The 72,089-nt window shown below is 36.8% G+C and overlaps 3 protein-coding genes and 3 non-coding genes across 7 annotated transcripts; 3 read left to right on the top strand and 3 right to left on the bottom strand.

Annotated features, from left to right (window-relative positions):
- Positions 1-7,688: 7,688 nt before the first annotated feature.
- On the bottom strand, positions 7,689-9,155 carry LOC149029493 (zinc finger protein ZAT9-like). Its single transcript, XM_089143482.1, has one exon. The coding sequence runs from the start codon at positions 9,153-9,155 to the stop codon at positions 7,689-7,691; it is 1,467 nt and encodes a 488-aa protein (XP_088999608.1).
- A 12,905-nt stretch (positions 9,156-22,060) lies between these two features.
- On the bottom strand, positions 22,061-24,872 carry LOC149029492 (WAT1-related protein At5g47470-like). Its single transcript, XM_089141899.1, has 7 exons — positions 24,493-24,872; positions 24,347-24,412; positions 24,149-24,262; positions 23,138-23,351; positions 22,887-23,048; positions 22,533-22,684; positions 22,061-22,450 (listed from the first exon to the last, which is right to left on the bottom strand). Exons 1-7 carry the CDS (start codon positions 24,690-24,692, stop codon positions 22,315-22,317), a joined length of 1,044 nt encoding a protein of 347 aa, XP_088998025.1. The 5' UTR covers positions 24,693-24,872; the 3' UTR covers positions 22,061-22,314.
- A 6,037-nt stretch (positions 24,873-30,909) lies between these two features.
- LOC149029491 (small ribosomal subunit protein uS8z/uS8w-like) lies at positions 30,910-35,773 on the bottom strand. Of its 2 annotated transcripts, XM_089141898.1 has the most exons (5): positions 35,672-35,757; positions 32,009-32,082; positions 31,732-31,881; positions 31,438-31,598; positions 30,910-31,195 (listed from the first exon to the last, which is right to left on the bottom strand). In XM_089141898.1, exons 3-5 carry the CDS (start codon positions 31,862-31,864, stop codon positions 31,097-31,099), a joined length of 393 nt encoding a protein of 130 aa, XP_088998024.1. In that variant the 5' UTR covers positions 31,865-31,881; positions 32,009-32,082; positions 35,672-35,757; the 3' UTR covers positions 30,910-31,096. The 2 variants fall into 2 exon arrangements, with proteins under 2 accessions (XP_088998024.1, XP_088998023.1); XM_089141897.1 differs by lacking the exon at positions 32,009-32,082 and having other exon boundaries at positions 35,672-35,773.
- A 7,685-nt stretch (positions 35,774-43,458) lies between these two features.
- Positions 43,459-43,654, top strand: LOC149029490 (U2 spliceosomal RNA). Its single transcript, XR_016171384.1, has one exon. It is a non-coding gene; the product is annotated as a U2 spliceosomal RNA (small nuclear RNA).
- A 7,431-nt stretch (positions 43,655-51,085) lies between these two features.
- Positions 51,086-51,281, top strand: LOC149029489 (U2 spliceosomal RNA). The gene has a single exon (XR_016171382.1). It is a non-coding gene; the product is annotated as a U2 spliceosomal RNA (small nuclear RNA).
- A 19,565-nt stretch (positions 51,282-70,846) lies between these two features.
- LOC149029488 (U2 spliceosomal RNA) lies at positions 70,847-71,043 on the top strand. Its single transcript, XR_016171383.1, has one exon. It is a non-coding gene; the product is annotated as a U2 spliceosomal RNA (small nuclear RNA).
- The last annotated feature ends 1,046 nt before the right edge of the window (positions 71,044-72,089 follow it).

Below are 72,089 nucleotides of genomic sequence, written 5' to 3'. Positions count from 1 at the left end.
AAGACATTTGCATCAAGACAATAATGCACATGCCTACCAGAGTTCGACATTGGAATTATTTTCCTCTTGGATGTAGGATTTTGAGAGGCCTTTGAAGGTCTTCATGAAAATTCTTGGCTTGTTCATCTTTGAATTCCCATCCATGTTAGTTTTCCTATTGATTTTCTCTTCTTCTGGTGGTTACGTAGGTGAGGTTTGTAGAGACGAAAGGATAGCCGAAACGCCCACAGATGATCGTAAGGGATCCGATCGAAAATTTGACGAAAATATCGATCCGCCGTTAAGCAATCGATTCGGATTCGGATAATTGCTTATCGGATCGGATAATATCCGGATAAATTTTTATCCGGATAAAGTAAAGTATAACATTTCTTAAAAAAGAGAAACGGAGGCAATCGGATTCGGAAGCGGATGGAATCGGAAATTAGAAATTTAAGAAAAATATAAAAAGGACAATTAATAAACCGGATATTTATCGGATCGGATATTACGGAATCCGATAAAGTTGTGGATTCGGATGCTTCTAAATTTGCGGATCGGATCGAATTTGGACGGATTGCTATCGGATGGTGTGCGGCGGCCTAGTTTGTAGTGGTTGAGAGGGTTTTTAAAGATGATATCAACTGGATGAAAACTAGAAGGTTGCCTCTATTATCAGCTCTATGTTTGGGTAGTGTAGTTCTAGATTAGAATGTACTTAATTAGAAGCTAGTAACCAAACTTTCATATGAATATTGAAATTCAATTAATCTAAAATAAAGTTTCATGTCAAAATTGAATTAAGTATGACAAAATCTAAGGTTGACTAGGGGTCATGGTTTAACAACCCCTGTAATTCTAATCCGAGATCCGTATTGCAGGTCCAAGTACCCGAAGGTCCAGCCGGAATAAATTGTGGAGTATCCAGATTGAAGTCTATAATTCATACCCTGAGTCCATGGATATGGATTCTGCTAATGAATAACCTGCCATTTTGGAAACCCGAAGGAGATCCATTGGAAACCCTGATGGACTAGAAAAGTGAATCATCAGCTAGAGTCAAGATGTAATTGAAGATGTCCAGAATCAAGGTAAGATCACCCTCACATGTTGGTTAGGGTTAGGTTTGAGTTGGGGATCAATCCCTTGAGTAAAACACCCAAGTACTAAAAAGTACTAGGGGGTGGTTGCTTAAGGCGGTTGATTGACCAATCAATTGCCCCAAGCGACCGCCCATGTCTGCTTGCGGAAATTAAACCCTATTTTGCTCCAGTCCACTATAGATAAGTAACCTCGACCTTTTTACTCATTATTTTATTCGTGGAGGTTGCTATGAACGGTTAGGAGTTAGAGAACACATGGTGGAGGGTGAAGGAAGTGTGATTTGCGAGGGGGTCCAATCCCTTGTCGGTTTAGCAAATCTTTTAGAGGTAAATTGATCTCACACCCTCTATATCCTTTCCTCATCTTTTTGGATGATGAGAATCTATCCTCCTTGAGTTGGTAGTGAGTTATTTGTGATGGTTTTATTCTTCCATTAGTGATCTTGAATAGATCATGTCCAAAAACGGATCCTTGCATCGGAATAAAGGATTGATTTGACTAAAGGAGATGACGTGAATATTAAATCATTAGAATTCTAGGGTTTTGGTTTGTGCTTGTGATGTAGACTCTTTAAGGGCGAAATTTGGATCTAGATCGTCCCAAAATTGGATTAAAATTGGGAGATCAAAAGTCAAAATTTTTGACTTAGAAGTAGTCTGGAATGGGGAGGTCACTTGCCCAACCAATCACCCCAAGCGACTGGTGGGTCACCAGTAGCCTAGTCAAATTGGTTGTTGCTCTATTTTGACTCTTGTTTTTAATGTATTTTTATAACCCTATTCTAGGTAGTCTCTGAAGTTCTCTAGACTTTCTAATTGTGAGGTTCGATTGCAATTACAGTAGTTTTTACATTCCTACAAGTAAGGACACAGTCTTCTATATATGATGAGATATGATATATGATAAATTGTTTGATTATTTGCGTGCATCATTATTCTTATAACTTGATGTAATAGTATGATGCAATGATTTGTAGTTGAATATATACTGTGAATCATGTTTTGATGTATTTCAATTACTTATGATGTTGAATGATTGATTATGTAATTGATGAGTTATGATGTATTGTAACTATGGTAAAAGAGGTAATGCTAGGTGGGAGATGGTTAGATTCCAAGGTTGTAAGAAAACAAGGTGGTTTTTGTAGGTTCAGGGTTGGGAAAAAAGCACAATATTCATATCCCTAGCCTTCTCAAACTTGATGATGAATTTATCAACTTCACCCTCAACTAAATGGTATCCTTCAACCTTGATTGACTTTGCTTGCCAACCTCCATGGACTAATTTTTGCAACTCAAAAAGATTGATATGGATTCCATCAGGTACCCCCTATAATGGAGTATTGAAGATCTTTCTTAACTTCATCAAGTTTTCTTGATGGGATGTACATAGTTTCAATAGGTTGAACAGGTAAGTCCATCTTTGCCGCAAACTTAGCTGATATCCTCTAAGTGATAGGTTCGAGAGGAAGAAAATTGAGGAACTCAACATTATTATTAGAAGAAGGTGGGTTAGATTTTGCCATTAACTTCTTTTCCACAAAGGTGAAAACTAGAGTTTTAACTATAGTAATCGTGAAACGAAACTTATGTACTACTTCTAGGGGAGGAGGAAGACAAAACCCAAACCCAAAATATATAGAAGGACTTTTGAAAGGCGAAACGAGGCATCTAGTAGGGTAAATCACTAAGAAGCATATCCTCTGAGTGTTCCAGATCTTCCACTCGATGGAAGAACACCACTTGAAGATTAGGCCTACTAGTAGGAGTTCGCCAAAAGGAAAACTAACATCCAAACATATAATGAATACTTAGGATCTTCCTGCATGTAACTATTTCTTGTTGGTTTGCTGTTCTTTGTGTGCAACATCTTGAGCATTACAAACAATTGACGCCGGAACCCTAATTGTGAAATCCCACCTAACCCTAACCTGGACACCCTGTTTGTTTTGGATGAAGAAGTGAAGTGATTGGTGTTTGACCTTAAAGTTGGACCTTGAGTTCAATGTTGATATCTTTGGAAGGTCCTAAGAAGTTAGGTTAGACCTTTTCCTAAGTTGATTGAAGGCCTAGAGATCCGAAATTCAGCAAGCTGGAAAAGGGGGACCCTTTGGTCGATCCTCGCACCATTGACCAAAGGAACTCCGGAAAACATATTTGTCTATTTTTGTAAATTTTGGATTTTGGATCCCCGATATAATGTAACCTTGGTCTAAACTTAATTGTTTTGCCTCTCAACTGTTGGAGAACGTGGGAAGAACCCTAGAGCCTCCTCCTCAAGCCAAGGAAGATCCCCAAGCATTCAACCAAGGATTCCCTCTTTGATTACTCTTCTTCAAGGTTAAGTGTTCAATCTCCTTCTTCTCTGATCTCCTCTCTCTACTGTTTTCTCTTGTTGTTTTGATTATGAGGAAGGTATTACACTACTGTAATGACCCAACCTCTGATCTCCTTAGTTTTAGAGTGAATCCCCATTCACTCTATGTTCTCCTTGAAGCCATGTGGTGATTCTCCATGTATTTGATTTAGTTTTGTTAACATGATCTACCCTTTATGTAGTTTTCTATTCTAAATTGTTTTAGACCTCTTCCTTACTTGTTTTCTATGCATGATCTACTCTTTTCTATCCTTTTGAATGAGTCCCCTTTCATTCTAACCTTTCTGTGATGATCTGCGGTTTAACCTAAAAGGGTGTTTTATTAGAATTCTATTCCATTGACCTTGTTAGATGTTTAGACCTTCATAGATAGTTTTAATATAGTGTTTTAGAATTTTCCTATTAATTTCAGAGGGTTCTAATGTGTTTTGGTAGGTTTTCGATAAAAAATTAGAGATTCTGTCCTTACACTGTCTGCTTGGTTGATCCTCTTGGTCAATACCATAGACCAAGCAAGTTGCTGACAACAAAATTCCCTGTTTTGTCTCTGTTTCGACTCCGATCTTTTGGATTTGCTTCTAATGGTCTATACATGTTTGTTTAAGCTTGATTAGGTGATTTTGGATTTGTTCTTTGAGCTCTCACTTGAATGTTATAAATTCGGAATTCGAGGTGAGTACGTTCACTCACAATATGCATATTTACATGCTTGATGTGTTATGATTCAAATGCATGAGTTAGTTACTGTTGTTTTACTTTCTTAACACTATATTATTTTTGTAATTACAGTAGCATGTTTATAATGTGATTTACATATTGGAATTGATTATTGAATGATGTGAATGTGATTTGGTTTATGATGTAATATGTATGGAATCATGATATGATGTGAATGCCTAGGTTGTAGTTGTGGAATAGGGAATGCCTTTTTGACGTTTTTGTCTTTGGACACTAGTGGAGGTGGTATGAGACGCTTTCCTTTGGTGCCCCTTGACTCTTTCCCTGACTACTGGTTGCCATACCTAGGGCATGTCTAAAAATGTTTGGTTAGGGAAACCCTTGTCATGTTTGACCCTATCGGAAGGGAAATTGAGATTGAGTGACCCGTGGCAACAATGAGAATTTGTGGGTGCTTAAGACCGGTAACCAATTCGTGAGAGGACATAAATCACATTATGTTGGGGTCATTCATTGGTAGGGTTGCAGTAGTAGACTTGGGTTCATGGGCGCTTAAGATCGGTAACCAACTTGTTAGAGGACATGAGAGCTTCCCATTTACTATGTGTGGATGACCAATAGGGTTAAGAGTCTACGTAGCCGGGAAGGAAACGGTGACTCTAGGGGAAAGGATATCGAAAAGGATCGCGGGAAGCAAGAAATGGACATATCTAACCCTAAGTAGATATGACTCAGTAGATGACTTGCATTAGGCTAAGATTAACCCTGAACACATGTCAATACTCAGACCAATGATGACATGAGAGAGTGATGACCTAAACCCCAACCATAGAATGTCTTGGAAGGATGTAGGGCCCAATTACCAATGGAGAACCCAAGATACCGAGAAGGTTGAGGGAGAGTGATTTGAGACCTACCTAGAGGACGTATGGTGCTATGACTTAAAGCGTGTCTGCCAATAGACACTAACATATATAGAGCTAAAAGCATACTTAGATTCATTGTCTCATATTAATGCATTTATGTTTGCTTTGAATTGTGTGTAGATGACTGTTGTGATTGAACTACTTGCTAAGTTCTTTTAGGAGATTTGTTTTAAGATGTTTTTGCAGGATAGGAAGAGAACTCGTGCTTTGGTATGGAGGACCCTTCCTTACTCCATGGTTCAACTTTGGAATTCATTGGAGAAGGTCATGATCAGTGGTGTGACCAGCACACAGGTTTGGACTGCATTGACGGCTCCTATTGATCGCAGCCGGTATCATCTTATTCGCCGATGGGATCTTGAGCTAGAAGCTAATCTGAAGTTACAAGAGCACAACCCTAAGGTGAAGAAGGTGAGGATCGAAGAAGAAGAAGAGCCGACAAAAGAATTTTGATTAGTTTACTCTTGTTCTTATAGACTTTTATTTTATTTGTAATAGTTTAGATCTTGCTTTAGATTTCTAATCTACCTTCCGCTTTGTTTGTTGGGTATATTTTCGCTATACTCTATGGTTATCTTTTGATTGATATTTTGTTATATGCACTTTGATATTCTTTTGTAATCCTTATGAGATTCTTTCTTGATTATTGTTTTTAAATTAATTGAATACATTGATTTATTCTTGCTTTTGATTATGTTATTGTGCTAAGTGGATATGATCGTTCCTAAACTTGATCTTCGGGGCTGTGGATCACACACTTGGGTATTCCGATAGGGTACCGGTTGGGTGGATGTGAAACTAATAGCTTCATTCTAGAGTAAAAACACCCAATATTTGACAGCCAAGGAAGATCCCACTCGAAAAACCCATCATGTTTCACAATAAATGCATCCCAAAACATGATTATTTGCTAAGCATGCTTAAACAGGCATTAATAGAGACTACAAAAGGAGGAAGAAGAGAGCTTGTGGCTTTCCTCGAAGGTGCATAAATTTCATAGGGACGATAAAAGGGGATCTTTGAAGCTTATCTCGTCAGATATTCTTCTTCTTGTTGGCAAGAGGTGCCAGGAGTACAACAAGAAGATCACCGCTTCTGATAGGATATCTTCCAAAGAGAAATAGAGATTTAAACTAGATGAGCAGATCGATGACCAAAACCAGATAAGCAAATCGTTGGTAGATACTGATAAATCATCAATGGATTTACTGCTTCAGGTTTCGCAGTTTAGGGTTCTCCGTTATGGTGATTAGGGTTTCTCTCTTGCAAGGGAAAACTCCCTTCTTGCTTTTCTACTCTTATGAGTCATAACCCTCCCCTATGCATTAAGAAAGAGAGCCAACCACCAAGCCTGACAAGATAAATTAGAAAATTAAAGTTTAGTTTTCAAGTTTTAAAGTACCACATGGCAGCTTAAGACTGGTCGATGAATACTTTGATAAAGCAGGGAATTTGGTGAAAGGAAGGGGCAGAAGAAGGCAGTCACACCCCATGCATCGCCAAGCCACTCACCATGGACGTTTTGGTCTGCTCAACGGTCCCCCTAATTTTGGCAATTTCCAGAAAATGTGATGAACCATCCATAGTTGCTAACGAAATTCTCTTCTATGCTATGCTTCACACGTGTCATCACCATTTTACTTTCATCTTTTTTAAGTCAACCTTTACATGTTACATGACGTAATCTTTACACGTGGCAAACACTATAGAATTTATGCATTCCTCAAGCGGCTAGTCTTTCTAGGTGTATGTTGACTTATTTCTGAATGGCTGTTCCCTGAGAATGAGATGTACACTACTACTACTTGATCGTTCCTCCTCTTGATAGCTGACCAAATACCCCTCAAGCTTCTTGAAATTTTCATCATCGCTGAAAGTGGGAAATGACGAGGTGGATCTTTGAAGGGGTTGGTTTGTTGGGTGGATTTTTTTTTGGTATTTGAAGTTCATTCGAGTTGGCTTTTGCACACTACGATTACATCCTCAAAGGGAACTTTGTCGTCTGAAGGGTCAAACCCATAAACCTCTCCACTGAGAAGTATGTATTTTACCACTTTACCAACCCTTCATTGACTTGTTGAGTGGATTTTGCTAGGGTGGTGTACTTGATGTGGTGGTGCCTGTGGTGTTCGTTATTGGATGGATGCCATGTCAATTCTATTAACTCTCAGTCGCACCAAAGAGTATATGCAGACTTTACCAACTTTAAGTAGGACCGATTTTTTCTTGATCTAAACCAAACTATTCTTTTATATGATCGAGATTTAATTGAGTCTTGCATGATATCCATCCAAGACTAAGCACCATAGCCCCACCATGTCAAACCCACCATCCTAAGGTGTTGGTTGAGGCTGTTTCTTCTTCTACCCATGTCATCCGACACCAATGGTGGAGAATCTTCTGGTTACAGAAAAAGAAGCAATTTTTATTCAAAAATATATGCCTGATGAAATACCGAACCAGGACTGATAGATGGGCAGGGTCCCACCTGCCACCAGAGAAACAAAAAGGATGTTGATGGTAATATAGTAACAAGATTGATGATTTGAGGTTGTGGTTTTTAATTACAGTTGATACAGGTTAAGTACACGTACAGTGAGGACACCATCTCTGTGATTCAAGCTTTCAAGAGTCACCACTACTCCAATTTGCAGTTGAACCAATCCCAACCTGCAACCATGGAGAAGAGCTTCCAGCCAAGTTTATGTCCTTAAGATCACTTAGCTTTGCTAGCTTCACCTTACTATCTGCTTCATCATCCACATTAATCCCTGAGGTGTTATTTATGTTGTTGTTGTTCTGGTTATTGTTGCTGTTGGTGTTACTTATGTTGTCATTGTTATGGTTTGGGTTGTGGTGGTGATGGTAGATTTGATGATGATGATGATGATGATGAGTGTCGGAGTGCACTCCAATCCATGGTTGTAGATAGATTGCAGTAGGGATCTCAAAGCTTAAACGAGTCTCGGGTTCCGGATGAATTCCGGCGAAATCATCGACTGGAGCAGGGAGATTGAGATCAAGAGTGTCAGACTTGTTGATCAAGTTGGACATCTGATGAAGCTGTTGGGTATTATGGTGATGATGATACTTGGGAATGAAAGAAGTATCTTGAGAATTGGAAGTGACCCAATGACATCTCTTGTGGCCACCTAAAGCCTGACCTGATGAAAACACACGGTGGCATATTGAGCATTCATGTACCTTAGATTTCCTCTTAGAAGGAACTGGAAATGGAGGAGATGAAACTTGTTCATATGGTAGAATTGCAGTGGACTTGCCAAGAACTGAGAATTCATCATGGGTGATCACATCTTCATCAACTAGGCTTTCATCAAGTTCATCAAGTCTGGCTGCAAAGCAACCCTTAACCTTCTTGTGACTAGCCCTGTGGCCACCCAAGGCTTGGTGAGAAGTAAACACTTTCTTACAAGCCTTGCACTCAAACATTCCCCTACTACCAAACCCTGCTTTCATGGCCGGAGGTGGAGCTGGTGGGACGGGGTTGCGCCGCTCCTCGTCCTTACTAGCCGACGCACAAGACTCTTCGGTCTCGGCCACAAGAGGATCAACCCTAGATGCTGATAACATTACAAGGCAATTGGCAAGGTCTTCCTCTTCACTAGATGGGCAATTGGAATTGGAATAACCTAATTTGATCCTTCTAGACCTCTTGCCTTTAGACCATCCACAACTCCGGCCGGTGACATCGTCATCGTCCGATCCTCGCGATGATACAAGAGATTCAGCATCAGCTTCGGCTTCAGCATCATCAGAACTACATTTTCCATGCTCAAGAAATGATTTCCAAGAAGAGAATTCCTTACCACAATTCTCACAGATCCGGCAGTTCCTGAGACGATTTGTATTGGTTCTCAATGCATACATGCGTTTGACACCAGGTGGAGGATTGCCACTTCCAAGTTTATCCTCCCAATCGCTGGCAGGATCTTCGTCGTCTAGATTGCCGGTTTCTTCTCCGATACCATGGGCTCTCATGTGACCACCTAGAGCTCTTCCACACCCAAATCCCTTCCTGCAAATCCTACAATAATACTTGAAGCTTGGTTGTTCATCAACGACCAGAGCCATGACTATACGTGAAAATTAAACTGGAAATTATTAACAAGAGAAGAGAGAGAAAGAGAGGTTTTTTTCCAAGTGAAAAAAGGAGAAGCGACGTGTTCTTGTAGTAACGGGTAGGTGTTGGTTTGTATGGTCTAAAGTGAAGAGAGTCCTAGTTTTTAGTTGAGCTATTGGTTTTGTTGTGGATGATCCGATGACACAAGGAAATAGGAGTGTCAAGAGTTGAGAGTAATGTGACAAGTGGAAGGAGGGTAAAGCGAAGGGAGACTTTTTCTCGGCCTTGTGGTGGTGGCGCCGCCTGTCAGCCAAGCGTTGCGGAGTGAAGTGATGATAAAAAAATAAGAATAAAAAGTGTAATTGTGTTGATGAGTGTTTGATGATGTGTTGTGTTGGTTTGTGTCTATCTGGGGAGGGTTGGGCTGTGGAAGCTGGTGTGCATGAGTGTGTGGGAGAGCGTCTGAGAGTGTTTTCCGGCGGGCCATTCAGTCTATAGTGAACAAAAGAGTGGTTCTAACGGCCGACCTATTCATATCCCTTCAATTCCAAGCCAAGAAAACTACCTAGCTAGCCTCTCCTCCACTGTCGGTTGCTCTATGCTTGTTTTCCACACAATTTTCTCTAAAAATAAGATCTAAAGACCCTTTTCCCCCTTTGGTTTTGGATTTTTTTTCTTCATTGTTCCATTTCCCATGCCATGGCTTCTAGAACATCAGCTGTTGTCATGGACCCTATGTAGTTGCAGTTGCACACCTCTAGTTCTCTTTTCCCTACAAATAGTTTTCTTGCAAAGCTTCCATTGATTTTGTCTGTCATACGACTCATACCTGCCAAGGAGTTCGTTCAGCACAGAAATTATCTGTCACCACTCATTCTGGAACTCTTTTAAAAATGTGGAACTCCTGTCCAATTTCTTGGTTTTTCTCCATAGTAGTTTGGCAAGGTATACATAAATAAGTGTTGGTCATTTCAGAGATAACCGAGCTGGATCTTGACATTTTTTTTGAGATGAGTCTATATATTTATGGTTAAATTGATAAATTTCCCCCGATATTGTGATTACCATTGAGTGGTTGTCTGAAATATCTGTATAGTCTACCATACTTTTAGTTTTCGTTTTTAGTAGTTGATCATGTTTTCAATTTTGGTTAATTATAGCTCGACATTAGTTGTTACTCAAGTTCTTAAACTTTTCAAATGGACTTGTATTGATATATTTTGATGGATGATTCGAATAACCTGATTCATGAGATCTGTGATGAAAGTAATAGGCGACCCGAGTGACCTATTGGATCAACCTGATTAAAATATATATGTGCCCTATGATTTGCTATGGTTATTAGGAGATTTGAGATTTTTGCCTTAAGGTTTTGGATAGGAATTTTTGTAATGCCAGTCTAAAGATTGGTTGAAATTAAGATCTCTATTATTTTCTTCTTCTTTGTTTGTGGATGTGGCACACCCATTAGAGTGTAAACCACATTAAATCTTCATGTTTTTTGTTTTGTTTATGTTTATGTTATTGTTTTCTTGAGTTCATTCTAACACTTCCATTTCTAAAGGCTAGGAAATCAAACAACGGTAATTTGGGTGACCGTTCTTGTGTATTTTGCTAAAAATATCCCATTGAGATTGAAAAGGTTTAGGGTAGTATGATAATGTTCATAGTTCTTGTTTCTTGTGTTTTGTAGGGTAGGGGTGTGTGCAATGTGCATGTGTCCCCCCCCCCTCAATTTTTTGAAAAGAACCGACATTTTGGCATAGTTTTGAATCCACATTGAGACTGAAAAAAAAAAACACTTCATTGAGATGCACGAAAAAAACGATTCTCTAAATGAAAAAGATGGAAGGACATTCTTGTCTTATTTACATCAAAATAAAATCTCCTATTTTGGAACCCTAAAAGCTTCAAAGTTTCTTTCCCGTTTCATTTGTATTTTTGTTATATATACCTTTTTACTTTTTTTTTTGGGGGGGGGGGGTGTACATGATTTCAACACACCTAAAAACGGTGAGAAACAATAAAAATGCATAGAAACATGAAAAACCATTTCTTACCTAAAAATAGAGAAATAAAACAGAATATTATTATACAACCCCAAGGCGGGCAAGGGGGGGGAAAAACACAGGCCAGGGGGGGGAGGGAGAAGGAAAGCCAGAAGGATAAAAGTAATTAGGGCCCACTTACTTTCCAATAGCCCACATTTTTGAAATTTTGAAAGCTTGAGGTGAAGTGGCCTCACGCGACTTCCAACACAAACAAACATTTTAGATTTTGGAAAGTTTGTTTTTAAATTTTCCCCCCCACCTTCCACAACCGGCTAAGTGACAAATGAGAGGAAATTCATCTCCTTTGGCATCTATGCAAATCTCATATACTTTGGCATCTATGCAAATCTATTTTATATGGTACATACGTGTAATGCTCCCAAACCCTACTCAACGTGGGAACCTTGTAAGGAACTTTACTTATACACCACCAGATTATTGGAAGATTAAAAAACAACCCATTTCAGACATTATACCCGCCCAAGAAGTGTCCGACGCGGAAGCGGCAACAACAGACAGTGCGCTGGAGGTGGGGAGGAAGACATGGAAGTTAAATAAGAAAATGTATTAGATTTGTTTCAAAAGAAACATAAGTAGGTGGTAGGTTTATAGGAGGGTGAGTGATGACTTAAACATTCCCAATTAATAAAATCTGGAGATTTTTCTTCCAAGCGTTGATGTTGTTGTTGTCCCCATTACCCCACAGCTAAGTCTTAAGCATATATTAGGGAGAGCGTAATTAGTTGGACCTAACACAGCCTGACATCTTCTCCCTGAATCAAAGGAAGGATTCGAGTGTGGAGAAATTCCTACTTAATTTACTTTCTCTTCCACTTTCACTGCAAGTCCCAACTCCAAGTTCACTTGGTCAGCTAGTGATCGATTTAGTAGTCATTGTTTCATGATTCCTTCACTTGGCTTTCAAGTCTGTCCAACCAACTGCTTGCTCTTTATTCAAATTATCATTATTATTCCTCTTCTTCTTTTCCAAACGAGAGAGAGGAACTTTCTATTAGCGAAGCAGCGTAAAAAATACAAATAAGATATAATTTACATGGTTCACCTGAAGACTATGTCTATGATTGCACAAAAGTGACTTTTTTACTATGAAAAAGAAGTATAGGCACTACCTAGTCGCTCTACCCCTCCCCTTCAACCTTTTGGGAGACCATAAATACAAACCAAGCAAACGTCCGGAAATGCACTTATACCATTTAGAAGAGCTCGTAGTTCTGAATAAGATAATTTATTTGGCAATTATCCAATACCGAAAAACAAAAATCTGAACACATTTAGGCCTCAAATGAAGTCGGAAACATTTTATATACGAAGCTTTGGTCTTCACCAAAACACTGCCGACAAAATACTTGAATTATGTTTTGGTTGAACCTTAAATCCGATGCATTTAGGTTGTTAACGTTGTTCCACAATGATCTATAGCCTTATGCTTTCACCAAATTAATTCAACCATAAACATCTTTATTTCAAAGTTAATTTTTAAAAGGACAAATTATATATAGATCTCCTGGATCTACAATCAATTACATCTATTATCCTTAAAAAAAATCAATTACAAATACTACTTTACTGTTAAATAGAAAAGCTAAAATGATGATATTAACAGTAAAATGAAAAAGGGGAAATTTAATGACAATACTTCAAGGTTAAATGTTGCTTTCTCACCCAATAAATCCTCATTAATTTCTGTTTTGGTGATCCAGAAAGTTACAAACTTTAAAGTACTACTTCAGCTTTCTGCTTTAATTGAGCACCCAACCAAAGGTGCTACAGTACAGGTAGGAATATGGGTCCACCCAGCTGGGTAAAGTCCACCTGTAATGGCCCGACCCAAGGTGGATGGATATCATGACCCATATCCACTTGGTTTGGTAGGAAGTAACCAAACCACCCAAACCAGAATGAGTAAAATTGCACTCAAATCACTTCAAAAGTTAGAGCCTTAGATCTGCTGAAATTATGGAGGATCTAATTAAACCCCTTAAATTGATTAATTTACTCAGATTAAAGTCAAAAGCTGTATCTGTTAGAAAATTAAGCTGACTTACTTTGTAAGACACATTAATCAAAAGCCTAAAGCCTAGCTAGTTCAAATCTGAACAGAAAAAGAGAAGAAAAAAAGTTGGAAGTTGGCATCTGATACTTGATGGAAGACTGTAGAGAGTTGAAACACTCCACAGTCCAGCTAGTGAGGTCTACTATTCAATCGATCAAGTAAATAAAAAAGACAACCCCAGTTCATCAGTTTATCCTCTTAATCATAACTTCAGGGGTTGACCATAATGGTAGTTGGTGACATGATATCTGATGGTCTGTGTTATCCCCACTTAATCGACTACTCTTGCTAGGATCTTAAGCTAATTTAAAAAACCATTGTTTGTGCTCTACAAGTTCAACAATTGTGATTATAAGGATGGAAGAGATTTCCAGCAGAATTAACGCGGGGAACAGCCGCCGCAATACACAAAACGAGCCGCGAGGCAGAAGCGAACCGCCCCCATGAGGGATTAGCACACGAGCCAAACGGCAGATGAGGCAATTGAAGATTAAGTAAGAAAGAAACTGAGTCTTTACAAATTGTCTATCAACGCCCTTAAAGAAGTCAAAACGAGTTTTTTAGGGTTTTAACTAAACCTTATTACCTTAAACAAAAATAGCAAAATTATGAAAATTTCACTAAAGACATGAAGATGCCCAAAAACACATCAAACGACCTTGAAACACGAAAAAACAATGTTGATCGCTGCAATGCTATGAGTCTTGTTCCTATACTCATTTTGAGGTAGCTTGTCAATTCGGGAAAGGTACCCTAGGTGCATCATCATCCGATCTTTTTGGTAAGAAAAACAAGAATGTTCCATAGTAACCATCATTCTAAGCAATCCTTGTAGAACCAATGTCCAATAGCGGGGACTTGCTTGCCGCTGTCGGGTTGATCGACTAAGAAGTCCCAAACCTCTTAGTGAAGATGTTGTAGATTCGACCCTTGTATAAGGCATATGTAATATCGTCATCCCCATATATAAAAACTGTCTCTTCAATAATATTGGGCACTTGCCGCATTTGAGGTTTGAACATTCATTTTGCCAACTTAATTAAGAGGTGATGTGACTAAGGATTCCTTCTATTAGGCTACGTACCAACCCCATTATTAGACAAATCACACTTATTGTCGGTTCAAGTAATCTTGCCTAATCTCCAGAATCCTTGTGTTTGAGTGTGTGTAGTTATTTGTTTGCATTTTTAATTCCTTTATGTATCATCTTTTCTTGTGGGGATAGACTGAACTTTTATGGATGAAGCAAGCAAATTCATGGAACATTGAAAAGAAGATCCTGCAACCATGGAGAAGATATGAGCCAAGAAATCATGCTTGCAATCAAGAATGCTCTTCAAGTCTTAGGACCACATTTTTCTGCAACCTTGCTCTCCTAAAATTCTGAGAAGAGCATAGGATTTGAATTTAAGATTATTGGATACTTTTAATGGGCTTGCTCTAGTTAGAGTGTATCCCCTTGCATGGGCTGGTCCACAGGAATTATTCCTCCAAACAACCCCCCCCCCCCCCACCCCCTTCATTCCTTTTGTTATCATTTTAATTATTTTAATATAACAAAGAAAAAAAATCCCCCTTCATTGTTCTTTAGATAGATTGTAAATGCAACTCTGCCATACAATCTAGCTTTGGAATTAAATTTGTAATTCAAAGTTAAAGTACCTCAAAAAAGGGGATTTTTGCATGGAAAGGATCTCAACCAAATTCAATAATTAAGTTCTCTTAAAGAATGTTTGTAAGGCATAAGGAGAATTCTCCTATATATGTTACATAGACCTATAGTTATAGATGGCTAGAAAGTGGGGGAGATAAGAAAGAATTTTATGTAGTGCATTGGATTCTTCTTGAATGGTGTATCTTTCCTTCCAAACACAAGGAGAATTTGACCTTGAATTAATTGAATTAATTGAATTAATTCGAATCCAATTCCTTCTTATGGTCTTGCCTAAGGTGTAAGTTCATACCATACACTAATCACTGAAATTGAAATTATACCGTTTAAACTATACAATACTACATACCCAATAAATATAGTACGATATTGATATAACATATATACTGTTTATAATAAATGGTATATTAATGATATAGACAGAATGATACAAATAAATCATGTCAAACTGATACCATACCTAATTGGAGCCCTTTGTCCTAATTGCAACAAGGACATGCTAGAGAAGAAGATCAAAGGTATCAACCATCACTAGACCTGTTTTCTTTGGAATTCTGTGTTCAATTATATTCTATATTATAGGCTTCATTCATGTTCTTGCAGCCCCAAAAGTAGAAAACATGCCTGGACAAGAATTTTTGTTTCCAAGCCAAGAATAGCAGAATCCAGTTCCTCTCCACTCAACCTGCACGTCAGATCATCCTCCCATACTTACATGATTAAGACCTGACACAAGGTCTGCCCATGTTAGGCCTTTGAGAATGAGGGAGGATGGTCTCATGAAGGACAACTTGGGTGGAGAGGATCTTCACTTAGGATAGCATGGTCTTTTCACGTTGTATGTATATTGTTAGCTTTCATTTGTTTAAATAATAAATATTAAAAATTTTAATTTCTCATAATTATGATGTGGCCCAAACATTTTTGATAATTATAACTTAGTTCAAGGTAACCGCTATGATAACTGTTTAGCAATTACTTGTAGGTGTTTGATGGGAATATTGTTTCTGCAGGGCTCATAACTGAACCTGTATTCTAAGAAGAAAACATTACGGCAATTTTCTATGAACTCTGGTCCCCGATTTTGTTAGCAAGAATAATTCCTTGTCTCTCCATAATTCGGTTGCTAAGGAAAAACTGGAAGAACTAGATTTCTTCGACAACGCAGACGACGACCTTCTCGGAGAGGAACTCGCAAATGACTTTCTGAAACAAGTTTCCATGGCTGGAGGTAAGTATCTTATCTTGTATTCCGCATGATTGAACTAAGAACATGACTAGTTAGGTTCTTGAGTTCAATGTTAAGTAAATTGATTACTCTGTTGCAGTTCTTACATTTGGCATTAGAGCAATAGGTTTTCCTCTACCTAGAATTATTTCTGATTTTTCTATAGATGATATGATGATCCATGATGCTATTGATCTTGAGATTTTGATGTTTGATATATTAATCCATGAGAATAAATTTTCTTTTATGTTTCTTGATTGATTTTTTTCGTGAGTTTTTGGGTTCATTGTTTTGGAGAAAAATGGAATTTTTCCGTCCAAGTGGAGACCGTCTCCACAAAGAGTATGAAAGGCCGTTTGGTCCCCATTTGTTTGATCACAGAGGATGAGACGAAATTTTTGTCTGGCAGACGAACACAAAGTGCTGCCAGATGGTGCGCCGTCTGGGTTAGACAGTAAGCCGTCTAGTGGCTGGTTTTGCCCAATTTTAAGCTCAAAGACTTTTTATTTTTTATTTTTTTTAAAATACCATTTTGGGATTAAAATGTCATATTAAATAACATAGTTAAATAATTTGGATTAGTCACAACATCTTTATTATGAAAAATATGTTCATATATAGTGATTATTCTTTAGATCACATGAATAAAAATGACATTGAATTCTACTTGTGCATAGGGACATGATATCTTGCCCACAGGAAATATTGTTTCTTTATGGTCGATTAGGATGAAATAGGAAGTTGTTATAATTTCTTAAGTAGCCCACAGGCATTGAGAAATTTCAACAACTTTTTAGTTTCATCAATTTTTTAGATAAAAGCATTATATGTAAGATCTTTGCCCACAGGGAGGTTTTATGAAATGTGATTTTATGTATTAGTGTACATTGGTAGGCTAATAATTATGTTTGATGGGTTGTGCCTTTAAATTTGTTATAGTAAGCATGCTTGTTGATTTCTTTGCAGTAGAATAAAATGTTGTATTCTCTGTTCATAATGTTTATCTACTTACTGGGGACAACTAAACTAGTTGGAAAGATTTTGTACTACTGAACTTAGACTACCGTGACCTGGACTATGCCATTTGCAAGGCAATGCCTATGGTACTTATTGACTCTAGTACTAACGCAGAGATTGAACTGTACGAACGATGGGAGCGATCGAATCGTTTGAGTATGATGTTCATCAAGTCTCGCATTATGCATAGTATTTGTATGTCCATTCATGAATGTGAGAAGGTCAAGGACTTCTTGGATGTCATTGAGGCTCAATTCCTTAACCCTCTGACAAGACATTAGGTGGTATGCTCATTAGTAGGTTGGCTTCAGCCAGACTCATGACTGTGAGAGGGATACATGAGCACATTATGCAGATCAGAGATATCTTTGCCCAACTCAAGGCATTGAAGATGGTGATTTCTAATTACTTTATTGTGTACTTCATTTTGCAAATTCTTCCCCATCACTATGCCTCATTTAAGATCTCCTATGACACACTTAAGGAGATATGGTCAGTCAATGAGTGTTTGACCATGTGTGTTTAGGAGGAGGGGCATTTATTGCAGGAGATGAGAAAGTCTATGAATCTGGCTAGTGGTCCCAATTTGAACCAACCGACTTCTAGTAAGAAATGGAAGGGAAAGGGCACAATGTCAAGCCTACTATGAAGAAGGACAATCTTAAGTGTTTCTTCTGTAAGAAAAAGGAACACACGAGGAAGGATTGTCCTAAGAGGCAAGCAGGGATGGAGAAACATGGTAATCACCTTTCTCTTGTGTGTTTTGAATCTAATGTTTGTATTTCACATAATGATTGGTGGATTGATTCTGGTTCGACAATCCATGAGTCTAATATCTTGTAGGGTTTTCTCAATCGAAGGAAATTGATGGGAAGTGAATGTTGCATCTATTCTGGAAACCAAATTCCTTCTAGAGTTGAATTTATTGGAATAATTAGATTAATGTTAAATTCATGACATATTTTGTTTTTAGATCGGACCTTTTATATTCCTGATTTTTTTCACAAATTTAATTTATGTATCTAAACTAGTACCTTTGGGATACAATTTCAACTTCACTATGAATTCATTTCAGTTAGAATTCTGATGTTATTGGTTGTAGTACTATGGTTGATGGTCTATTTAAAATTATGTTGAATGATGTTCTATATAATTTAACTATTTTCCAAAATACAATAGGTATTAAACATAGTATTCTGAGTGAAACATCTTCACTCTTATGGCATAGAAGACTAGGTCATGTCTCCATTAATAGAGTTAAAAGATTAGTAAACTTTGGAGTTCTTGAAACTCTTGATTTTACTGATTTTGAGACTTGCTTAGATTGCATCACGGGAAAGCAGACTAACAAGTCTAAGAAGGGTGCCATTAGGAGTTTAGAAACATTATAAATTATACACACTGATATTTGTTGCAGTGATATGAGCTTAAATAGTCAAAAATATTTTATTATCTTTATTGATGGTCACATTAGATTTATGTATCTCTATTTGCTTCATAATAAGAATGAAGCATTGGACATTTTTAAGATATACAAAGCGAAGGTAGAGAAACAATATGGTAAACAAATCAAAATAGATTAGATAGGGGTGGTGAATATTATGGTAGATACACAAGTGATGAACATGTACATGGTCCTTTTGCTAAATTTCTCCAAGAGCAGGGTATAGTTACACAATACACATTGCTTGGCACACTATCACAGAATGATGTTGCAAAAAGGAGAAATTGGACATTGTTGGATAAGGTGAGGAGTATGATGAGTAACTCCAAACTGCCTCCTTCTTTGTAGACGGAAGCTCTTAAAATAGCCGCGTTTATTTTAAATAGAGTTCCAACCAAGACGGTTCCTAAAACACCATTTGAGTTATAAAAGGGTTGTAAACCAAGTTTAAGACATTTACGCGTTTGGGGCTGTCTAGCTAAAGTAAGACTATATAATCCAGATGAGTGGAAGCTAGATCCAAGAACCATAAGTGAATTTTTCGTTGGATATGCTGAAAAGTCCAAGGGTTATAGGTTTTATCGTTCGAATCATTTGTTGAGTTAAGAAATGTGAAATTTCGTGAGAATGACGCGCTTAGTGGGAGTGATCACCTCAGAGACTTGGGCTATGATAAAAAAAAAATAATGTGGTTGGTGCTCCTTCATCGAGTGAAATGTTGGTTGTTTGCCCTAGTTGGATGAACATAGAGAGACTAGTGACTTGAGATCCACATCTTGCTGAAATTGCTATGGAAAATCAGCCAATTCTGTAACAACTTCCATAGAGTTTGGTGATATGGCAATTGAAGCGATCTTAGAAGATCATGGGGAAAATCTTCCACATCAAGAGCATCCTGTTGAGGAGCAACCTATTGTTCAGCAACCCCAACAAGTGGCTACTGAAACAACATCAAGGAGATCTACTAAGGTCAGAAAATCAGCAATACCTACTGATTATGTTGTGTATCTGCATGAGTCTGACTACGATATTACTATTGAAATAGATCCTGAAACGTTTTCATAAGCAATGAATAGTGATAAATCTGGTTTACGGTATGAAACTATGAAGGATTAGATGGATTCTATGGCACATAATGGTGTTTGAGACCTTGTTAAGTTGCCTGAAGGAAAAAACCAATAGGTTGTAAATGGGTATTTAAAACTAAAAAAGATTCATTAGTCAACATTAAGCGATACAAGACCCAACTAGTTGCAAAGGGATTCACACAAAGCGAATGCATTGACTATAAGGAGACATTCTCTCCCGTGTCAAAGAAGGATTCCTTCTGCATCATTGTGGTGTTAGTTGCCCATTTTGATTTAGATTTACATCATATGGATATGAAAACAACTTTTCTCAATGGAGATTTGCATGAGGAGGTATACATGAAACAACCTAATGAGTTCATTTTGAGTAGTGGTGAACAATTGGTTTGTAAACTTAGGAGATCCATTTATGAACTTAAGCAGGCGGCTCAACAGTGGTATTCAAGATTTCATGATGTGATCTCTTCATTTGGTTTTAAAGAGAATATTATGGATCAATGTATATATCACAATGTCATTGGGAGCAAAATCATCTTTCTTGTATTATATGTAGATGATATTCTACTTGCAACCAACGACTTAGAGTTGCTACATGAGGTGAAAAGCTTTCTATCTCAAAATTTTGATATGAAAGATATGGGTGAGGCATCTTATGTCATTGGGATTAAGATCTATAAGGATAGGTCCCGACATGTTTTGGGACTATTTCAAGAAGCCTATATAAACAAAGTTCTTGACAAATTTAGGATGAAAGATTGTTCACCAAGTGTTACACCCATTGTTAAGGGTGATAGGTTCCATTTGAACTAGTGTCTAAAGTTGGAAATTGAAAAAGATCAAATAGCAAACATTCCATATGCTTCCATAGTGCGAAGCTTGATGTATGCACAAGTCTTTACGAGACTTGATATTGCTTTTGCAGTTGGAATGTTAGGGAGATATCAAAGTAATCCCGACCTGGATCATTGGAAAGCTATAAAGAAGGTCATGAGATACCTTCAAGGAACAAAAGAGTTGATGCTTACATATAGGTATTTCGATACTTTAGAAGTTATTGGATATTCGGACTCATATTTTGCGGGTTGTGTTGATTCACGTAAATCAACATCTGGCTATGTCTTTATGCTAGCTAGTGGGGGCCATATCATGGAGAAGTGCTAATCAAACTTTGGTTGCTACTTCTACTATGGAAGTTGAGTTTCTATCCTGTTTTGATGCTACTGTGTAGGGAATATGGTTGAGGAACTTCATTTATGAGCTAAGAGTTGTTGAGCCTATTTTTAGGCCAATGAAGTTATACTGTGATAATATTGTTGCAGTGTTCTTTGCTAAGAATAATAAGAGTGAAAGTTGAAGTAAACATATTGACATTAAATACTTAGCAATGAGAGAGCACATTTAAAGCTAAGGAAGTGCTCATAAAACACATAAAGATTGACCTGATGATTGCTGATCCGTTGACAAAGGCCATGCCACCTAGAGCTTTTGAGGATCATGTTGTCCATTTGAGAATGTGGGAAGATTTATTTTCATTAAAGGTAATCATTACACATTCGATGTAATTACTGTTATGTAGTTTGTTTCTCATTCCCATTGTATACATTTATGTTGAGATAACAAACATGTTGTTGGACTAGGAATAACATATGAGGTTTATTCATAAAGTTGGGTTTATGCAGGAAAAGAAAGATTATATTGTAATACATGAAAGGTATCGCCTGAGTCAAAGGTGTCTACTGCTATGATTCGTATGGTTCTATTTTTCTATTTGAATATTAAGAATTAAGATATAATATTGTTTGGGCCAAGTGGGAGAATGATAGATTTTATTTATAATAAATAAATAAATATTAAAGATTTTAACTTCTCATAATTATGATGTGGTTCAAATATTCTTGATAATTACAACTTAGTTCAAGGTAACAGCCTTGATAACTATTTGGCGGTTACTGGAAGGTGTTTGATGGGAACATCGTTTCTACAGGGCTCATAACTGAACCAGTATTCTGAGAAGAAAACATTACGGTAATTTTCTGTGAACTCTGGTCCTCGATTTTGTTAGCAAGAATAATTCCATGTCTCTCCATCATTCAGTTGCTAAGGAAAAACTGGAAGAACTGGATTTCTTCGACAACGCAAACGACGACCTTCTCAGAGAGGAACTCGCAAACAACTTCTAGAAACAAGTTTTCATGGCTGGAGGTAAGTACTTTATCCTGTCTTCTGCATTATTGAACTAAGAACATGACTAGTTAGGTTCTTGAGTTCAATGTTAATTAAATTGAGTACTCTATAGTAGCTCTTACATATATAACTATATATTTCTAGCTACTTACCAGAAATCAGGAACTTATATCCTTTTTGCAAAGATTCAGAGTACAGAGACTTCTTATCACATATGCTAGCACTAGACTTAGATCAAAGCTACTGCACTTGTGTACCAGCTACTGATGAACCTTTCTAATCTCTGTTTTCTAATATGTTTCTTTCTTTTCATCAAAAAAGAAAATGAAAAGAAAAACAAGCAAAAAAAACTCCATTTGTGGAGAAAAGCCTTAAAATCAAATATGATACAAAGCAGAGGATGAAGTGAATGTCAACTTAAGAGAGGCATTTCTGGGTCAATAGTTTTTGTTGTATTATTATCATTCTCCATGGAGATACGATCTTCATTCTTCTTGGCCCATAAGCACAAATAGAGGCCACTGAACATAAGCAGCATTCCAGCAAGGCTGCAATGTCCAAGGAGTGACTCATGTCAGGTCTCACATGTATTTTAGTGAGAAAATATGAAGGGAAATAACTTAGTGATACCTTCCAATGGTCATGGATTCTCCCATGGTGATCCAAGAGATTATAAGTGAGAATACAGTTCCAATGGGGCTAAACATGGAGATAAATACAGGCCCTCTTTTTCTCATTGCCCAGGTACTGAAGCTTGTGGAGGCTCCACCGACAATTCCTCCCTATAAATCTAAACCATTAGTCTAAATGGAAGTAGAATAAAATAAATAAATTTACTTAGCAAAGCATACAATGTTAAATCTCGGTCGAGATTTCTTCGAAATTCGACTTGATAGTCCTATGCATTAACTGAAGCAATTTCCAACAAAGACCCCTTCGACTTCATTGAAAATGACTTATGGGGGAAAGTTAGATAACACTTACTAGCAGGGCAGCCCCAATAAGGATTCGAATATCCATGGATGGCAAACCAAAGTCAAACTTATGTTCTTGAATCAACTGTATTGTTCCACTAAGAATGGCAGCAAACAGGGACGTACAAGCACACAAGGATATGGGTGCAGGAAAAACGTTCATGACATGAGCCTGTGGACAAAACTAGCAAGTGAGGACACCAATTTAAACAAGAAACTTAATAATAAAAAAAAATAAAAATGAAATGAAGCTAATTTTACCTGCAAAACAACTGAACATGAGAGTACAAAAACTGCAGCAATGAGATACAAGCAACCAATGACCTTCCCTGTATCAAGATTTGCAAGTGCCACTGATGCCTCTGTAGTCTCAGGGCTGTGAAAGTAGCTCAGAGCTAACGCTCCCATGATGCAACCAAGTGTCCCTACAATCTTGGCTTTAGTATATATGCACTTGGGCTTTACTTTTTCTAAACTGCAAGCAAGAGCAAAAGAACTTCACCAAAAGGAAAAAAAAAAAAAAAGGAAGAGAAGAAGAAGATCTGTGTCCATAAAGATAAAGATTGCGGGGTTGCTTAACACTTTGTTGTACCTATGTATCCCTTTCCTCTCCTCAATATGAAATAACATATTTGTTCATACTAAAAAAGAATGAGCAAATTGCACTGGCACCCCAAAATGGAGGCCTTAAAACACTGACACCTTACTTTATGTTTAAAAAGCACATAGACTCCAAAATTAGATTTTTATTGGTTGATTTTTTGAAAATAAACAATAATTTAACTGTTTTCGACAGCTTTAGGATTAACTCAGTGGAGCTTGGTTTATTTGACAAGATGTAAAGCTTAAATTTGAATTCTAACTTAGAATAGGCTGAACGAGTTTGCAATAGTCTAAAAAACGATCCAACCGAACCCAAACCCGAACTGTATCAACTTTATACCGACATTTCACTACTGCCTCGCCGTTACGTTCAGTGCTTTTAACCAAAACCAAAATTGACCCGGACCAAACCATTGACATCATATGGGAGGAAAAGAGATATACTGCTGGGGTCCTAACATATGCTATTTGCTCGGTTGAAGAACAAAATTCTTTTCGCTTTTTTTTCTTCTTTCTCCTGAAAAGAAGGAATTCTATCCTTAAAAAAGTTGATCGGTCGCTTTTGCCATTCCCAAGATTGGTAGCCCTCCTTCAAACATTCACTTGGCTATGGCCTTGCCTGTAATAATCAAAATTCAAAGTAAAGATCGAGAAGGGTATAATTGGTACCCGAGTAACCAGGCAATGAGGAAGATGAATCCTGGACCAAGGTTAGGCATGGCAGTAGCCACTGAAGGGGAGGTTCTCCTAACCCCCATAAGCATCAGAGCTTGGAACAATACCCTGAAAATCAATTGAACACCATAAATATGAAAATCCAACTTGGATCATTTCTCTCTTTCATATTCAAATTTCATCACTGCTTACCCTCCACAGGAAACCAACAGCAACTGAATTATCAACTGTAGAGTTAATTTCTTGGGCCAGTTCTTCCTGCATGATCAAGACCAAAAAAAATAAGTCATTTCTCTTAACTAATCTTCTTGTAAGGTTAATTTAGTTCATTGGCTAACCTTTCAAAGCAAATAGCAAAAGGGAGAAGGATGAAGACGGTAGTAATGCTTCCATAGATGATGAAGAAGAGAGGACCAACACCAATAGACAAGAGATGGCTCGTAAACACTGCATAGAATCCATAAGTGGCTTGAACGCTAACCAAACCTACTATAAGACCAATTTCCTCGAGGAATTCACCACCGGAGAGCCCAAACATTTCTTTCTAGATTCTGGGTCTCTGGCGACAAAGACGGTTCTGCTTCTCAACTTCAAGCAGAACCCTCTTTCTTTCTCCTCCGCTTCAGCTTCTTCTGCTTCTGCTTCTCTCTTTCTCCTTTTTCTCTCTTTGTGTCGTGTGGGTCTTGTGCGGTTTTGGGTGCAAGGGTATATGTAAACTACCGTTCACGGCCTTCCTTCCATTTCTACCAGTCTTTCTCCTACTTAACCGCTTGATATTAACGTTTCGTTGTTTCTTTCTCTCTTTTCAACTTCGTAGGCCTTACTCTTGTATCAGTCAATATAGTGGTTGATGCAACGTGTTTAGCAGTTATTGAGACTTTTTTTTTGTTTTTTTTTGGTAAATACAGTTATTGAGACTTGAGAGGTTAATAAATTCTTACTTCTCCTTAATCTATGGTTACTTGTATAAGTCTAAGAGACTGTAATTACATGCTACTTTTAAATTACAAATTGCACACTATTAAAGTTACAAGTTGTACGTTCATAACTTTCCATCCAAGATTATGTTAAGTCACGAGTGAAATGTCTATATTACTCTCATTAGGGTATAATGATCATATTACCCTCAGTTTATATCTGAATGTGTAATTACTCAAATATCCTCTTGATGTTAAATTACGTAAATACCCCCATACAATACAGCTCATTTTAAAATTTCATATTTAATTACTCAAATACCCTTTGGAGGGTAAATTACCGAAATAAGAAATTGGTGAATTTAGGTTGATTTGGCAAAGAGGAGGGATTTGGGAAAGAATTCAAGAGTGGAATCTGTTGTATCTGCAAATTCACACTTGGGGTTTCGATTTTGGTTTTGAAGCTTGAATTATCGTTTGGGGTTTCAGTTTTGGTTTTGACGCCTGAATCTGTTTGCTGCTACTACCTAAGACTTGATAGTGTATTCTGCGGGGCTCAATTCACATCGAGCATGGTTTGATGAGGTTGTGGTGATATACTGAGGCTAGCTTCGGAGGGTTCAAAGACTATGACAATGGCGTTTGATCATCTGCATTGGGCAATCCACCCTTCCATTCCATGACTTGATCATCATCTCCACCATCGATGCCTCTTTCGAAGTTGTTCCTTACTTTCCTTCCAACCTACCTACCGCCCTTTTTACCAGAACCGAACATGGTTTGGAACCCTGTGCTCCCGCAATCAGTTCAGCCGGCAGGGGTGGAGTAACTTAGTGCAACATGGCAAATTTCATTGAGAGGAATCAGCAAAGAAAAGAAAAAGGGGTCAACATCAACATGTGTATTTGAGAGATTGTCCTCGGGCGGAGGAGTGTCCACATAAGTTCGTTGAGGTGTCTACGGGGCTCAATTCACATCGAGCATGGTTTGATGAGGTTGTGGTGATATACTGAGGCTAGCTTCGGAGGGTTCAAAGACTATGACAATGGCGTTTGATCATTTGCATTGGGCAATCCACCCTTCCATTCCATGACTTGATCATCATCTCCACCATTGATGCCTCTTTCGAAGTTGTTCCTTTGCACTTCTTCTTCCTTACTCCTGCAGTCTTTTGCTTCCCAAATTTTGATATTAATAATAATCAATCAATCAAATGTGAGGTAGTAATATTAGGTAGTAGCAGAGCAAAGAGAGAAAGCACCAGTTGGTGATAATCAAAGGAATTAGGGTTTTCCAAAGCCACGGATCCATGTGTAGAGGAAAGCTTGAAAATTTAGGAAGATTAACAGGTAAACATGTTAATTAATTACTTGAAAACAAAGAAACTGAGATTAAGAAGACGATTTAAGGGAGACGGCTACAGACTTCAGTTGAGACACGAGGCATTTAGGTTGAGTGAAGACAATGAGTGAATTTAAGATGTGGGTATTTAGGTAATTTATCTTTCTAGGGGTTTTTGAGTAATTGAACGTGGAAATTTGAAATAAGGTGTATGAGGGTATTTAAATAATTTACATTCAAAAGGGTATTTAAGTAAATGAATGTTTCAAATTCAAAATGAGGTGTATGGGGATAGTTATGTCATTTGACTTTAATAAATGTAATATGGACATTTCACTCATGAGTTAATAGATTTTTAAATGAAATGTTAAGAGTGTGCAACTTGTAATTTTGGAGTGTGCAATTTGTAATTTATGGCACTAAAGCATGCAATCTAGAGTTCAAACCACACTAAGGCTGTGTTTGTTTGCAGGAATAAACTGTGGTGGATAAAAATGGTGGGAAAGTTGTATTTGATTTCCATAAATATTTACCTATTTGGTTGCTTGGGGTGGGAAACTCACCCGACAACTTTGACCACCGTGGAATCCCTATCGAGACTCATTTTTCTCACCCCAGGCCCTCTCAAAACCCCACGAATTTGATGGGATTTTGAGGGAAAATGGGGGAGAGTTGAGAAGACTTTGCCAGGAGATTTGCAACCATTTGGCGAGAGCTACGGTGGAGATAACAGATGATGGAGGAGGTGGCTGGCGGCAGAGGCAGATGGCAGATGGCAGATGGCAGCATCTCCTCTTGGTCTCAGTTGGACGGCATTGGCAGATTTTGAAGCAGAGATAATCTGCCGGCGAGTTGATTTCCACGTTTTCAGGTTGAGCTGAATCTCAGATCCACCTTTGATTTCTCTAATCACCACGTAGCAGTGTCGGAATCGCCAGTGGCCGGCGGTATTGAAGGAAGAAGAAGAAGAAGAGAGAGAAGAGAACCCAGCGGCGGCAGTCCAAAACAGCTCCACCAACTACACTACTGTCATATATACCACCACCGTGAGCGCGCGCACAGAACGGAGAGCATACAGAGAGAGAGAGAGCGAGCAAAGCACATATTACCACCACACGCACAGAGAGAAGAACATGTTGTTTATAAAAATAAAAATAAATAATAATGATAATATATCTTTAATCTAAAATATTTTTACCATCCCATCCAATCAAACAAGTATTGGGGTGGAAAAGTGTAGTCACCCATTATTTTTCCAAACTTTACTATTCTGTTCCCCACCCCATTAGCATATAGGACCCACAAGTACAACTTTTCCACCTCTGTTTTCCAAGCAAACAAACGCAGCCTAAAGTAATTTACTCTAAATCTAATTTATTACTTATACATAATGTGTCACTTGTCATGCATCTAGAGTGTTAGTGAACTTCAAAGAGTCCCACACCTACTCTTCCACAGCAACTCGCAACAAATGAATATGAAGGCTTGCACCTCAAGTAACACGCTTCAAGATGACTCAATCGAACCTGGAGATCACGAAACCTTCATGAAAAGGAACTCTATCTTAGGCCTTTTTGTATTCAAAGAGTTGTAACACAGTAGAATACTTTCGGAACATCTCTTTCTAAATTATCTACATCTCAGTTATACAGTAATATAGAAAACTAGAAAACAAAAACACCTTTACCTTTACTCCTTTAGTCCTCTCTCGCTCTTTTACTTTCCCTCTTCACATAAAATATCAGTTTTAACATGATTTTAGATCGTTTTCCTCTCTCAACAATTTCTTCTCCATTCAACTCATGGAGAACAATTACCTGATGTGGATCATATAAAACATCGGTTTTAACATCGAGCATCAGGACTTGCCTAAATAATTTTGATTTGTTTCCCTATGAAGAATTGGATTTTTAACTTTGTGACATTTTTTGGCTCTTGAGTTTGACAGCAAATTGTGTCCGCTTGTGATGCTGGAGAACCAATAAACATGGCAACGTAATGGGGCCAGCTCTGTCGTATCAGTCTAGCTTTCCATTTGGCTTCTCATTTCATCTAGCTTTCTCTTTTGATTTTGTAGCTGTGGTGTTTGTTTCTGCTTTCATTATTGAGATTTGTTTCTCTGATTGATGCTCCTTGGGGTGTTCTTCATTTGCAGAGTTTCTGGTTTTTCGTTTTCATGATCTTTGCTCAATCCTGATCTTCTTCTGTTTCCAAACTCATTTTGCATTCCAGACCCTTGAGTTTGTTGGGAGATGTTAAGGAGATTACATAGTTGCACCTGATATAGGTTTTTTCTTGTATGCCCCATATGGGTAAATTATTAGTGTTCATTTGCAATAAATAATGACAGTTGTGAGCGGTTGGGTTCATTGATTGCATTTTTTTTTTTTTGGAGTAAGCATTGATTGCATTTGATTAACACATATTGTGAGATTTGGGTTTTATGTCTGAGTTTAGATCTTTCATTCGCAATGGTAGAAAATTGAATTATCTTTTGAATAGTGATAAGTAAGGGTGTAAATGGATAACCAAAATCCGCTTCCAAATTCACATATGCATCCGTTTAGGAGTATCCGAATTTGTCTGATTACTAATAGGATGCGGACATGGTATACCCCTTTCTTATTGATTATTATCCGTCCGATAAATTATCCGATTAAGTTACTTATTTAGATTTATTTTTCTTATTTTTATCAATTTTTTACCTGTGAGACGTGACTTATTTTCTAGATTTTTTACTAAAATAATTACCAAAGTTGCTAAATTCTTAAATCTCAAAACTAGCCCTCACAAATAAAAGGGTAAATATGTAAACAGGTAGTCGAAAACTTATTTTCACTCTGTATTCAATGCCCATTTAGAAGAATATACTTAAAAAATAATTATCTGATTATCATCCGAATCGACTGAATCCGTCCGAAAATCGATAGGATATTATCCGAATCTGTCCGAATAATAGGATGCATATATAGTATTAACACTATCCGATCCGAATCCAGTTCGTTTACAACCCTAGTGATAAGGTGGATCGAAGATGAGCTCCCTCTTTGTATTAACATATGGAGTTACTGTTGGATTGTTGGGTCTGGCTTCTCAAAACTTTGACTTTAACCCTAAGTATCCTTGGCTAAATTGGGTTAGACACTTAATCTTATCCTAATTTGACCTTGATACAAAACATAAAACAATAAAACAATACATAATACCATATTATTTCCCTACTTTCACCAAAAAGCGTAGTCAAATATTCAATCTTAATCTGGCGCTAACCCGCTTCTAAATCAAAACTCTTAAGTCCAAGCTTTGTATAGGCTTAAGATGAATATGTATAAGTCTAAGCTATCAAGGCCAAACTTACACCACATTTGCAAGGGATAATAGAAATGTGGAACATGAATATTATTGGTCCCCTTTGAGGTTAAAGCAATTCGTCTTCTATCTCTCTAGAAGATATGCAATTCGTCTTCTCTCTCTCTAGAAGATATGAAAACTTCAAAGAGGGAAAATCTCTCAATGCTTTTATGGTGATTTTTTTATGTGAAATGTTGACTTGTTCACGCACTTAACTCCTAAATCTGGACATGAGGAAATTGATATCTGCTTGATTTTGAAACATAGTACTTTGAAGCTTGATGCTCTTTCCTTTTGTCTTCAGCAGATTCTAAGGATCAACAATTCATTATAAAAGGTAGTATCATTTCATTTCATTTCATCTCCTCAATGCCGTTCTAGAATGAAATTCCTTGAAAGCTACAAATGAAATTGTTTGATGCCAGATTTGCCGGGGGACCAACAATTATTAAAAAACAAATGAAGCACATCACTTCGTCAATATGGTCATACGAAAATACAAAACTGTCACTTCTTTTTTTGGTTAAGAGAGAAAAAAGTCATAAAGAAAACCTGTATTCAATGGTGGGTGTTGTTTTGGATATATTTGAGATTTTGAGTGCGATTCAAAAGAATCCCCTGTGATGCATGACAGATTCTACTCAACGGAGGAGGTTCACTGATATCATTTTTTTAAGTTCAAGAAGTCTCAATCCACCATGCAGGATCGATGAGGAATCAATCGCCAATAATTTTATGATTCAGTTAATCAAATATTGATTCCTTTCAAACCAATTGAACTAGTGTAAATTCAGGTGAAATTTTGATTGTCATGGGAATTTCTACTTTGGTTGGGTTCCACAGGAGAGCCAAGATTTCTTTAACTGATGAGATTGAGAAAAAACACTGCTGGGTCAAGAGAGAGGAGCCTGAAGACAAAGGAGTTTTGCCAGTTTAAGTGACCCATCCAAAGTTGGTCACCAGAAATAAATATAAATAAGAATTTATAATCAGGAATCAACCTTTCTGGGCTTGAAGCAGGAACCATTTGCCCATCAAAACTAGTTTGATCCACAAGGAATCAAAGAAAGAAAGAAAGAAAAAGAAAAAAAAACCAATCAACCAGGCAGTTCTAATAAAATGATTTTTGCAAATGCAGATGCAAAATGCAAAATTTTCTTCAGGGAAAAAATTACTTCAGCATTAAAACATTCTCAAACTAAGACCAAAACAAGCCAGTGAATCCAACCAAAATAAGATGAAGATCCTTGAAGTACAATATTCCAAAAATGCAACAAAAAATAACTCTTATAGAACTAAGAACAGAAAATCCGGTTCTGAAGGAAAGCTCTGCTTAGTAGAAGAAACCAAGTACTTTGCCACCAACATTCTTTCTTCGAGCCTCTTCATGATCCATGATACCCGCAGATGTTGTCAGAACAATATATCCAAACTGCAGGATCGTGTAAAAAGATAAATATTGTTCAGAGAATTCTAATCGAAATTTTAAACAATAAATTAGATCTTAATCAATAATAAGAAGCATCATCCCAACTAAATGGGGTCAGCAAAATATTAGATCTTAACCAGAAGCAAAAAAATCAATATGTATGACACCACATGGCTCTTGGGGGACAAGGAATATCAATGAAAACAAGGACATATGTCTTCTTAATAAGTGAATCTCATACGAACCTGTCTTGACGGAAGTAACCTAGCAGTCCAGTTTTCAATTTCTTGGACAGCCACATCAAAACGGGGACTAATGACCCCACACTTGTTCAATCTTCCATTAAGTTCAACCACAATTTTGCCAGACCTATGGTCATCGACATACTCAAACTCTCCAATATAGCCTGTAAAATGAAATTATGGAAAAAAAAAAAAAAAGCGGGAACCCAATAAATTAAAATGTAAAATGGTTCAGAAGACAATGAATTCCAGAGGGGGGGGGGAATCTAGAAAAGAAGAGTGGGAGCTCATTCCAACCATGCTTCTGCATGACCATAAGCAACTTGATGACCACTTTTGAGGATGGTCTGATCATGACCTGCCTCTTTCCCCGCTTTTCAGCATTGTACATGCTTTTAAGCGCATCGTTTAAAACACTGATTCTCACCATCTTCACAAAGCTTGTTCCTGCAAGTGGAAATAGCAGGCACTGAATGCATTTCGAAAATTTCATGAAAAAATGAGTTTTCTTTCACAAACAGGATAATAAGAATACTATGATGCTAGAATCATAGAGAATATTTCAAAGTCGTACTTGTGTATGTTTCTTTGTTGCTAAATAAGAGTTTTACCAGTGAAATTTGACTCAATGCTGTTGCTTCATATACTCTAAAGACCATGCAGAACAATATAATATCAATTTATTTCCAGTACAAATAAGTTGAAAGATTCAGGCATTCTAGATCTAGCAGAATCTTTTTTTAATGGAACAAGCCTAAGGAGAATCATATTAGATAATACTTTTCAGAATGACCACAAGGAGAATCATCAAATACTAGAGGCCTCATCAACAAACAAATACTACATGAAGCTCTAAGTAAACACACAGACAAGACATACAACCTATAAAAGAAAGGTTTGACATATTTATCAAAAGGAGAAAGTTTTTTGAGAGAAGGGAAACGATCATATGAAATTGGAAGTACTTTTTCTTATGCCAATAGCAAGATTATGAGTTGCAAATCCCAATTGTAATCATGCATTAACATGATGCTGCAAGGGCATGTTTGGACTTTAGGTAAACAATTACAATAATTCCACAACCCATATGATGAACTTTCTACATACACAGCTTGCATGGTGGAAAGTAAATCAAGCAGTGTTTGGTAAATTATTCAAGGCCAAAAATGTCGGAGACTACCAGATTAGACTAAATAAACGACTAAAAAGACTAAGTTGGGAGCATTTCCCCAAAACTATACAAAGATAATATAAGAAGAAATACAGTAAGGGGTTCCCAACAAAAGCAACTTAGAATAACAGATTCAGTCCAAACTAAAATGAAACTTTTGAGAAAGGCAATGTAGATGAAATTCCTGTATATCGAAATATCATAAAGGGAGGGACATTTATGTTCAAACTCAAGAATTTCGAAGCCCCGTATAACTAAAATGAAGCCTAAACCTAAACTTTTCAAGGGAAATAAGGGGAATCTGCCAAATCTGAACTTTTAAACAGAGCAATCCCGAATTACCTTGCGACCCAAAAATGTGTCAATCTCTGTTTGTAAAATATAAAGAGGCCTAACTTTCCCTTTCACTTTAAGCCAATCACATTGCGAATCAGATAATCAGAAGTTGCAGAAGACGGTTTATTACTCTTAATGATGCAGCCTCAAGTGAACGAGAGTTGGTTCTTCTAAGATCTTTAGATAATCAGCAGGGAATAAACTACGGTTTCATGATTAGGGTATGGGGATCTAGGACTAAAATTTTAAAGTTTTACAGTTATGGCTCTAGGGATCTAGGATTAGGGTTTCACACTTTTAGCTTAGGGTTTGGGAATCTAGGGGAGAAAGGAACTAGGGTTTAGGATAGGGCTTGAGAATTCAGGGCAGCTAAAGAATTAGGGTTTGGGAATTCTGGGCAGCACAGGAATTAAGGTCTAGAATAGGGTTGGGGAATTTTTGGCAGCAAAGGAATTGGGGTTTAGACTAGGGTTTGGTTGGTCCAATTGGGCTAAAATTGGGATGGAAGGTTACTAGGGATGGGGGGATAAAGTTCTTAAAGTCTGGCACAGAATTGAAGTAAAAACCAGGTGCCTAGTACCAATAAGCCTATACTCCTAATCTGAAGAGAGATGGCGGGATGTGGTCCGCATGAAGCTTTCCGACAGTATTCTAGGCAGATGATGGCTATTTGAAAATAATGTTGCTATCACCAGCAAGGAAAACAAGAGCATGTTTGAACACCAGCCAGAGTCAGAAGATTGTTTCCCTACCTCTCAACCTTCTAGAAAAAGTTCTCAAGACTAACCAGAAGGGTGCCAGTACAAACTAGCCAGTCCTAGTGGTCCCACCCAAGAAGACACAAGGCCTCATCAAGGACTTCAAAAAGCATTGAACTAGGACAAGGAAACTCCAACCATTCATCAGGGATGAAAGAATTCAAGAAGGGGACAGCTGATGCAACCAGGTCCAAACCCCTCAAGGAACCATTAAAGATTGACCCTGGATCCAAGCCAATTGGCACATCAAAGGGCTGGCCGAACCTTAGAAGGGTATTTTGGATGTTCCCAAAGCCCTTTTACCACTAAAGGGGTTCAGTAATTTCATTGATACTTTCAGGAGTCCGCATTTACTTTTTGTTTTTCAATTGGCAGTCAGAATTGAAGTCCCAGCTAGAAACCAATTTTCAAGTAGGATTCCCACTGGATGATTTTTATTTAATTTGCAAGTTATTTTTGACTTAGGAGATCTTTAGAAGACTACTTCTTAATTTGTTATCAAATTGTTGAGTTGTAAGTAGAGTCCCAATCCAAAAAGGATTCCTAGATAGAGTCCTAGGGTCACTCCTTCAATGTAATGAGGCTATATAAAGGCTCTGTACCTTGTTTTGAGATTAGACTGGAATAATAAATTGCGAGCATTAAAGGCATTGGAGTACTGGGTTCCAAGAGGGATCCCCATGGCTGAGCGTGTGAGAATTCTGCCATTGTTCCTCTTCTTCAAGTTCGACAGAAGCCTAAGAGTGAATCAGTCCACTCCCTACAAGTACAACCCCCCCCCCCCCAAAAAAAAAAAAAAAAAAATTCCAAAGCCAAAACCCATTTAGGACTAGTATCCCTACCCCTTATCCTACCTTCGATCCTAACCCCAGCCCTAAGAGTCCTAAACCCTATAGGAGACCTAATTCTACTTGGAAAAATATAATTCTCTCAAGTTTCCAGACCTAATCCTAACCTAAACATAACCCTAGGCCTCCCCACACCTAGATCCAAGCATTGGAACCCAATCAGACCTAACCGTCCGGTTCGTTGAGGGTATTGAGAGTGAAATAGCTGCTCTCCTCTGAGTTTCAACTCAAAACAGCAAGGAACTAAACCTTAGTTTGTCGTGGTTCAATTTGAGAGGATCCTACAGACTGACCTAGACCCTGGGTTACATCAGGTGCAGTGCTACATTATCAAAGAGGATGTCTAGGTTTGCTCCAGAGTTGGATGTATTGCACTGTTTTGAGTCTTATGTCTCACTAAAATCTTGATTTCTTGGGTTATTGGATCTAAGTTGTTTAGGAAAAGATGATATCATTTTTTGTATTTATTGTATACACACGTAATAGAATTCATTGATGATTGATCCAATTCCTATTAACAAAACATAAATTTGCTCTCTAAAGTTTCAAAATCCAATTAATTACAATTTTTGAAGGGAGCTATTAGTTAGTCGAAGTATACTCTTTTTAAATATGTTTGATGTAAGCGTTATAAATCAAACATATTAAAAACCAATGTAATCTTATAGGATACAAGAGGAGGCGGACTTCGGCTACCAATTTGCAGGTCTATACTTAATATACCGTTCGATCCTGTAAATAACCATCGACACGACTAAAAGCTATGTAAGAAAGGAAGTAAAACGAACCAAGGGTGACCTAGTATTAACTCAGCATTTTCGCACATAAAACTTCACCAGTACAGAACACTCTAGGCACAAACCCACCAAAACGAACAAGCAAAAGCACAAACTAGGGGCGATGTGAAGATTCACTAGACTAATATAATTAAGTAATCTTAAGGAATGCAGGTGAGAATATACAACGAATCCGCTAGTTCCTCCAGATGGAGAAGAGACAACTCGGGAAGACGAAACAAATATAAGGAATTGAGAGAAAACGTACCTGCGTCAACCTACACGAGCAAAACGGAATGCAAAGATAAAACAAAACTCAGATTAACCATTTAAGGTTTGAAATCATACCTGTGAGCAGAAACCTGCTGCCGCCTCTCTAAGCGATTGGAAGGAAAAACTAGGTTCGAGCTTCGAGAGTAAATAAGGACAGCCTCTTTGGCCTACTTAGAGTCTTAGTGTTTCTAATGACTGAACTACCCTTATCTGCTGTTAGGTTTCTAGACCGGTTGCCAAGGTTTAAAGTATCCCACGATACCATACGATACTAGCCGATACGTATCCATATTTGACCCAACCGATACTGATACATCTCGATATGTCTCTCTATTAAATTACACTAAAATACATTAGCCAGAACGATAAATACTCGATACATCTCTTAAAATCACCTGACCGATACGATACTCGATACCGATACTTTAAACCTTGCCGGTTGCCCATTTGAATTTTGGGTTCAGGTTAGATTTTTATGTTTTTTTATTTTTTTAATAATAAAGATAAAATTTTATAGAAATCAAGCTTGGCTATATCCATTATCAATAATGAGACATGGTCTCATTGCAATAATATAGTCCTATATGTTCATTTGACAAACTAATAAACCAGTTTTTAGCTGCATCTTGTTTTAAGTTTCATACTTTTAATTTGGATGTGATTGGTATCATTATCGCCAAAATAAGGAAGATAGTGGGAGATAATTGAATGGTTTGTTTTCTTGTGGTAAGGATTTCTCTTAGTAAGTAATTACACCAAATATGCTTTAGCTGGACATCCTTTTTAATGCTCTTTGTATCACTTCCCAAGTGGCTTCCAGTAGATGCTTCAGCAGTTGTCATGATATGGTACATCTTTTTTATACATCTTTTGATTTTTCCATTCCACAGCAATCCTACGCTCCATCTATTGCCATTTAGTTTAGTATATAAACCTTCAACCTTATTTGTGCCATCTTTAGATATAGATCTGCTCATTGGTGGCTATCAAACCAAATTTGATGTCAAAGTTTGGAGTAAATCCAACTTGTGATTTTTAAGTTCGTAAATTCCATTTTGACCCATACATATGTCCTGCTCATAGAGAGATACAAAGGTGCTTACTTTTCATGTTTTTCTATTGATGTTCCATCATTACATCCAAGCTATGTCAATCAACTGCTACATTTTAAAGAGGCTGAACTTGAATGGGAAGTTCAACTTGAAACACACACACACAGAGTACAACCAAATAGCATAGGCAAGGCTTGGTTTGCATGAAAATATATGATTTGATAAACCAATTCTTAATTTTAAATCTCAACATCTTCTGATTTTACTTATGGAAACTAATAGAACAAAAATTCATCAAATGTAGTTGTTGAAAAAAAAAAAAAAACTGTAAATCATTCTTAAGTAAGATCTAAGTAAAAAATTATATAACAAGTAGAGTTAACTTATGTTTATATCAAAGCACCATCCTTCTCCTCATGGTCCCATGGCCACTACAACCTCCATTGCTACAAGAGTGGAGGCTGGAGCTCCCCAAACCTCCAAATTTTTTTTTAAGTTTCCCCTTGCCCTTCCATATTTTGTAAAATTTTCTAGACAGATCCCTATGTCTCTCTTTATATGTGGAAAATATCAGCACTATCCCCTCCCCAACATGTATAACATTTTGAACACCCAAAATTTATGGTTTGGATTGATTCCTCAATTCTATCTCTGCAAATCTCTCTTAGATTGTTGCAGATTGAGGGTCTTTGGTAAGTTGTAAGGAAATCATACTAAGGTAAAAACAAGGGAGAAGCCAAAATAGAGAATGGAAAAATATATTTAACTTCATAACATATTTAAAATTAATTCAAGATGACATTCAGCTAACCGAGTTGTTGCTTATGCACAGTTATGAGGACAAGGAAGGGTGATTAAGCATTCTCATACTAAGTATATCAGAAGAAATTACCTGAGATAATTGGCGCAACTTGTTCAGATGTTGAGTCCTGGCCTTGTTGTAGATATAATTTGGTGACTTAAATAGCCTTTGCAAAAAGGATACACGTGCAAATATTTAGCCCCATCATATTGAAGATGCCATAGCACATAACCATTGTTACTATTATGCCAACTCAATAAGTTCAGTCAATATCATATGAAGAAACAAGAATGGTAACGAAAATAACATTTTCCAGATGAATCATGGTTAGAACTATTCTAAAATATTTACATACAGGAGTCACATAAAAGAGGTGAAGCTGAAGGTTTTAAATAAAAGTACCATGTGGTGTTTTGTGTGAATTTATTTGAGTTTCAAGCCTCTAAATAGTAGAATTCTGTCCCTGAAGCAAAATGTATTGTAGAAATAGTTGAAGCAGCAGCAGAAGGAATGGCAAATGATGTAAAAGGTATAGAAAGTGCAAAAGGAGAAGGTTTGCAAAAATGTAGAAGGTACAGAAACAGAAAATATTGCACAAGATGTAGAAAGTGCAGCAATAGAAGGTACTACAGAAGCTTCATAAATAGATCAATTCAATCAACCAATCAAACTTCAACAAATGGAGGCACGGGGACAATTTTAATTTTCTACATAAAGGACAGAGCTATTTCAGGAACTAACATTTAAAATAGGGTAATTCTTCATCTGGACCCCCTAAGGTTTGGTCCAAGTCATTTTTAGTCCAATTTATGTTTTCTTTTGCATATGGCACCCCTTGTTTCAAAAATGATTAAATAAGGACAAACTTAACATAAACCGTTAATTAAAAAAAATTTGTAAAAAAAAAAACCTTGTTTTTTTCTTCAATTTATTTGTTTTAGTTTTTTTCTTTTATTTAATCTATCAAAACAAAAAATAATTTAAAAAAATAAATCGAAAATCAACCCAAAAAACGAGATAAGATGAGAAAAACTCAGGTAACAAGAAATGCTCAAACAACCATGGATTTTCTCTTCAGATTAAGGACGATGCCCAGATCAGGTAGATGGCGGCAGATCACCATGAAAGAGAACATGTTCTGAGAAATGGTTTCTCCTTTATTTAGTTTTTTTTTTTTTTTCAATTTATTTTTTTGTTTGAATCTCCTCCTAAATTCGTTGTTCCATTTTGATTTGGGAGCAATGGCGGCAGATCACCATGAAAGAGAACCTATTCTGAGAAATTGTTGAGACTTAAATCATTATTGAGATTTCAAGACTAGATTTTTAACAAATGTTTTGCGACATTGAAGAGGAAAACGGGGTAAAGGCTGTTTTTTTTTTATTCACGATGGAAACAAATCGCTGTTGATTGAGACTAAATTTTTAGCAAAGGTTTTGCGACATTGAAGGATTAGGTTTAAGAAGAGGAAGACGGACCGATTCAAAGTCCTGCAAAATCTGGGATATCAAGTTTAGGAAGAGGACCGGACCGATTCTGGCAAGTTTAGGAAGAGGAAAACGGGGTAAAGGTTGCTGATTCATGATGGAAACAAATTGTTGTTGATTGATCTCTCTTCTCTTCCATCTTCACCATTCTTTTGCTCAACGATTCTCTATGATCCTTAATAGAGCTTTTGATTTTGAAGAAGTTTTCTTTCGATTGGGATGAATGTTTTCCCCCTTTTTTGGATTTTTCTTTCTCTCATCGTTTGAGATTTGATTTTAAGATTACCTCTATCTAGTTTTTTTTGGCTTCCCTTCCTTATTGTTCTAAGTTCTCATTATGTTTATTTTTTAAGTTACTTGTTTGGTATGATGTGTTGTGATGAAGCTTATGTGGACCAAAGTTTTGGATCTGGGCATCGTCCTTGAATCTGAAGAGTTTAATCCTTGGCTGTTCAAGCATTTCTTGTTACCTGAGTTTTTCTCATCTTATCTCATTTTTTTGGTTGATTTTCGATTTATTTTTTTTTTTTAATTATTTTTTGTTTTGATAGATTAAATAAAAGAAAAAAACTAAAACAAATAAATTGAAAAAAAAAAACAAGGGCATTTTTGTCACAAAAATTATTAAACTAACTGTTTATGTTAAGTTTGTCCTTATTTAATCATTTTTTTTAAACCACAGGGGAGCCATATGCAAAAGAAAACATAAACTAGACTAAAAGTGACTTGGACCAAACCTCAAGGGTCCAGATGAAAATTACCCTTTAAAATATAAAGAACAAGTGATCATAAAAAGTATTTGGGTTAAATTCCACAGATTTGTATTTAGATGTACAAATTTAAAATAAAGAAACAACTAATAATTTTTGGAGCTCTTACAAGACAATTGGATCTCATATTTGTGACTTTAGGTGTTCATGCAATAGTAAGGAGCTGTAACATTGATGCTTATAGAATATCAAAAGTTTGACTCGGGATTTCTTATTATGACATTCCAGATTTTCAAGTTAGAACTAGAGGGTAGAACTTGGGTTATGGTGGAGGATCTGGGTGATCAAATATTATTTACTAACACAAAACTAATTCCACATCTATCTCTGTACATGACTGCTTTAGATCTAGAGGAAATTGTATATGCCTTACACCTTGTGAAAGTCCCCTCCATCTCAAACACAAATTAAAGGGAACATTTAGATAGTTTCAGATAACTGCGGCTAAGCTTTCATCTCAATTGACAAATAAATTTCGGTTGAAATTGGAGAAATTTCAAATCGAAACAAAACTAAAAAAAAAAAGGGTAAATATCACTTACTTCCCCTCTTAGCTGAACAAATAGCACTTACACCCCTTCTTAGTTGGATAATATCACTTACCTCCCCTCTTACCTAGCAAATATATCAAACACCTCCCCTCTGTTAACTTTTTCAGTTAAATTTAACTTTTACTATTAAATATTTTTCTAAAACCCTAAATTACCCTTGGATTAAAAATATTTTTTTATTTTAAACCCTAAATTATCTAATCACTCTAGCAGTTAAATATTAAATTACCCTCAATTAAAATAATTGTTAAAAACCAAAATACCATAGTTAAAACCCAAATTATCTTTAATTATTAAAAGCCCAATATATCAAAAAATTTATCAAACAATTAAAAAAAAAACCCAAAAGAGTAGTACATGTTTTTTCAAATTGTTTGATAATTTTTTTTAAATAAAAAAAGGTATGTTGGGCTTGTAATAATTTAAGTTTTAACTATGGTATTTTGGTTTTTAATAATTATTTTAATTGAGGAAAATTTAGTAGTTTAATGGTTAATGTAATTAAGGTAATTTAGGGTTTAAAATAAAAAATATATATTTTTAGCCAAGGTTAGTTTAGGATTTTAGAAAAATATTTAACTGTAAAAGTTAAATTTAACCGAGAAAGTTAACAAAGGGGAGGTGTATGATATATTTGCTAGGTAAGAGGGGATGTAAGTGATATTATCTAGCTAAGAGCGGGTGTAAGTGCTATTTGTCCAGCTAAGAGGGGAGGTAATTGATATTTACCCAAAAAAAAACATACACAAAAGGAACTTGTAAGTTGTAACTAGTATTAACCGGCATTTTAAGCAACTTAGGGGTGATAGATCATGGGGAACTCACTAGAAACAAGAAACAAAAAAGAAAAAAATCGATTGCAACTGATAAAAAGAATATAAGTTCACGCGAGCATAGACTAAATAAAGTGGAAAGAAATGAAATTCCTAGGGAAGGGGATTAAATGAAAGACATTTGATCCATAAAGAGATGAAGAAAAGTTAGAGAAACAAAAGGACGGTAAGTCTAACCTGATACAGACCGTTCAAAATAGCAGCATCGTCAACTCATCTTCTCCTCTGCTTCTTCTTCTTCCTCAACCAGACAAATGTTCTTGAGCTTCTCCAAGATGCAATCAACGGAACCGAGTTCGTTCTCAAGATGAGCAACTGATTTCGATCAATGGAAGCAAGTTCGAATAATCCCTTGCAATTGATTTTGATCAACTCTGACGGTTCGTTCTCAAGATGTGAGCTTGCTTTTCTTCTTCTTCTCCAGATTTAATCTCTTAATGGATCAAAGGTCGAGTTCGTTCTCAAGACTCTCTGGTTTCGGTTCTTCTTCTCCAGATTCTCAGAGCTCCAAATCGTAAAATGAGTTGGGCGGGGTGAAAGCTTTTGGTTTTGTGTATTTTGAAAATTCAAAACATTTTGAAAATCAAAATTGAACCGCTGGTTTTGGTTTTTTAAATTCCTATATACGTATTTTATATGTTGTGTATTTAAAACGTATTAACCAAACTTGTATGGAATACCAATACTTCAGTTACAATTGCCCACTCGAACCGAAAATCCGACAACCCATGAGAGGTGCAACACCTGTGATCAATTGCATAAAAATCAATAATAAAACAATTTCTAGAAAAAATATTGAATGCAAAGGCAGTACAGAATGAGCCCCATTCTCAAAAACACTACTTGATCCAATAGTGCAAGATGTGGATTCCATCATTATAACTAAAGAATTAATACTTCAAGTATATCAAATAAACAAGAAAAAATTACATATAAAACCCTTGGATTTGCAATCAATTACATCTACTACCTCTGAAAAAAAAAATTCAATTACAGGTGCACCTATTATTAAGATTATTCATGATATCATCACTAAACAAATATGTGAAATATCAATTTTTTCTTCCACCATTTCGTTGGCTCCCCTGCAAAATTTTCTATTAAAAAAATATAGAAACGAGCTGATGCGAGAGAAGCAACTTGCAAAACAATTAAAAAATAATTAAAAAAAGTTGGGAAATCTGACATACAAGATCTTGCAATTAAAGCAAGACAGCATGACATTTCTTCCCTGAAATTACATAGGAGATTGCTAGTTGATACACATGCATGGTGTCCAGAAGCCAGTGGTCAGTTTACAGTGAGGTTGGCATGGGAGTGCACAAGGCAGAGAAGCCCACAGGTGCCATGGTCGAGTGGAGTTTGGAATTCCTATTCACAACCTAGATTTTCCTTTATCACATGGCTTTCTTGTATGAAACGCCTAACTAGGAAGGATGTAATTCACTCTTGGGGGATTCAAGTAAACCTTCAATGTGTTCCCTGTGGTAGTATGAATGAGAGTATTGATCACATCTTCTTCACCTGCACCTTCTCTCAGTTGATTTGTAAAGAGATTCTGATCCGTAATGCTTTTTGCCGAAATATTTGTCCAACATGGGATGAAGAAATGCACTGGATACAGTTTTAAATCTCTCTTGTGCAATACATCTTACGTCTCTCTTGGTGTAAATATTGCCTGAAAGAGTTCACTACATTCATGTGTTTTACCTTATCTCACTTTCATTTCTTTAGTTTCATCAAGGCTAATTACATGGTAAAGGTAAGGTGAAGTTACGTTTGAGGATTGGTAAACATATTAGGCACACTAATGGTGGGTACCACACACATCACCACATGAATGCACTACCCAAGCAAGATCCATTTAGGTCAACTTATAAAACTGTTGCATCCGAAGAATTGTCGAATGGCTAGGAGACTTCCGTCTCTAAACTTCCATCTGGGTGTCCAAACATCAACATTTTTGGTTTCTTTCTCATGAAGCATTCTTTTTCAAACTGAACAGATAGAGACTTACAGTTTAATTTCATATAGCGAAGGTCTATACTGGCCGGGCTGTTGCCCTTGCCTTTGAGATATTCTAAGATTTGTTAAACAAACTACCATTGTAATTTCATTGAATAACGCAGCCATTAGTTATACAGAAGCCAAGCAGAAGTGTCAACCAACATATAAGAATCTTATAAATTGTCCTTCATACACGATAGATTATCCCATAATTTATTCCATCTTCAACCGATAATCTAAATCCTTCCTTTTCCAATTGCTTTTGCGATTCCTACAGTGTGGATAGTCCCACATGGTGAAAGATAAAAGAGGCTGAGCCAATGAAACCTATAAAAATGAAATGCAAACACATAACAAATCATACATTTCTCGGCCTTTTGGCTAAGATCAAGTGTAGTATCTGTTCTTATCAGTTTAATATCTGATATGTGGATCATCGATCCACATGATATTAAATTAATTTTTCTTGGGGGAGGGCCCACCACAGTAGCTTGCTGCTGGGGTCCTCAAGTGTTGCCCATGCGTTGCACTATGGCACGGGCGTGGCGTACCCCTACCAATACAAGGTTAAAGATAAGAATTGGATCTGCAATTTGAAGCAACGATTAGTCTGTTAAGCACAGAATTGAACACTAACTTATTTTCTCCAGGAATTCATCGATTCGAGGTGGTCGCCTACTAAAATTTTAAGGATGTGTTATGCCCAAATTGCCCAACCGGCTTCAACTGGAGTGGGTTTTAGTTCACAACCGGTATCAAACCAGGATGGTGCAATACAACATTTTATGGTTGAGGTCACACCGCGCCTCCTTTCATGAGTGGTTGGATAAGAGCCCTAACCATAGAGAGACATGGACAACTAGGATGATTTCCCATGCAAGATCCACAATTGAGCTTTGTAACCCTATAGGAGTTTACCTCTAGTGAAGACCGGACGATGTGAAAAGTGACTAGCGAATCGAATCTGACGATGATTCGTCACTCAGGTTAAACTATAAATATCCTGGATCTATATTGAGGGGGTAACTCAATCCACTCTCATATATTACTTGTCATTCTCTAGGCTCTACAGCTAGAGTCTTCTTGCTATTGTGTGAATTATCGAAGAAGGCTCAAGGAACAAGCAAGCCTAAGCACCACACCAGGGGGCGGGCTAACCGGGGGCCCCCCCGGCGAGGCCGGCCGCGGCCCCCCCCCCCGGGGGGGGCCCCCCACCCCGGGGGGGGGGGGGGGGGGGGGCCGCCGGCGGGGCCCCATATTAGTAATATTCCCCCACCCTATATATAAACTCTTTGGATTCAAAAAAAAAAAAAAAAAAAAAAAAAATCTTGAGAATCAGCATAGTTGGCAAAGTCTTCTTCACTAGAATAATTAAAAGAATAGGTTCGAGAAGAGGCTTCGGGACCCGAAGCCTCACTAACTGGAACCTCCCGAGGGGAGGACGGTTGGGCTAATTCTTTGCATTTTCTCAACTTATCCATAATTGCAAAAATGGTAAAGAAAAAGAAATCAAGAAGGGATAGAAGAGACTTACTGGTTGGAGAGTTGAAGAGCAAAACAAAGAAAGCAAAGGCTAGCGACCCAGTGGAGGAGAATTGAGAGACAAAACGATTACAAACAAAAAAAATGAAAATGAGGTTGCTCCTCTATTTATAGTGAGAGTGAGGAAATGAAAAAGCACGATCCAACAGTCAAAAATCAATAGAGGTGACGGTTGAGATCAAGAATGCAAAAGGTCGCGATCCAATGGTTGGCGATGAAATGACACAACGGTTGAGATTGAGAATACTAAAGGTCATGATTTGATGGCTGAAAATCAATAATTTCAACGGTTGGGATTCTGCCACCGTTGGCATATCAAGAGTTGCAATGAAGAAACGATTAAGACAAATCAATGCGATGGTTGGAAGTTAAGAATAGCAACGTTTTGAGAAGACGTTTGAAGAAATGACTTTCGTCATTTAAGATGACATATACCTAGGAGTCTATAAATGAGAACTTCGACGAGAGAGATGTGAGAAAAGCATTCCATACGTTCGAGAAACCAATCGCACGGAATGTGGGGCCTCGTTGTGGAGAGCATATAGCCCCGAGAGGTCCCCCCACGGGATACTTAGAGAGCCCCCTCGGGAGGGACACACCCACCCACTTGGGTAGGTGTGCTCCCCTCCCTCAGGGAGGTTCGAGCCCCCTCGGAAGGAACACAAACACCCACTTGGGTAAGTGTGTTCCCTTCCCTCGGGAGACTCAGAACCCTTTTGAGGAGAGAGCACAGACCCACTCGGGCAAGTGCGTATTATCTCCTCGGGAGCCATGTTGAGAAGAGTACAAAAGGTAAGAAGACCTTCAATACTAAGTCCAAGAGTGACGTTGAAGACGACCAAGTCAAAAGGGTCAGTTACAGATAACTACTCAACATATCCGTTCCGAGACTTGGGGAGATGAATAAGCGAATAATGGCTCTATTAGGCCCGCCAAAGAAGGGAGTGTGCTTCCTTAGATCTCTCGCCCACTCTTCAACAGAATAGGCGAAATACAAGGGGACCTTTCTTTAAACCTTCATCCTACAAGGAGAAATGTACGAGATTCATCTTACCATTATTCACTACGCCTTGAGAACTCTCTCAAGGTCTTCTATTGTTGCCTAGACTAACTTGGGCGTCGGAGGCGGTTCCCCGGCCAATACTAGGCCAGTCCGTTATTGTTTTCTTTGTGAGTACAAGCATCTCAGCTATTCCCATTCGGCTGTAGAGTTCTTAAGGTGGTCATCCAAGTATCCGACTCTCGAAGAAGTTCTAAACGCAACACTAGTAAGCAAGGTTCATTGTCTCGAAGGTCTCAAATTCGATCTTTGAAGACATCTTATATTCTACATGTTGTACAATGGAAATGCTTCAAAGAAATCTTCTTCTGATTTATGTTTTGGTTGTTTAAGAATATCATAGAAATCCAAGTGAGACCAGAAGTGTGAGAAATGAAATCAAAATGGGCTATGCCATAGAATTTGAGCAACAAACGAAATTCAGATAAGGCAAGCAGGTTTGTTTTTAAAGAATCAAGGAGATCATGAAATGCAAATAACATGCATAGAACAAGGAAGAAAAAGGCTAATTAGTTTTAAGCAACAATGAAGTTTGTCTTTGAAGATGCATAGGTTTAGGAAAAAGGGAAACGTCATTAATTTCCAAAGATATGAGACAGGGTATTCTCTATTAGTAAAATAAAAAGCCAGAGTGAAGCTATTGTGTTCAACAAAACCAACCTGTACAACAGACTTTGGGAACAAATCACTCGGGAAAAGATCTCTACCCAATCTAATCAGAAATTGAATGGAAAGCTATAAATTCAGTAACAAAAGAGAGAATTTGTAGGAATTTCGTAGCAAAATACTTAAGCAAATAATAAAATAATGATTTCAATAGATATATTAAATGTTACTTTCACAGAGTCCAAAAGCAGAAGCTCCCCACTCAGTGAAAACTCAACCGCGTACGGCTCGATTCCAGCTTACTCCAATCGTTGTCTTCCTCTTCTTCTTCAAGATCAGATCAATAGCTATGATGGGTTCCCTCCAATCTCTCAAGTTCTTTTGCTCTCCCCTCTCCACAAGAAAAAGGTACGATAGGAGGACGACGAGATTGGAGAATGCTTCGTCACTCTCCGATTTGGCAATTCAAGGTTTGCATCAATCTTCTTCAATATACGTCTAGTGTAAGATATGTCAAATACTTTCTAAATTTAATATCGTATTCTAGTTCTTGCATAATTTTACTATTGATTAGGGTTTTGAGAAAATCCTTAGAAAGTCTAACAGTTGGCATCAGAGCCTTTCTTGCAAAACTAGAATTGATTGTTCGTTTTAATCATAATTTTTTTATAGATTATATTATATGGTTTAAAGGGATTTTTTTTCCAGAAAAGAGATACCTAATTATGTTATTTGATTTTGGATTGGATCCAATGGGAGTATTCAGGGTTTAATGTTCTTTATATTAATATATTGTGCATATTTTTATTTTTCAGGAGACAGGCCCCCCCCGCCCGGACCGGGAGAGAGAGAGAGAGAGAGAGAGAGAGAGAGAGAGAGAGAGAGAGGGGGGGGAGAAGAAGAAGAAGAAGAAGGAGAAGGAAGGGGGGGATGTTCTCCTAGGGGGCTATTAATATATTGTGCATATTTTTATTTTTCGACTACAAATTTTGGATGGAGATAATAAAATGAGGAATGTAATCCATCAAAGTGGCATCTCCCCCATCTTCTTATTGCCTGCCATAGTAGTCAAAGTTTGGTGACATTTGCCCAAAGGTGATGTTATCTAAATAACAATGATATATGCACTTAAGTGGGAATGAATAATAATTTAAGGAATTTCATTAATCCAAAGATAATGAGATTTTCGAGGATTATTGTTGCTTCAATATTTTAAAGGTGAGTTAATACATTATGATGTTTTGGAGGTTTCTTATCACCCAAAGGTGAAAGGAATTTTCGAAAGTTATTGCTGTCTCGCGGTATTTGCAAGTTACATGTGAGACCTTGTATATTTTAACCCAAATGTTGAAATATTACTTGGTCGGCTCATGTTGGCTAAGGTTTCTGTCGTTAGCATGTTTGGTATAGTGTGATTTTCATAAGTTTCTTATCACCCAAAGGTGAAGGAATTTTAAAAAGTCATTGCTATCCCATGGTATTTGCAAGATTAAATGTGAGGCCTTGTATATTTTAACCCAAAGGTTGAAATATTACTTGGTCGGCTCATGTTGGTTAAAGTTTTTGTCTTCAGCACGTTTGGTATAATGTGGTTCGCATACATGTATATCTTAGAATGACGTGTGATTCTCATAATATGATCATGATATAATTGTTTGAATGTATGCTCTCACTTATGTTGCTCTTTTGAACTTTTGTTCTCCTCTTAAGATGTCTGTTCAAATTAATGCTTTGGCTTCCATCCTTGCTCTCTCCGGAGAAAACCATAAAAGATAAGTAGATGAAATAAATGCTACACTTGGATTGCTTGATTTTGATGTGGCTCTTAAAGAGCCAAAGCCCGTTGATCTTTCCACTACAAGTACACGTGAGGAGAAGTTAAAGCATAAAGAATGAGTGATAGCCAACAAGAAAAGTTTAATTATAATGAAAAAGTCCATCTATGAGTCCATACGTGACTGTAGAGATGAAGAACATTAGTAGTAGAATATTTTGCAGAGATAAAAATAGTGTTTGAGTTATCACAAAAGGGTGAGAAATGAGAATTAATGTCTAACCTGACTTCATTTACATTTAATGGTGCGGGAAGTGTTAGAGAATATCTTCTGGAGATGTCTTCTACCTAAATAAATTAAAAGATCTTGGGACAACAATCGACGATGAATTTCTAGTTCATCTTGTTATCAAATCTCTTCTAGAGTCATACGCTACGCTTAGAACCTCACTCAATGCGCAAACAAAGGAAAAGACCATGAAAGACCTTATTTCCATATGTGCTCAAGAAGAAAGCGACAAGAAAAGGACAAGAATCGAGACTATAAATCTGATTAAAGACAACAAGACATCTGCTAGTGTGTTTCATAAGAACAAACTAATTTCTTTCAAGAAGGACAAGTATCATCCATATAACAAGGAAAAAAAGAACCATAGTGATATTACATGTTACTGGCGTGATCAAAAGGGACATTTTAAGAGAGACTATAATGCACGTAAATCTTGGCTTGAGAAGAAAGACTCCAAGGATGAGAAGAAAGAGTAATATAGGAGATGAAGCCTTTTTCTCCTAGTAGTTCTTATATTTTGATGATTGAACTTATGCACTCATGTCACTGTTATTTGGCAGGTTGATTGATCTTATGATTTGTTCTTGATTAAATTTATGCTTGTTTAGTGAGAGAACTCAATGGGAATTAATGAATTAATGATGATGTGATGATGATGATGATGATGATGATGATGATGAATTGATATATATGTATCTATGTATGTATGATGAAGGAATTATTTTTCTTATGGATGTTTTGATGCATGCATGCATTTAATTATGCTTCGTTGTTATGATGTTTTGGAAATGGCAATTTTACCATTGTCCAAGTGTGGCTTTAGTCATAATTGACGAATTGACTATTGACCATGGCCTTCGGCCTAAATGTGTGTTGGCCTTGAATGTGAGGGTGTTCAAGGCAACCCATGAATATAATGATATTCAGGGGTATGACGAATGATCGACAAGGAATAACGTCATTTATGTGATCACAATTGTTGAATATTCCTTGTTCATCTCATTTCGGTTTAGTTAGAAAGTAAACTTCTGTTGTGACTGATAGAAAGAAATATGTCGTATGATGAGACATATATTCTACTATTGTTCGACATTAGTGAACTTGTTAACTCGTGGATCAAGGATTAATGGCATATTTTGTGATTGAGATTCCATGGCCAGATCAATTTATCGTAACAGAGTAACTAATCTAGCCCAAGTGGGATATTGTTAGGTTTATCCTAGGCAATATATGGGCTTGGATTAATTATTGGTGTTAATAATTGATGGGGGTTTCAACACATCGGGCCGATGCACTGCCATTAGGTTTGAAATATATGGGCCAAACCGGTCTATTGTGGAAGTGGACTAGGGTTTGGGATTACTATTATAAATAGCTATGATGGGGTCCCTCCAATCTCTCAAGTTCTTTTGTTCTCTTCTCTCTCCATAAGAAAGATGTACGGTAGGAGGACGAGGAGATTGGAGAAGGCTTCATCACTCTACAGATTTGGCATTCAAGGTTTGCATCAATCTTCTTCAATATACGTCTAGTGTAAGGTATGTCCAATACTTTCCAAATTTAATATCATATTCTAGTTCTTGCATGATTTTATTATTGATTAGGGTTTTGAGGAAAACCCTAGAAGGTCTAACATGCAAAAGGCAAGAGAAGTCCACAGTGCCATGGTCGAGTGGAGTTTGGAATTACTATTCACAACCTAGATTTTCCTTTATCACATGGCTTTCTTGTAGGAAACGCCTAACTAGGAAGGATGTAATTCACTCTTGGGGGATTCAAGTAAACCTTCAATGTGTTCCCTGTGGTAGTATGAATGAGAGTATTGATCACATCTTCTTCACCTGCACCTTCTCTCAGTTGATTTGTAAAGAGATTCTGATCCGTAATGCTTTTTGCCAAAATATTTGTCCAACATGGGATGAAGAAATGCACTGGATACAGTTTTAAATCTCTCTTGTGCAATACATCTTACGTCTCTCTTGGTGTAAATATTGCCTGAAAGAGTTCACTACATTCATGTGTTTTACCTTATCTCACTTTCATTTCTTTAGTTTCATCAAGGCTAATTACATGGTAAAGGTAAGGTGAAGTTACGTTTGAGGATTGGTAAACATATTAGGCACACTAATGGTGTGTACCACACACATCACCACATGAATGCACTACCCAAGCAAGATCCATTTAGGTCAACTTATAAAACTGTTGCATCCGAAGAATTGTCGAATGGCTAGGAGACTTCCGTCTCTAAACTTCCATCTGGGTGTCCAAACATCAACATTTTTGGTTTCTTTCTCATGAAGCATTCTTTTTCAAACTGAACAGATAGAGACTTACAGTTTAATTTCATATAGCGAAGGTCTATACTGGCCTGGCTGTTGCCCTTGCCTTTGAGATATTCTAAGATTTGTTAAACAAACTACCATTGTAATTTCACTGAATAACGCAGCCATTAGTTATACAGAATCCAAGCAGAAGTGTCAACCAACATATAAGAATCTTATAAATTGTCCTTCATACCTGATAGATTTGGTTACAAGTCATTTGATTACCTAATTTAATCCCGTAATTTATTCCATCTTCAACTGATAATCTAAATCCTTCCTTTTCCAATTGCTTTTGCGATTCCTACAGTGTAAATATAGTCCCACATGGTGAAAGATAAAAGAGGCTGAGCCGATGAAACCTATAAAAAAGAAATGCAAACACGTAACAAATCATACCTTTCTCGGCCTTTTGGCTAAGATCAAGTGTAGTATCTGTTCTTATCAGTTTAATATCTGATACGTGGATCATCGATCCACATGATATTAAATTAATTTTTCTTGGGGGAGGGCCCACCACAGTAGCTTGCTGCTGGGGTCCTCAAGTGTCGCCCTTGCGTTGCACTACTGCACGGGCGCGGTGTACCCCTACCAATACAAGGTTAAAGATTATATTGTTTACTTCGCTTAATGTTGCTCCCTATGGTTCAAATTTATATGAAATAAAACAGTAAATGACTTGTATCTGAATCATTTAGTAGTGTGTTTTTGGGATCGTATTGACTACAAGGTTAGGATAAGAATTGGATCTGCAATTCGAAGCAACGATTAGTCTGTTAAAGATCAAAACTGAACACAACTTGCTGGAGAAATTTCTCCAGGAATTCATCTGTGAAGACTAGATCTGTTTTCTTTATTTTATCCTTGTGATTCGAGATGGTGGGCTACTAAAATTAATTAAGAAAGTGTTATGCCCAGATTGCCCAACCGGGTTCAGTTGGGATGAGAACCGACCTGTTCACAACCGGTATCGAACCAGATGGTGCGATACAATATTTTACGGTTGAGGTTGTCGGACAAGAGCCCTAACCATAGAGAGACATGGACAACTAGGATGAGTTCCCATGCATGATGCACAACCGAGCTTTGGGACCGTATAGGAGTTTACCTCTAGTGAAGATTGGATGACGGAGAAAGTGACTAGCTAATCGAATCTGACGATGATTCATCACTCAGGTTAAACTATAAATACCCTAGATCTACACTTGAGGGAGGTAACTCAATTCACTCTCGTATATTATTTGTCATTCTCTAGGCTCTACAGCTAGAGTCTTCTTGCTATTGTGTGAATTATCGCCTTGATCGTCCGAGGCAGCTGTGGATCAACTAAGGTTGACCTGTTATGTATAGGTGATTTGACGATCGAGTCATAATCGGATGCAACAGGATGTTTCAACTTACAGCTCTCCAAATGTCAATGTTTAACCAAATTTCTATCCTGAGACTGTAGCCTTGATCTTAGGTTTGGAGAAGAAGTCTGTTAATTGCATACCTTCTAATGTCAATGTCTGGAGATGGATCATTGACAAGCTACATCGCATAGTCTAGTGATTATAGTGTCAATCACTCTTTGCTTCACATCTCCAAAAGAGGGACAAACATATGATGACATTAATGCACACGAATCTAATTGGACAAATATTTTACAATAAATAAAGAAATAATTGGACATAGATAATTAGATATCAAACCACTTTTAGGGTCTATGGGGCACTCAAATCTAACCATGGCTGAGGTAGGCTTGGCCTCCATATGTGAGTTGTGGTTTTAGGCTACAAAGGATACGTTTGATGTTCCGTTTTCCGGTCCTTTAGCGCTCTCTTGTTGGGAAAATTTCATTGGTCATTTTGGTGTTATGTGGACAGCAAAAACATCACTGCAGGAGTCAGTTTTATGGTGCGGCAACAGGGGAAGGTCCTGTTTTTTTGGTGCGGCCTAGCTTAATGGGTTCCTTCTTGTGTGCTTCTTCGTATGGCAGCTCTAGAAAAGACCTAGCTATGATGGTCTTGATTGTGCACCTGAGTGTATTATTCAAAATGTTTTCTTTGATATTGGGCAACAAGCGTATAAGGTTGAGGGGAGGACAATGAACCCAAAGTTCTGGTTTACTCAAGAAGGATGGGCTTATCATCGACAGTGATGGGGGCTGCTCAACCACAAGAAGTGTTTTGGGCTACTCTCCCCAGACTTTGGGTAAAGTTCAAAAATTTGTGGGTGTTTAATGGGGAACCCATGGGTGTGGGCGGGGTGTTTCTTGATGAAGATGCTACAGTGCTAGGATCCTATCATGTTTATTTGGGGGTGAAGATGAAATAAAATTCAAGTTGAAATGGAAACCTTTATGTTTGGAATGGAATAGGCCAAGCATTTACAGATTCCGAAGCACTGGATCGAATGTGATTCTGTTGTGGCTGTAGTGCTGATCCAACAGAAGTCCATGGTGGAACCAACAGTGTTGCAGAGGACTTATTGCACATCTGCAATCTATGGAGTGGAAAATAACGCACTGCTATAGGAGACAAACCCGATAGCTGATTATATGGAAAAATTGGCAGCAAGGGAGAGGTGTTCAGGTATGGATCTATGTGATGTGGCCAGCTTTGGTGATCTGAATGGCCTAGATTTCATTTCTGAGGTTGGTTCAGATTTTTATCTTTTTGTTGTAAGGTTTTTACACCATGTTTAGCTCTGAAAGAGATAGTCACTAGTCAGGTCGGGTGTTTTGAGGGCAAATACTGTTGTGGGTTTGGGTGACTATGGTTTCCTTTCATGGTGTATGTAGCATGGTATTGTAAATATTTTTCATTCTTTTAATACAAATGATGTCTCTGAGGAAAAAAATTATGCATCTTATTTTCAATTTAATTGAGATTTTATTTTATTATTATTATTATTTTTTTTGTTAGATTTGCTAGAGCCAATGCTAGGTTAAGGACAAAAATGTGACAATGACAAGCTTGATAAACTGCTATCATGGACAATTAAGGTGAGATTAGCTTGCATACCAAGGTACAGAGTTGGCAACAAGAACTTTAATTTTCAGTTGCACTTAAAAGAATAGGACATATTCATGTATTATCTTAAAATTGATTTCAATTGGACATACTTACAATGGTGAACACCCCAAGCAATTGAGAATTCCTTTTGTACAAGCAACGACATAGTGATCACCAATTCATTAGCAATTTTTCATCCTCGAATGTATAGTCTTGGCATCGAATTCGGTAACTATCCATCAAAATCTACGGATTAAGGGGTTGTAGGGTAAATTTGGCACAAACGCATAAAAAGTGCATTCTGTGCCGAATTGGGAAATTTGGCACAATATCATTGCCATACAACCCCTAAATCCAACCAATTTTCTAGGAAAGGGTATCATAGGCTTTCTCTATATCTACTTTTAGCCCCAACACCCCGCCTTACACAGTTGTATGCAATAAATTTGTTAACTCAAAAGCAATACAAATATAATCAGAGATGGATCTACCTTATTAGAACTCTCCTTGCTCTTCTAGGATTAATTGAGAGAGAAAGCCATTGAGTTGTGAAGCCATCACTTTAGAGATGATTTTGCAATAAAATTTCTCCATATAAATTGAGCAAAACTCTCTAGCGAGTTAGTGTTGGACACCTTGGGAGTAAAGGTAATAAAATTGTTACTTACCCCTTTAGGTAGTCAACATTCTTGAAAAAAAAGCACAGATAGCAACACCAAAGTCGAACTATATCTCCTCCCAACAAGCTCTATAAAACAATCCAAGAAAGCCATCAGGGTCAAGCGCACTGTCTGGATCATGTCCAATATTCTCTTCCTTATCACATCCTTAGAGAGATTCAAGTATTCTATAGTCCTCTTCAGTCAAAATAGATAGAATTGCTTCTAGAAATTCTAGCAAGTCTGATGAAGTACCTGTTTTATGAAAATTCTCGTAGAACTGTATCTTTAAGTCCTCCATCCCAGACGTCCACCCTCCATCTGATTTTTTAAAATTTCTGATTTGGTTCTTATCTCTACAAATTTTAGTAGAAAAACGGAAAATTTTGTTGCTTCTATCTGTCGTGAAGAACCTTTAGCCTTGATTTTTGGTGAAGAAGGGGTCCTAAAGCTTAACAACATTTAGTAGAGCAGTTGTTTGGTCGTAGTATCCCATTTGAAAAAGGAATCTCCATACATTGAGGGTGAATATGTCGTTGTGCTTACCAAGCTCTGGCCAGCAAAATTCGGGTAAGCTCTCCTCTCCTAGTCTTTCTCTCTCACTTAGAACGGGTTCTTTTCAAATTCAAAATATTTTGAATAAAGAATTGAATTCGAAGTTGGTTACAACTATTTTAAGTAGAGTGGGCTCCCAGCAAAATTTGATTGTAGATAATGATCCATTAATTGAGCATCAAGTAGGATTATGTGGGGCCCAACAAAATTCGAATGGTTTGAAAGGCTCTTTTTTGGTCGTTCACTACAGTATGGATGAGCAGCAGCTTTTGAAAGTAGTTATTCCTTCAAGCTCACTTCCTGATCAAGTGGAGTGTGGCTCTCTCCGTCGTAAGCCTGATTGCCCAAGGAAAAATAAGAAGGTTAGAGTAAACTGATTTTAATATAACCTAGATAGCATTGATAAGGAAAGAACTTGATTTAGAGGTTGTTGGTCGCTCTCGTTTCAGATTTTGATTCATTATCTATGATTATGTGAGTTGGATCCAGCGAGATTGGGTATTTGGGGGCAACTGATATATGCGGGTTTGAGGGATGACACTTTGATAGTATGTTTGTAATTTTTCTTTTCGCTTCTTAATACAAATGACCCTTTTAGCGGAAAAAAAAAAACCCTCCAATAATAGATTAGGAAATTCCAATCTTGCGCAACCCTTCAAAACCCCTTTCCGCCTATCAAGTTTCTCAGCAAAAACAAAAATCCTGTCACCCCAATGACGTCTAACAACGTCCACCAAGTGTGGACTCTCCAACCAAAAATTGTTAAAAGCAAAAGGGAATATTAGAGGGTCGTTTATCAGGTTCAAAGATGATCAGAATTGGAAGGTGATCAGCAGCTTACACCGAAAACACCTACTGCCTCACTTCCCCATAGAGCTTGATCCATTTTTCATTATCAAAACCTTTGTCAAGAACAAGTTCCTTAACAAACAAAACTTCACATGCAACAAAAATTAACAAACAAAACTTCACATGCAATGAAAATATCTCCTCTCACATGTTCACCTCTCTAACTTTGATCTTTGCATTTATATAGACTTGTGTCATTGGAGATAATAATGTATCAAGAGAACTTAAAATAGTGATTACAAGCTTCGAGGAATCTAAATCCTTCTTATAGCAGCAGTAATAACTGTAGAAGACAAGACCCAATCCAAGGAACCGGGTAATTGAACAAATCATCCAAATGAACAAAATGAACAAAATAAACTAAAGATCTTATGCAAATAAGTTGAAGACAATCACAAAGATCAGCTTATTAAGATCAGTTTTTTGAGTAATTTACAACTTATCAAAACAAAAGGTCAAAATTGTTGAATGCAATATAATTTTTTTGTAGGACTTTCTAGCTCTCTCTTTTTTTTTTTTTCCATTGAATAATATTTGCACTTAGTGTCAAATCAAGATAAAAATTAAATACAATTGAAGTAATATATCGCCACCAAGGGCTGAGTCCGTTGAGACATTCAATGTTACAGATCCGGCTGAGGCAGTCTTTGTCACAACCCGAGCTGCAATCCAGAGAAGGTCCACAGTGGCATCTCTTGAAATTGCTGCAATTTGGAAGAAGAGACCAAAGTGAGGAACGATGAAAAGAATGAAGAAGAGAGGAGAGAGGTTGAACACATTAAACCCTCCCCCACACCTAGCATTGTATTAATAGCAATGTAATTGATATTACCGACCTTTAACAAACCGACTTGGTTCAACCAGCGGTTAACCAAACCGAGCAAGCTCTAGTCAGTTTGTGACCGAAACAAGCCAAGTAGCGTGCATACAAAGTAGCGTACAACGTTTAAATATTAACTAACCAACCCAAAATTCGGGATAAGGTCTCTAGTCAAGTCACGTGTTTTGCAGGTCGGTTGTCTCGCACGTCGAACAGGTTTTTGCTGCAATAGTAACTAATCCCAATATAGGGTTTATTTTCTAAACCAACTTACATAAAAAATAAAAACTTGATAGTACTCCACAGAAAATAAAAAACTAATTAAGGGTAAAATAGAAATTGAGACTAGAGTGGATTTTGTTTGTCAACCATGCTACAAAAATTTATATTAATAAGATACAATAGAAAATAGTCTTCCAACCTGATCATAGTCTTTCAACCTGATTTGATTAGGATCATGTTCAAAGATACTGCAAAGAATACAATGGATTCATGTGTGTTAGGGTTCCATGCAGAAGCTATAATAATCCAGTTTGCTGACTAAAAAGACTTGGTTGGAACCTCAGTTTTGCTTTGGCATCCTCTAATCATCCTCTAATCCACGTTTCATTTCGTGGACATGATTCGCAAGTTCCTGCAGCACAGTTGGGAAATTATTTGCCTTAATGAAAGAACCCACAATCGATTTGCTTATTGGTTGCATGCTGTAGGAATTACCTTCACTTGAGCATCTGAGCTGTTCATCATATCATAAAACCTAATTCAACAAAAAATCAACAATCACGGGAAGATTTATGTGAAGAACTCCTTAAACAATAAGAAGATGGGAGATAATGGAGGTGAAAACAGAAAAGTAAACTGTACCTTTGTTCTTCATTTCCCTGATCCCTTGTAAACTCAAGGGTACTCCGCAGAAACTCTAGCTGTGGACAAATTAATATTTTGAGCATCAAGATCTCCAACAAAGATAAGTGGGATTGAAGGAACAAAGACGGGATTTACCTTATCGCGAGGTATTCTATGAGAAGAAATTACAGTAGGGTCACCATTATACATGAAAAAGACAGTAAGCAATATCAATATAAATGATTGATCAAATTTAAATGAAAAAAATCAATTTGCTTATACATATATATCGTTGACCCATCTTCTCCCTCGTGCATCAGAGACACATCAGCACAACGTCCTCCACCCTAGGTTCAAAGCAGATTACATGAAACCCTAGAGTACATCCATTTTTGCTTTTTAGTTGATGCTTATGCATAATGGACAAGACTTCCCAGGGGCAAGCTTGCAGCATCGTCATCTGCATTGTTGACCCGGTCACACTCGTCAATCCATTCGCTGTATCTGCAGACCACACACCTCGAATTATAAGATTTAAGTGAATGCCAAATATAATGCAAAATCATTTGTGAAAAACTATTTAACTGAATCAAAAGATGAACTTAACTCACATGTCAATGAGTTCGGTCAAGACTGAAAAAGCCAATAGCAAAGAATCAATTAGTTCTGTGATTCAAGCTAAGATTATAATGCATACTACAATACTCTGGAATTAAAAAAAAAAAAAAAAGAAAAGAAACAGATAGAAAACTTTTTTTGGGGGGGGGGGGAAAGGCACTTGATTCCTTTCCAGTGTGGAATACTGCAGTTATGTATCTGCAGTGCAAGGCTATGTAACCGTGCGTGTGCATTAGTGTGAATGCATGTTCATGTCTTCTGAGGGGCTTGCATCTTCTGCTATATACATACCATTGACAACCATGCTGAAACTCTCTCGACATATTCGGCTGACAGCTTCTCCAATGGCATTCTTTTTATCACTGCAACCAGATACAGTTTTGCTCATTACAATCAAAGCATGTTCAACTTTGTAGAACAAAAATTACAATTCAAGCAGCTGTGTTGGAAATAAAATTATTGGGGATGTAAAAGTGTACTAGGTAGTAGCAGGAAGGCAGGTCCCAAGTGAACCCAATCCGATACAGTTACAACATCCTAGCAACCCTAACGAGGCCAGACAGAGAACAAAAAATAGCTGACTCTTCTACTTATTCAGGTTCAAAGTTATACCATGAATAACAGATGCCCATTGCCAAAGCAGGTAGGTTCACGGTAGTTGGGCTTGGCAGCATATGTACACCCTTTGGCAAAGCCACTTGTTAAGATTGAGGCAGGGGCCAGGGGCAAGGGCTGTGGCTATTGTAATCCTCATACTGGAAGAGCTTTGGCTGACGAATTTTCTTGTGATGAAATTAAAGATTCAGAAAATTTTGGCAGAGGAACAATAAAACAAGAAAAATGAAAGTGATGCATACCTGAACTAAAGAGCATGAATACTTCCTTCACTCTCCCGAAGAAGAAAAAAAAAATAACTTAAGAAGGTTTCATCTTAAGCTGAAACTAATCCTAGATCAATTCAATATTTTATTAATATCATATAAAAAAGGGTCTGTAACATGGTTTCTTTCATTGCCTACTTTAAAGTATCCAGTCGTGGAAACAAAGAAAGAAAGAAAGAAATATGACTGAGAAGAATAATACCTTTGGTAAATCATTGATCCGATGAAAACGTTTCTTCGTTTTTTGTAATTCAGCCTATTCTTTCTTCTTGTTCTCCTGCAGAAACAACAGTATGCTAATCGAATACAAGGAGCAAGATAAAGATTGTATCATAAGGAAATAAAAAGAACAGCACTGACTTAATTAAACTAATGTAGAATAGAAAAACTGGTATATGTACGGTAAATTTAACCCAAAAGAAAGAAGAAGATGAAGCGAAACTTATATTGGAAGCATAGGTGTAGATCATGGTGTAAATAACACAGATATAAAAGAAGAACAGAACAGGACTAGAAAGAAGATAATACCTAAAAGAATTCTCCATTGCAACCACATGAAATTTGCTTGAAAATCTAGAATGGACAATTATATAGTGGAATTTGTCGATATTACCAACGTAATGGTCATAATTAATGCCGAATTTTTTTGGGTGAAAGTAAAAATGCTGTATGCATTTAATTTTTTTAATATAATGAACGTAATGGTCATAATTAATGCCGAATTTTTTTGGGTGAAAGTAAAAATGCTGTATGCATTTAATTTTTTTAATATAATGAGCTATATCTTAGTAAGGATGCCATACGCGTTTCTTAGCTTAAGCAGGATAGTGCATCTTAGAATTTCTCAATTAAGTTTTTGCAATTTAGCAAAATGCATATATATAGGTATGATGTAGGTTTGGCACTAGTGGCCTTGACCTACTTGGGCCTCGACTCAAGATTTTTTCCCCAAGGGTAGGTTAGGGCAAACATATTTCTGTTGTGAATTTCATCGATATATTGTTTTATTAAATTCAGTATATGGACAATAATAGCATGTCAGAAGTTTCATTTTTAATTGATTTTTATATCAAATTAAATAATACTTTGGCTTTTGGAAGTTTCACTGTTTGATTGTCCATTTCGTTTTTAGTTTTTTATCCTAAGTCATTCTGATCCAATGAGTCCACTTAGTTTTATATTATTTTTTATTTCTTTTGTTGTTTTCATTTAGTAAAAATAAATAATTTTTTATTTTAATATGTATTCATAAAAACGTTAAGTTGTTTGTCACATCCCACAGCTTATTATATATATTTATCTAAATAATTATTGACTTACTTAGAATCATTATTTTAATCAAAATTAATTAAGGTCTTTTAGAATTAAAATTCTAATTAAACTAGGGTACATTTGAAGGCCATAAGTTTAAAGTTATAAATCGTTACTCATGACCTAGGGTATTCTTTTGCCCAAAAAAGGGGGGGAATAGGGCATTCTATGATCACCATTCCAATTAAACTATTCTAGGTATTATTTTTTTAATGATCAAAGCACAAAACAAGTATAAGAGTGTAAATATGTTTACTTGCCTCGACTATAAATAACAATCAAATCATTAAGCATAATTTTTTATAGATTGACAATCTTAATTTGAAAATCTACATAAAATTTCAAAATCAAGGTCAAGAGAAAATTGAATGACATGATCTGTAATTAATATTTTAGATGATATACAGTATTAAAACAAAATTTAACCATACTAATTATTGGTAGAAGATGATGCATCGCCTCCAATATGTGAAGTATCTAACATCTATTGTATATTTATTTTTATGAATCAATCAATCAAATGAACGTGAAATTAACTTGCAAAAGAGATTGACAAATGAATCATTGCTAGAATGTAGTTCACTTTTTTAATTAGAGTTTTATTTTTCAATTCAAATTGGCGAGAATTATTGGTATGATTTGAGAAACTTGATTTGGAAGAATAAAATTATACTAACTCGTCTAAGGTAAAAGTTATTTATATTTTCACTTTCTTCTATGTAAAAACAATTGGATTTTGATTAACATGATATAATAGATACTTTACATCATTGGATAAGTTTTTGTCTTCTAAAATGTATCTGTTAGTGGAGTTTACTAAGGGTGAAACTGATAGTTTGCTTTGTTTTGTGGTGACATTAATATTAAAAGACAAATCACCTAGTATCACTGGTAATTTGTTTATATGGTGCATATATATGGAATAATCCCTTTTGCACTCATTATAAAGTTTTCTTTTTTTAACTTTTTACAAGTTGATTAGATATATATTAAAATTAGAATAAGGAAAAATACAAAATTCGACATTAAATTGTATTTGTTAGTCACTTAAATATATAATACATTTATAATAGACTAATACTTTATATATTCAAATTGGACAAGAATTTTTTTTTTTTTGGTAGAAAATTGGATAACAAGTTACATTCAAAATTAACAAAAGGCCAAATATGCATTTTATCAATTATATATGTGATTATATATGATTCAAAAGTGATTAGGGATAGGGACAAAGCCAATCAGGGAAAGGATGATGATAAGGGCCAATCAAGGACAAGGCTATCAGAGACAATGACATAGATAGGGCCAATCAAGGACTGGCAAATGATCAAGGCCAATTAGAGACATGAACAAGCTAGGCCAGGCCAACGCCCGACCAAGCCCAATCAGGGACGACTCACCTGAGAATGGGCTTGGCTTAGCCCTATAGTTTAGGTCAGGGACAAGAATTCTAAGCCATGAATTAGAGTCAAGGCATGAATTTGCAACTATGATTGTTATTGGAAAAGCCCAGCCCAAGCTGGCCTTGCTGCAGCCCTAAATGGGACCAATCAAGCACATGGGTTGTTCTTAGGAAAAATTGCCCCTCACCAATGGCATAGAGCAGCTAAAATCTTAGGGATTCCGAATTCGCATTTTCCTACATGGTATCTTGGTGTAGAAGTTTAGTGACCCGATCAAGGTTGCTGCCAATTCTTGACAGAATCAAATCCTAGTTGCAAGGATGGAATGGAAAATTTTTATCTCAAGCTAGTTGTATGGAATTTGTATGATCTGTTGAATCAAGCATTTCAATCCATATTTTTTTTAGTCTATTGGTGGTTAAGGAGTATCATCAAACAAGCGGAGGCTTGGATGAGAAATTTTTTATGAATTGGTGATACTGAGTCAGCAAAAAATATCACAATGAAGTGGGACAACGATGCCTGCCAAAGTTTGAAGGCGGCTTGGGGATTCATCGGATTCATGACGTCAATTTTGAATGCCTATGCAAACTGGCATGGATGATAAAACATAAAGAATTTTGTAGCGCTCAATTTCGGAGAGCAAGATTGGTTGACTCAGTGGGTTATTTAAAGCCACATACAACACTCTTCTCTTTTAGGTTCAGAAATTTGTACGGTAGACTGAGAATTGGGCTACTAGTGATGGGAGGAGGGTAAGATTTTGGTCTAATCATTGGTTGGGCCATTTGTTTCTCATTCTTTTTTGACATTTCATTTTTTTAATGTGTTTGGTATCTATTCAAATCCTATTTTGGTTTAAAGTAATAGAAAAACCTTCAAAATCCATAATGGGCGTTTTGTCTATTATGAATTTTGGGTCAAAAACTCATTCTATTTCTTTTTGCACAAGTCATTTAAAATCCAACTACAATTTGAAAGTATAGTAAACATTGATTCCTTTTGTGAAAATCCGATTGTTTCTCTTTTATCTCACTCCCAACCATAGTTAGTAAATAAACATATTAATCGTTGTATTAATACGCATCCAAACATATAATTGAAAAAAAGGAACTCTTCCTGCATATTAAGCATACACTATTACCGTATCCAACTTTGTAACCCATCGGTATGTATTTATGTATTAATTGTATCGTTTTAATTGGCATATTAATTCGTTTTAAGCTTATTTAAAAAATAAAAGGCCAAAATGTTCATGAGCAATTCCTAGTATTTATATGTATTCATTTCTTTATTTTTTTTTTCTCGCTTTATGTTTCTTCTTCATTCACAACTCGCAAGACTTGTAACTTGTTCATTGTCAACTATCACCTTTGTTGGACTATTCAATCCATCTGTAAGTTACTTAGTTCCTTTTTTATAAGATGTCTTATGTTGAAATATAATAGGAAGTTGAAAAAGCCAGGCAAAACAAGATTTGTTTCTAGTTTTTTTTATGCTTTAAATCCACTTATAATGTTGAAGATTGCCTAACAGTTATGATGACAGCATCAAAATGGAGGGCCAATAAGCATTGCAAGTCTCAATTGGAATCAATGGTCACTAAAATAATACAAGATTCCTGGTTAATTTAGGGCAAATTGAAGGGATGTATACTCAATTTTATAACATTTGATCATAGTCTTTGCTTGGTTGATGGTAATGGAGTAATACATCTCTTTTTATACAAGGATATGCAAAGGATAAAGAGCATTATCATAGAGCATTGCAACAAAGACCTATCAAAGTACAATAAAATATTGGAATTGTTTGATAGTAAAAAAGAGCAAACATGATACATCATGTACAAATGATTCTTCCACTTTCTTATTTTAAACAATGTTTTGCGGAGTTAATGAGTTACATGAGAAATAATTTTTGTTATTACCGAAGGAAATTTTTTTTTTTATATATTTGCCTTTTTTATCCTATCTAAAGAGATCCAAAAGAAAAAATTGTCTCAAATTAGGTTTTTGTTTTTTTATTATTGTTTTTTGGATAGAAGGATTTTTTATTTTTATTTTTTTATGGAGGCATGAAACTCTGAATTTAATTGGGAAAATTAGTTTACTTTTGATTTTCACAAAGATTAAACCACCTCTTATTCCCTGTATTTTTGCTCCCGAACTTATTCAAATCAATCGTATTAAAAACACGTAAAGTACAATTGTCGTACACGACTTATTAGGCCAAATTATTGGAATTGTATTACTTGTCATATGGACAGATTTAATTGCCGTACATATCCTTACACGAAATATCGATGTACTCAAACTTACTAACTATGCTCCCAACCCTTTTTTTGCTAAAAGGATCATTATATTAAGCGGAGAAGAAATATTAAAACTACATCAATTAATACCGTATAAAGAACCAACCTCCCTTACCCGCGACAACTGTTGCCCCCAATACACCCTTCCTCACTGGTTCCTACTCAGATTAGAAAACCACTAACTTATAAAACGAAATGTAGGACGTCTAGAGGCATCCACATCAAGTTCATTGAGGATTGAAGCTGACCAAGGAATGTTAATATCAGAAGTTCCTATTCTAGCTGCCGAATTTGCCAAAAAATCGCCATCGTATTAGTTTCACGATAGCAATGTGAAATCTTCCAATCTATAGTCAACAAATATTCTTGTAACTCTCTTCACATATGAAAGATATACCAATGTATTTTCTTCTGCTATATTAAAGTCACCACAGCTTTTGAATCACTTTCTACCCAAAGCTTTTTAATTTGTAAATGCCTTGCCCAACATAATCCGTGAATGAAAGTTCCAATTCAGCCTCAAAGTTGGTTTTAACATTTAAAAAAATACTGAAATTGAAAACCACCGCAGCAACTTCATTTCGAAATACTCCTCCACCGCCAGATCTTCCTGGATTGCCTAAAGAAGACCCATCAATATTTAGTTTAACCCAACCTACAGCAGGAGGACACCAAAAAATTTCTTGTAGAGGAGCAGCACTAAAAACAGAGAAGTGAAGGCCCAGTCTTCTTGCATTCGAAAAAATGGTAGGAGTTACTTTTCTTCCATCCATTTTAAAGCCAAACTATACTAAGTCTGAAAAAATTAAACTCACCACCTCATTAGTCCTGAAATTTAAATTTTCAAACCGGATTTGATTGCGGACCATCCAAAGAAAGTATAAAAGCAAACAACATCCATTAATTCAAGCATCAGAAGGAGACCGTGAAGAGGCCGGTGTTTCCAAGCCTTGAACGACTCTACAATCGAATCTTTTCTCGTCCAACTATAACCAAACTTTGCTGCAAAAGCTTCTCCACATCCACGTGAAAATGAGCAGTGAAGAAAGAGATGTCCTATGTCCTCTGAAGCTTTACCACATAGATTACAACAAGAGACCAGCATAATCCATTTCCGAGTCAACAAGGCATCAACAAGTAGCCTATCATGAAAAAGTCTCCAACAGAAAACTTGTTGTCTAGGCTGCAAAGAAGTCTTCCAAATACTTTTAGCCCATTCCAGTTGTTCTCCTTTTCTACGATAGAGATCCCATGCCGATCGAAAACTAAACTCTCCCCCCACCGAACCTTGCCAATGACAAACATCAACAAAACCAGCACAAGGTACAGGATATAACATAATAAGAGAGATCACCTCTTGAAATTTGGCATTGTCCACCGACGGAAATCTCCACTCCCCTTGCAAAAAATCACAATTTCAAATGACCCTCTAAATCTAGAGGAATACCAACATAGTCCAATGGTAAAATTCCCCAACCATCCAAACCGAAATTTATATCCGACCACCGTTCATTAGCTTGAACAAAACCCCAAACCTCCTCAATCCCAACATCAAAGATGACTGCGCCCATAAATCTTTAAATTTCCCCTTTTGTCCACCATCTTCCCCTTTAAAAAATGAGCAAAACAGATTGTTTATGTTTAATTGTCCAAGCCAACTTGCATAAGGAAGCAAAATTGACATCTCTTAATCTCCGAATACCCAAACCACCCTCACATTTTGGAGTACATACTTTTTCCCAAGACACGAACCTCTTCACCCTCTATACCCCGTCCAAATGAAGTTACGCATCCAAGCCTTTGCTTGAGAAATAATAGAGCTAGGCCACCAGTACACTGAAAAATTATGAATTGGCATGCTAGAAATAACTGAACGTACCAACTCCACTCTACCTGCCAAAGATAATAGCTTTCCACACCACCCTTGTAGCCGATTCTTAATCTTGTCTAAAACTAACAACCGACAGAGTAACTCTTCCTTTAAAAATATCTATCCCAGATATCGAGTAGGAAAGAGAGCAATTGGGATATTTAATATGTCCACAATTTCTGTTTCGACTAGGAGGCACACGTCCAAGAAAAAGCTTACTCTTCTCCAAACTAATATGTTGACCCGAAAATTCTAGATACTTCGATAAGAATTTTTCAAAGCTTTAACATAACATAAAGAAGCATTTGAAAAAATAAAAATATCATCAACATACATCAGAATGGAAGGAACTCTACCCCCGGGACCACGGCAAAGCTCTCAATCTACCAGAGCTATCAAAGAATGAATGCCCTCGCATAGTACCTCTTCTCGCAAGAAGAAAAAGAAGAGGAGATAAAGGGTACCCTTTGTGAAGCCCTTTCTCAACTCCAAAGAATCCAACTGGTCCCTCATTCAATAAAACTGAGATTCTAGTAGACTGAAGCATCTCATGAATCCAACCAACCCATCTATTTGAAAATCCAAAAGCCTTCAAGACCAAGAATAAAAACTCCTATGATAGAATATCATAAGCCTTCATAATATCAATCTTAATTCCCATCCCTCCCCCTCTAACAGAAGAATGTAAAATATTTGTAAGTTCAGAAGCGACAGCAATATTTCAGAAATCATCTTACCTTTCTGGAAAGCTCCTTGCTCTTCAGAAATAAGCTTAGGCAAAACAGGACTCAGCCGAGAAGCCATTATCTTTGACAATGCTTTGCAAAAAAAATTCCCCATACATAGAGGCCGAAATTTGTCCAGTGTAGCTACATTCTCCACCTTGGGAACTAAAGTGAGGAAACAATTATTTACCCCTTTCGAAAGTTTTCCTTTTCGAAAGAAGGATCGAACAACAGCCCCAAAATCGGCTGAAACAATATCCCAGCATTTGTGGAAAAACTTCCCGGAAAGCCATCCGGTCTTGGAGAACTGTCAGGATCTAGGTCACATACCACTCCTTTGATCTCCTCATTAGAGGGCAAACCTTCAAGTAATAAACAATCATCATCCATAAGCACTTTTGGAATCATAGACAACAACTCTGGGTGTCCCAAGTAAGAACCAGCTTTATGATAGTTTTCAAAGTAAGTCACCACATAATCCTGCAGTTCAACCGAACTTGATGTCCAAGTGTCATCCATTCTTCGCAAAGATTTAACAGAGTTTTTATTCCTTCTAAGTTTAGTAGACAGATGGAAAAATTTTGAATTCCTATCTCCCTCCCTCAACCACCTGGACTTTGCTTTCTGCCGAAGAAGAGAGTCCAAACGATCCATTGCTTGTACAAGTTTTGACTTCAAGGAAGCCTCTTGATCAAAATATTCATCTGTCATATCAAGATGATATGCTCCCAACCCTAGCAGGTCATTATCATTTGTTGTCAATTATTTCATTTTTACACACCAAACATATTTTTCATTCTATAGTGTATTTCAAACAAAGGTTACACTATCAACAGAACAATCTTTGACATAAAAAGTTCTTAACTCACAACCACAATTTTCCAAATTCACCAACTTTTTCTTTAGGAGGGGGGTTCACAGCCACAAACTTTCCAGTCTCTGGCTATAATAAAAAATAAAAAAAAGAGAGGATGTTTTTAAACCTATACACCTTGGAGGGTTGGGGCTCCAGCCTGCCTGGATACAAAACCAAGCTCTATTGCTTAAACAATCTTGGTAGTTGATAACGGAGCCATCTTCACACAGGTACTTAAGGGAAACATTTCCGTCAACTTCCCCCTTTGATCCACGAGTGAACAGCATCGCCTCCTCTTCACCTATATTGAAAAATGTGGCAAGGAAGAAGCTTGGAAATGAAAACACATCTCATTTTTGGGTAGATCCTTGGGTCCCATCAGTTCCAACACACTCACTCCAGTGTGCTCCTATCTCTAACTTTCCCACTCAAGCAACCAAGCAAACTAACCTTTTAGGATTTAAAGGAAAAGTTTGTTTTTTCAAGAATTTTCCCACCCCTTTTTTTCCCACTCCACCTTTATTCTACCAAACAAACGCAGCCTTACGGATGTTGATTTTAAGTTTGTCGATGATGTTCTGGGAAGTTTACTCTGACAAAAGTGTCAGGTAGAACTGTGTTGCTTATTTTTCGTGTCGAGGAAAATCATGTTGTATTTTTGTTCTCAGATAGGTACTAAATTGATTTTGCGTATAGTGAATCGTTGATCCCGAATTCAAGTAATGGGATATGATTCTTCCATTTATTATATTTATTTCTCCAATTTTTTGTTTTCCTACACTTCGAAAGCTTATTTAAAAAGTTTCTTCTTAATTTGCAATTCTATCTGCTGTTCATGAACTAGCAGAAGTAGCGAGAAGTGACTTGGTTCCCCTGCAATTGAAATAAACTATTAAAATTTTTCTTATATTTAACCTAGTTATCATCTGATCCTTCTGTGCCAATTTATCATAATAAGAAGAATCTGATTTCCAGATTAAACTTATGGTGTTGTGTGGCTTCTAACGTCTATACTTGAATTTTGGGTCAAGATTAAGAACGTTCATCTTCTGTCATTATCTCCTGTCATTACTAGTGTATAGGAAATAGCTCAGATCCTGTATCTGTTTGTTGGTTTGCAATGTTTTAATTTAAGAGTGTTAAGGAGATTCTCATAGTTGCCACTGAATAACATTTCAAAAGTAAACCTTGTTGTATAGCTAGTAGATAGTAAATTATGAAAGCTAGGGATCAAAGAGTGTGATTAAGAATTTAAGATGGAAAAGGAGTTGGGCAAGCAAATGCAGAATCATCAGTTGTGTAGAATGAGAACAGATGCCCCCCATTAATAAAATGGTTCACAGAGACAAAAGGAATTTGAACATCTCAAAAGCTGATGCATGGCCATAATAGTGCTCCCAAAAGCTAAAGAAAAACTATATCTCTACGGTTCTGATTGGGTGGTTGCTGATTATTGTCTCACTGGTCAAATATGTTAGATGCTAATGTCACTGAGTTATTTCTCGATAGGAATTCTCCTTTTCCACCGTCTCGTATCCTGCATCCGTTTAGAGTAGATGGTACAATGATCACCTCATCAACACCCAAAGAAAGTAGGATAACTCTGAAAACAATACAAAGTTCATTTATGGTGTTTCCAAGTCTCACAGGAGGAAATACAGGATGTAGGGGCTATCTTGGTTCTTTTTCTTGTAAAAATCCTGATGAAAATCATGTTATATTTTTTTTCTTCATAAGTAATGAGTTGCATTGGTGATTGATCCCAAATTCAGGTAACAGAATGTAATCTTTTGGTTTATTATCTATTCTTGGAATTATTTCCTCAAATATTGTTTGTATCTTCATGCTTCCAATGCTTTAAAATGATATAGATGGTTTTACCAAAAAAAGAAATATAGATGATAATAGATAGATCCATTCATTATCTTGAGCTGATATACTTATCTTTATTGAAGTGTCCACAACTCTAATCCAATACTTCTATCTTGGTGCTTTTAATGTCCTTTACATGATCGTAATGAAATAATCAACACATAGCTAGCATCTAGAAGGACTTAACACATATTAAAGGGTTTATAAGTTAACCGGGTCATTGTATGATCTTTTTGTGCTAAATTATCAACCAAAAAAAATGATAAAAAAAAAATTAAATCTACATTTTACTTATCTATGGACTTTTATGGGTTCCACTGTATGTGCTGGAATTTATGGGCCAAGATTAATGTTCAATTTTGTCATTATTATTGAAGAGGGGTTATAGCTCAGATGCTAATCTGTTCACTGGTTGCTTTGCTGCGATAAAGATGCACTTGGATACATGCATGAATTACTAAATAACAGTAAAGATAAGTAGAGTTGTGTCGCTAATAAACAATACATCAAGAAGGCTAGGGACCTTAATATTGGTCCCCTTCTTTCCATTCAAGAGTTGTTGTCATGAATTCTCTTAACTAGAAAAGCTAATCGAGCATTTTTTGATCGTTGGCAAATCAACGCTTCTTTCCAACACCCTAAAATCACACTATGCACATCATTGGATTACGCACCAAGGGATCACTACAATAAATCAGGGCTTTTGCCACAGAAAATTACCGTGGCGAAAAACCATAAACCATAGCAAATATTTCGACCCGACGGTAACTTTCCGTAGCAAATTCCGCTGTGCACTGTCACATAAATGTGCAAATGAACAAGGTACATTTTAAATCTCTCTTGCGCTATACATCTTAAGTCTCTCAAGCAATAAATATTGCCTGAAAGAGCTCACTACATTTATGCGTTTTACCTTATCTCACTTTCATTTCTTTAGTTTCATCAAGGCTAATTACATGGTAAAGGTAAGGTGAAGTTACATTTGAGGATTGGTAAACATATTTGACACACTAATGAAATGTGGGTACCACACACACCACCACATGAAATGCACTACCTAAGCAAGATCCATTTAGGTCAAGTTAACTTATAGAACTCTTACATCCGAAGAATTACCGAATGGCTAGGAGGCTTCCGTCTCTAAAATTCCATCTAGGTGTCTAAACATTGAACATTTTTAGTTTCTTTCTCATGAAGCATTCTTTTTCAAACTGAACAGATAGAGACTTACTGTTTAATTTCATATAGCGAAGGTCTATGCTGGCCAGGCTGTTGTCCTTGCCTTTGAGATATTCTAAGATTTGTTAAACAAACTACCATTGTAATTTCACTGAATAACGCAGCCATTAGTTATACAGAAGCCAAGCAGAAGTGTCAACCAACATATAAGAATCTTATAAATTGTCCTTCATACCATGATAGATTATCCCATAATTTATTCCATCTTCAACCGATAATCTAAATCCTTCCTTTTCCAATTGCTTTTGCGATTCCTACAGTGTGAATATAGTCCCACATCGTGAAAGATAAAAGAGGCTGAGCCGATGAAACCTATAAAAATGAAATGCAAACACGTAACAAATCATACCTTTCTCGGCCTTTTGGCTAAGATCAAGTGTAGTATCTGTTCTTATCAGTTTAATATCTGATACGTGGATCATCGATCCACATGATATTAAATTAATTTTTCTTGGGGGAGGGCCCACCACAGTAGCTTGCTGCCTGGGGTCCTCAAGTGTCGCCCATGCGTTGCACTACGGCTTGGGCGTGGCGTACCCCTACAAATACCAGGTTAAAGGTTATTGTTTACCTAGCTCAGTGTTTGCTGCCTATAATTCAAATTTATATGAAATAATAAGACAGTAAATGTGTTATATCTGAATCATTTAGTAGTGTGGTTTTGGGATCGTATTGACTACGAGGTTGAGGGGAAAAGGTTAGGATAAGAATTGGATCTGCAATTCGAAGCAACGACTAGTCTGTTAAAAGCACAGAATTACTGAACACTAACTTGTTTTCTCCATGAATTCATCCGTGAAGACTGGATCATTTTTCTTTATTTTATCCTTGTGATTCGAGGTGGTGGGTTACTAAAATTTTAAGGATGTGTTAATGCCCAAATTGCCCCAACCGGGTTCAATTGGAGTGGGTTTGATGAGAACCAACCTGTTCGCAAGCTGTATTGAACCAGGATGGTGTGATACAACATTTTATGGTTGAGGTCGCACCGCACCTCGTTTCATGATTGGTAGGATAAGAGCCCTAACCATAGAGAGACATGGACAACTAGGATGAGCTCCCTTGCATGATGCACAACCGAGCTTTGTAACCCTATAGGAGTTTACCTTTAGCCAAGATTGGACGATGGAGAAAGTGACTAGCTAATTGAATCTGACGATGATTCATCACTCATGTTAAACTATAAATATCCTAGATCTACACTTGAGGGAGGTAACTCAATTCACTCTCGAATATTATTTGTCATTCTCTAGGCTCTACAGCTAGTCTTCTTGCTATTGTATGAAATGTCGACTTGATCGCTCGAGGCAACCCTGGATCAACTAAGGTCAACCTGTGATGTATAGGTGATTTGACGATTGAGTCATAATCGGGTGCAACAGGATGTTTCAACTTACAGCTCCCCAAATGTCAATGTCTAACCAAATTTCTATTCTGAGACTGTGGCCTTGATCTTAGATTTGGAGATAGCTAGAAGAAGTTTGTTAATTAAATCTTAGTGCATACCTTCTAATTTCAAATGTCTGGAGATGGATCATTGACAAGCTACATAGCATAGTCTAGTGATTATAGTGTCAATCACTCTTTG

Source organism: Hakea prostrata, chromosome 1 (genome assembly GCF_041222555.1).
Source record: "Hakea prostrata isolate BN-2017 chromosome 1, UWA_Hpros_2, whole genome shotgun sequence".
Classification (NCBI taxonomy): domain Eukaryota; kingdom Viridiplantae; phylum Streptophyta; class Magnoliopsida; order Proteales; family Proteaceae; genus Hakea; species Hakea prostrata.
Note: the sequence above shows the minus strand (reverse complement) of the source record. Positions and strands in the feature narration are given on the sequence as shown.

Bases quoted from the DNA above. Each gene is read 5' to 3' on its own strand.
- LOC149029492 (XM_089141899.1), bottom strand. From the start codon at position 24,692: ATGTTTGGGCTCTCCGGTGGTGAATTCCTCGAGGAAATTGGTCTTATA. The intron at 23,049-23,137 runs GTAAAATTAGCT...TTTTGTCCACAG, and splicing joins CATGTTCAGTTGTTTTGCAG to GCTCATGTCATGAACGTTTT. The intron at 22,451-22,532 runs GTATCACTAAGT...TGGACATTGCAG, and splicing joins GAATCCATGACCATTGGAAG to CCTTGCTGGAATGCTGCTTA.
- LOC149029491 (XM_089141897.1), bottom strand. From the start codon at position 31,864: ATGGTGAGAATCAGTGTTTTAAACGATGCGCTTAAAAGCATGTACAAT. The intron at 31,599-31,731 runs GTTGGAATGAGC...TTCATTTTACAG, and splicing joins TATGGTCATGCAGAAGCATG to GCTATATTGGAGAGTTTGAG. The intron at 31,196-31,437 runs GTTCGTATGAGA...ACGATCCTGCAG, and splicing joins GGTTACTTCCGTCAAGACAG to TTTGGATATATTGTTCTGAC.
- LOC149029493 (XM_089143482.1), bottom strand. From the start codon at position 9,155: ATGGCTCTGGTCGTTGATGAACAACCAAGCTTCAAGTATTATTGTAGG.